Source organism: Euprymna scolopes, chromosome 45 (assembly GCF_053919585.1).
Source record: "Euprymna scolopes isolate OS-2025 chromosome 45, ASM5391958v1, whole genome shotgun sequence".
Classification (NCBI taxonomy): domain Eukaryota; kingdom Metazoa; phylum Mollusca; class Cephalopoda; order Sepiida; family Sepiolidae; genus Euprymna; species Euprymna scolopes.
Window position 1 is genome coordinate 62,034,170 of NC_136526.1, and position 72,089 is coordinate 62,106,258.

The 72,089-nt window shown below is 34.3% G+C and overlaps 2 long non-coding RNA genes across 2 annotated transcripts; one reads left to right on the forward strand and one right to left on the reverse strand.

Moving 5' to 3' along the window:
- Window positions 1-156: 156 nt before the first annotated feature.
- Window positions 157-17,262, reverse strand: LOC145269822 (uncharacterized). The gene is made up of 2 exons (XR_013865258.1): window positions 17,088-17,262; window positions 157-1,350 (listed from the first exon to the last, which is right to left on the reverse strand). It is a non-coding gene; the product is annotated as an uncharacterized LOC145269822 (long non-coding RNA).
- Window positions 17,263-29,702: 12,440 nt separating this feature from the next.
- LOC145269823 (uncharacterized) lies at window positions 29,703-54,380 on the forward strand. Its single transcript, XR_013865259.1, has 3 exons — window positions 29,703-30,200; window positions 43,229-43,335; window positions 50,205-54,380. It is a non-coding gene; the product is annotated as an uncharacterized LOC145269823 (long non-coding RNA).
- The last annotated feature ends 17,709 nt before the right edge of the window (window positions 54,381-72,089 follow it).

Below are 72,089 nucleotides of genomic sequence, written 5' to 3' on the forward strand. Positions count from 1 at the left end.
TTTAAAATGGAAATGCATTTTAAGAAGTTTTATTTTCCCATGCGCATTCATCCGCATATATATATATATATAAATTAGTCAAGCCTTGACAGTCATGTTTTAAATTTATTCCATTTCTTTTTCTATGCACATCTTATCTTTCTTTTAATAATATTATTTGAACTCATTCCCTTTTCCTTGTACCCATTTGTGAATTATTCCACGGATTTTTACCTTTTTTATTACTTTAGATCATCTTCTATTACGCGATTCCCTTGGATTTTACTTGTGGAAATGGAAATTTAACCAACATTTTTGGATTCTGGATTTCTGGATTTTACCGTTATTGGATATTTTACCCCTTACCAGATCATCCATTCACGTAAGATCCCATTTTTCTTCACCATATTCCCTCTGTTTCACTATTTGTTACCAAGTAAGATCTATAACTTACTTGTGGTTTCATTAAATACTTTTGCAAGCAAAATCCAATCCCGCATTTTGCTAAATCCTACCCTCTGATGAGAAGGAAAGTATTTCTTTGAAACTCTGCGGATTAAGGACTATCCACTTATTTTGTGTTTCCTTTTTAAAACTAAATGTTTTTAACACTTTTTAACATGTTTTATTAACTACTTGTTCTTTTGACTTCTGCCAATAGATCAATGTATATTCTTTAATGGCAAAAAAAGTAGGCATGTGTCAGTTTAAAGAATAATTCTGTGGAGACGAACAGGCTTCACATAGATAAGTGTTTGAAAATCTCTATTATATACCAATGTTTAATAAGATTTTAAATTTCTATTTACTGAAAATTTTTAGCTTAAGTTTACACAAATTACATTTGTTTTTAAAGTCTCCAATTTTTTAAAAATATAACACATTTTTAAAATTTTGTGTTGATCAACATGTTTTCAGTTTCTGTGTCACTTTCGAAAATTGATCTTAGTATATTTTTTAATGGGAAACAAGTGATAAACTCAGTTCATAAAGAAAGGAAACAAGGTGTTCAATGTATGATGTATTCACTTGGTTGTACGTTTCTGAACAGTTTCTAGGCGGTTAATGTTTTGAACAAGATGAGGTTTACAACTGATAATGCAAATTAAAAATATGGTTGCAGCACAGGTTCCTATTAATTTTATGAGTTCATATCTTCTCCATGCTTTTCATTTTCCAAATTCCTTATTCAATTTTAAAACAAACTTTTTCACACTTTGTTCTTCAACATAATTTTTCCAGTTTCTGTGTCGCTTCTGAAAATTGATCCTAATATAGTCATTAATTGAAAAGAATTGATCAACTCAATTCAGAAGAATTATATTTACTGTCAATTTGATGCGTTCATCACTTCTTCACTGTAACTGTTATCTGTGAACAAAAGAGAAATAAAATTATACAAATTTAAATTTAAAAAAATAACGGGTATGCATTGAAATGAAGTCAAATATTTAAATATTCTTATACTATTTAGTGCTTAAAAATCGTTTAATATTCAAAAGGTATAATGGGAACGCCTCAACTCACGCTAAATATTGTGTCACTCTACTACCTGCAATGTTGTCACTAAAACTTCAATATAAAGATTCCATTCTACATAATCTTCATTAAATGATTTTCTTGCTCCATTAATAGCTGTAATTCATGAATGCTGAAAAAAAGTTTTTATGAAAAGAGGAGAACAATATTTGTATTATTTGGATTCATCGGACTACTGTTATCTTGAGTGTGATTTTTACGTTTTGGTCGATGTAACCTACAACTTCTTCAGGTGTATCTTGTCTGACTCGAGAATGTTTCTATTGAACTCGAGAGTTTGGACAGAATTTCAAACAGAACCCTTTATTTACTTCATAGTGGTAGCATGCTTGTTCAATTAGCCATGACTGGATAGAAACCTAAAGTAATTTGCAACTGTACTTTTCAGTCGTATACACTGAGAATTGAACCTTCAACCTTCAGTTAAATATCACTTTTACAATTGATTTTTCGAAGTACTCCGACCACTGTGCCATAGAATCCTTGTGGACAATTCTAGTACGAATTTAGGAGCGATAGTTTTTCCATTGTCCCATAATGGAAGAGGGTAAAATTTTCCATCTAGATATGGTTATCTATACCCGAATGTTCAATCTCCCCACAAACTATCGCTTTTTGAAGTTCGGATAATCATACTTTTAGTGGATGACATGTTTCACCATTGCATGATTTCCACATTTACATGAGATCTGATATGCACAGTTCTTAGTCATGATTTTTTCTGTAGGGAGCTTGACTCTCACAAACTGTTCTCAGAGAGTTGAATCGCTCCTGAATACTTATAGAACTTATGTTCCTGAAATATGTCATCCATGTGTCATATGGATTGCATATTTCAAATTCCCGAGTCTGACAGACATTCCCGAATTCGATGAGATATACCTGCAGAAGCTCAGAGGTTACTCTAGGGTTATAATCAAGATTCAGTTCTGGGGTTTGGGAAGGAGTGAGTCACTCTCTCGACAACAGCACGTTTCTGCCCTCTTCTTTTCCAATCGACAACACCTGGCCTCTCGCCACCAATGTCATACTGCACAATTCGAACGTCAGCAATACAAAATTCTTTTCAAGAGATGTTCACGACTCTTTTCTCTCTGCTTCCCCAGGGAAATTTTCCCTGCTTTTATATCCTCCTATCTAGAAAAAAAAGGAAGAGACAGGAAAAAAATAATAGCTTCTCCCATCATGCTCTGCCTTCCCAAGATGCCCTTCGCGTATACAAATGCGCTGGCCATCCTTTCCTTCTTCTTTCCCAAAGAGCGATGCAGATACGCCCGGTACGTTTCTTTCTTTTTTTCTTCTTTTCTAACCATATACCCCCCATGCGCCCCTGATCTTTGAGATCAATAAGACACTTCATAATCCTTTATCCAAGCAGGCCTCTTACTCTCACGTTGAGGCCTCTGGGGGACAACTTCTTGGCGGTTGACGTTTTCAGGTTCACTACAGACATTCTCGTCCAGTTGTAAAGAACCACAATGTGGGGCTAAGACGAATTGGGGTGCAATGTTAGCTTCTTGGTGGATATCGACTTCCTCCTCTTCACTGCCATCACTGTGCACTGGCAGGGTTACACGACGCAGGTCTAGGATATGTTGGGAATGCCATTCACCATTACGTTTTTCTTTGACTGCGTTCCCGTTACGACCTCCCCTCCCCCAGCGAGTGGTACATTTTGCATTGGGGGCTTTACCCACACCTCCTCGCCCACTTTAATGGTAGCTTCTTCACCCTCAATTCCTATCGTTTTGTTACATGGATGCCGCCACTTATATGCAAAGATGGCTCTATGAGGCACAGTTGTCTAATCTTGTCTGGTTTCGGTGAGATGTTGTACCAAAACACCGCCTCCATGGGTGAAATGTTGCTTTTTCCACAGCAGCCTTGATGGTGCGATGATTCCTCTCCACTATGCCATGGCCACTCGGCCAATACGCTCCCCCAAAAAATTGCCTTACTCCCCACCTATCACACACCTCTTTAAAGGCTTCTGATCGGAAACCACGGCCATTGTCCATTAACAGTTCCTCAACTGGCCCTCTCTCCAAAAATATTTCTTCGATGATCCCTCCAATCGCCTATACAGCTTCTGTCCTGATCTCTTTCCATATGGCAAACTTCCCTGGTCCACAGTCGACTATCGACAGATACAGCTTATGGCGATAATGGGTCACATCAATGGCCAATCACTTCTAGTCCTCTGCAATGTGTAACTCTCCTGCTTCATGTCTGGATGGTCCGGGGTCTATCAATTGGCACTCCTTACAGTGCTCCACTACCTCCCTGACCTCCTTCTTGGTGGTTTCCGGGTAAACCTCTCTTACCAGGAATAACGTCCGTTCTCAACCAAAGTGGTGCATTTCATGTAACTTTTTAACTTCCTCCCCTGCACAGCATACTGAGGAAACCTCCTTTCTCTCCTGCAGCCAGGCCTTCTTTACCCATGTCATTGAATCCGCCTTGTTCTTTTCTGATGGGATCAGCACTACAGATACCTTCAACTGGAATTCCGCTATCAAATCTGCAAGTGCTCCAAGCCTGTGCTTGATCAGGATTTCTGCAGCACCTCTGGTCCTTACTCTCTTATCGCCAGTCACTGCCGACCTGATCCATGAAACTACTGTTGCCGAATCGGATTTGATTTCAATCATTTTTAATCCCCATTTCAGGGCCAGATTGATTCCTTTCATAGCGGCCTCCAATTCGGCTACGTTGATATAGGAATAGTCGTTTTTCTTCCTTAACCATGCCGCATCTTCCACAGTTATGCCTCCTATCTCTAATAGGACGTCCAATGCCACACTGCTAGCATCACACAAAATCACCCCCACATCTCCGCCACTGACATACCATTCCCCCTTTACTAGGTCTTCTTTGATCACTCTCGCAATGATTTCCTGTAGCATGTTCGTCACACGGCCCTCCCAGCCATCAGTGCCTGTTTGTCGTTTAATAAAGCTGCACGCTATTCTGAGCCAGCCGGCGATTGGATAGTGTCCCACCAGTCTCCCACAGACCGAGAAGAGTTCTCGTTTTGTCAGGTCGGTTCCGATTTCGGGTATTGCATTCCCTCGTCTAAAGACAAGACTTCCTTTGCCATCTCGACATAGCTTCAACCCCAACGCCGCTCTTCCATCCAGGGACTCCACTGGTTTTGCAGTCAACCCATACCTTGCGACATGGCCTCTCATCTTTTCTGCTGTCACCTCTGCTTCCTCCATGAGAATGTCGTCAATGTATGAACTAGTGACCTTGTCCACTGTACAGTCTTTACTCAGCACCATCTTCAGCACGGCAGTCATAACCTTGTCAGGCAATACAACTTCCCCTTGTACCGAACCGATTGATGTTTCCAGAGTTTTTCATCTACATAGATCTGGAGATAAGCCGACTTCGACAATCTTAGTGGCCTGCTTCACCCTCCTCCACTTCCTCATCACCTCTTCAAATACATCAATCCCCTTTCCAGTGTGGCAGGCTATGTATCTGTTTAATTCTCTGAAATCCAGTACCGGTCTAACTTTATTCTTTGTGGGTTCAAAAACTGCCAGTAATATTAGCACTCCTTCTTCTTCCTGTGTCCACGGTTTCAGAATTCCCTCCTCTATCCACCTTTCCACTTCTTCCTCGAATCCTTTTCTTATTTCTCCTTGCAGTGTTTTCTCGTAGCAGCTTACTTTGTTTCGTAGTTCCTGAGGCCCGGAGATCCATTCCCATTCCACCGTTCACCTCTCACCATCGAACTTTGCCAGGAAATCCTCGTCTTCGATGCAGCAAGCCTCTGGTTTTTGTGTTCTGATATTTCTATCACCTTCCATTCCTGCCATTCCTACTGCACTGAGGCGTCCAAAAGTTACTTGGCCCCCTCTCAACGTAGTGCCCCCCAGTTGGTTGATCACACTTACACCTAAAACCACATCAACATCACCAACCAGACGATCCAACACCAGGGCTCGTAGTCCAATAGGCACACCTTGCACCAGTACTTCTGTTGTCTCTCCCAGGCATTTCATCTCCCTTCCAGCCACGGTCTTAATACTCCTGGTTCCACTCCATGATCTAGTGACATTCTTCGTTACCAATGTCGTGGTGCAGCCTGAGTCAACAAGGGCCATGGCTCTCTTCCCATTGGCCACTACTGGTAACTGAGGCAACGCTTTGTTGTGCACCATTTCCACATAGAAGGGGGAACCACTGGCGCGATGGCTCCCCTTCACTAGTTTCCCTTGTTCCGTGCAGCAACACAATAGTGGCTAATGTGCCCCACTTGTCCACATCGGTAGCAGATGACCCCCAGTCTAGGCTCTTTGCAGTCCTTGAGCAAGTGAGGACCTTGGCACCAGAAGTACTTGATAGCAGGTCACCCCTCCTGTCATCTCGCTGCCTGTCTCTCGTCATTCAAGTGGGGCCTCATGCACTTATTTCCCCTCACAGCTGCAGTCACGATTAGACCCTTGACAGTCTTGACTAGGACTCTGGTGTGGACCAAGAGATCGTCCACTTCCATCATATTGATCTTAGTGATTCTCTGCATGTTCGCAGAGATTTCTTCTGGGAAGCCATTCACTAGGTATAGCTTTACCTTCATTTCCAGACTCCTCCCCACGTAACCAGCCAATCCTGCCAGTCTTCTGATCTCTGCAGCAAAGACGTCAACAGACTCACCTGTCCACCTCAAACTTGCAATCTTGCCAAGTGCTTTAAATAGACTCTCGGCAAAAGCCAATTTCAGTCTTTGCTCCACTAAGGCAAGGTCTCCCTTATCTTCATCACGCATCTGCTGGTAAATAGTGAGGGCTTCCCCCTCTAAGTAGAGTGGCAGCAGGGTAACCACGTCTTCGATTTTTTTCAACCTCGCCACCATCTTTAATTTTTCCAGCCATTTAATTAGGTCACTCTCCCTAGTGAAGGGTCTCAACATCTAAGTTCAGAGTCTCCAGTCAGCCATGTTAACCTGTTTGACTCGCCAAAATAGCTTCTAGGGTTATAAGCAGGATTCAGTTCTGGGGTTTGGGAAGGAGTTAGTCACTCTCTCGACAATAACACGTTTCTGCCCTCTTCTTTTTTAATCGACCACACCTGGCCTCTCGCCACCAATGTAACACCGCACAATCCGAATGTCAGCAATACAAAATTCTTTTCAAGAGAAGATGTTCACGACTCTTTTCTCTCTGCTTCCCCAGGGAATTTTTCCCTGCTTTTATATCATCCTATCTAGAAAAAAAAGGAAGAGACAAGAAAAAAATAATAGCTTCTCCCATCATGATCTGCCTTCCCAAGATGCCCTTCGCGTATACAAATGTGCTGGCCATCCTTTCCTTCTTTCCCAAAGAGCAATGCAGATACGCCCAGTACGTTTCTTTTTTTTCTTCTTTTCTAACCATATACCCCACAGTTACATTAATTTAAATATATTAAATTAAAATCTGTACATACAAAAGTACCTAGAAAATAACGTTAGCATCGCAGAGGCACTACATGGTGCAGAGACAGAAGAGGAAATATCGAAGCTGGTGGAGGCAAAACAAAACACACATAGTGCACCACAGATTCCCAAAGTAAAAACACAATATGCCAGTGCAATAAAGGTTGCGATAGAGTAATATGAAAACTGTTACGTTTGTGGAAAAGGCCATTACAGAAATGAATGCCCAGCCAAAGGACCCTAAGGTTCAAGGAAGTAAAATCTGGTTACTGGAACTTGAAACTGGATAAAAATCAAGAGACCTAACTACATTCATCAACCCTAAAGTATGCTATGTTTTGGTGATACTATTTTTGCTAGTATCACTAATTGTCGTGGTCTTCCACCACTCCCAGCATAACTGGTAGGTTATTGGTCATGCACAGAACAATACAGAAGAAAAGGGAACCACAATGCACTTTCGATTCCCTCGATTTCTTTTCAGCCAGCCACCGTTATGTCTGGATCACCAGTAAATCGATCCAACTGCTACTCTCATGTACAAGCTTTCGTGAACTATAGGGACAAAGTTGGACTCCAGGATGGCATACCATTAAAGACAATAACATCATTATACATCTCTCACTTCAAGTGGACATCCTACAACATGTACATTATCCCAGCGGATAGACAAATCATGTTTACTGGTGCAAACAGCAATTTTTTTGTGTTGGTATCAACAAGGTCATAAAGGAACTAATTAGAGGCTGTTCAGGATGCCAGAAATACCAACCTAGTACCCCATCAGAAACACTATACTAGCGTGAGACCCCTTCTTACCCATGGCAGTACAGACACCTTTAGCAGGAAAGATATGGAATTCTTACTAATGGGGGACCATTACAGATGCAGCCCCTTCATACCGCATCTCCACTCGACCAGTAATTCAACAAATGGAACTCTTGTTCAAAGAATGAGATGTTCCATAGGAAGTATACAGTGACAATGGGCCACAGCATTCCAGTACAGAGTTTGCAGATTTTGCAAAATCTTACAACTTCAGGCACACTATCTTGTCACTGCATCACCCCCCGTCAAATGGATTTGCAGAGAGGATTTGTTGTTGAAAGTGTGAGAGATGAACACAGACAGCCACCTAGCAATAATGGCTTACAAGGACACACCGCTATCAGCTCAAATCAAATGCACAAGAGAGTCACCAAATGGAAGACCCATAAGAACCCCACTTGTATCGAAAAAAATAAGTCGGGGATGAACAGACAAAGGTAGAGCTGGAAAAGAGCAAAGAAGAAACAAAAAAGTTGTATGACCGAAAGAATAGCCATTAACACACACAGTTACATATCAGTTAACAGGTTTATGTTCAGCACAAAAAAACAGACTCTGGGAACCTGAAAAGATTGTACATATTGCTGCCGAGCCATGGTCATACCTGGTAAAACTTGTGAATGGTGTAATCCATCGCAGAAACCGGCAGTCATTCAGGCCAACAAAGGGCAAGGCAGACGACACGAAGTGCCAGCACCAACTGAACACTTGTTGCGGTACACACTGAGTTCCTTACCTTCACAACTCTAATAGATGCTTGCCTCCAACTAACAGATTTTGGAACTCCCTTCCAGTTTCCTGCTTCCATGACATGCAAAAGTTTAAATGTTATATAAACATGCATCTGCCGGCTTAGCTCTCTACATAGAATCTCGGTAGATATGATCCCCAAATCCCTTACGTCCAAGTGGCCCTCTGCCTTATTTGAGAATTAAGTACAAAAGAAAAATAATTTCATTTTTATTTTTTAAAACAAATCAGTTTTAAACGATTTAAGAGATTAATGTGAAATCATTAGCATTACAAGGTTGAAATCGCAAGTTTCAATTGATGTGATTTATCTGCCCTTGCTTTTCGTTCAAGATGGCAACGTGCGACAGACTCTTGCTTACTCATAAAATTTTATTTTCTTTGTTAAAAATAAAACTACTTGATCACTTTACATGATTTTGGGAATATGACGTTTTTTGTTCAATGACTAGTACGTATATCATACAAAATGTTTCTGTGTTTCTTTCTCATTATTATTTAACTGTTTCATGAATGTGCGTACATGGCAGTGAAATATGACAGCTTCTTTATATAAAGAATAAGTAGGTTGGAAAACATTGGTTATTATAGTGCCAAGCTGGTCTAATGGTTATCGCACTTGACTCACTGTCGTTAGGTTTCGGTTTCAATCTCAGCTCGAGTATATGTTTTTTACTTACAGGAAGTGAACTAATTAAAAAAAGCATAATACTCACATGCACGTCTTCATTTCTTTTCGTTTTTCTTTTTACTTCATTTTTTTTAAAGGAATTTAACGCTACATTTAATACGGGACAACGCCGGGTACATTTAGTATTAAATAATAATAGATGAAAAAAAATAAAGTTTTAAAATTTAATATAACTCAAAAATACTTTTTTAAAACGTCTGGATTTATTACACTACTGGTCCACCATTAGGTGTGTCAGAAATTTGGGGAAAAATAGTGAATAATTCCACCCCATCTTTCCAAGCTTATAACTCCTCGAAAAATGTAATTCAAGCCCTATTTTAGTTATCAATTAAAGGAGCAAGGACCAAGGTTTCATTAAAAAAAACAAAAACAAACAAGGTGTTTTTTTTTTTTTAAAAAGTTTTAAACTTCGGACTTTATAGGTAAATTTCTAGAAAACACTACCTTTTTTGTTTTAAATTTGAATATATTATTTATTGACCTTTTCTCTTCAATCTGTGATATATAACACTTTGGTGAGTAAATTAATAATTTACTTTTTAATAGACATTTCAAAATGGGAGGCGTGAATTATTCGACCCCTGTCTTTCCAAGCTTATAATGTGAAAAAATTAATTTCCAGCAAAGAATCAATGACCGCTCAGATCAAGAAGGGAGCAATGCACTTACCTTAGATTGCGAAAGAATTACCCCCTTCCGTGACGTAACCGTCTTGTAGTATCTTCGCCAGACGAAAGTGGAAAAGATTTACTTTCAATCGCCGGCAACTGAATCAATTTGTGGTGAAGAAAAAATATAGAGAGCCAAGACAAGGGAATCTCCCCTCTTATATAATGGAAGGATCAGATGATTAACTATCACGTGATCCGGAGCACAAAATAAAACTTTAAAAGGGTGAATAACAACAATTCTTCTTGGTTAGTATTCAAGGTAAGTGCACGCCGATCCTTCTCTTCTCGAGCAATCATTAATCCTTTTTTTCACACGATCCACAAGAAAGAAAAAAAAATGCATGGAAAAACAAAGGATATAAGCCATGCAATTACTTAATATAGTTAACGTATTAGTATTTTTTTTTTATTTTTTTTTTTGGAGTCCCTAACTATTCTGGGAGGAGGCTAGGCCTACCTCGTCGTCGTCTCTAAGGTGCACAATCCGTACATTACCACTTCTGCCTTTCCGGAGGTTGAAAAACAATTCCCACACACCTGAAGTGACACCAGTCATCACAGCTGTCACAACAGATCATATCCTGATCACCTTGCGGGGAACTGCACACACGACAAAGCCAAATCACCTTTTCTTCCTGTGAAGGAGTCGATTGAAGGGAAACTGCACCATCGACCGATGCAGGGATGGACTGATCCTGACTCGCTGTTTAAAGAGAGTTCAAGTGGAAAGAGGTTCTTCAATGGGTGAAAGTGTTCTGCATTGCCCCCCTGCCTTACCTTTGCAGACCTTACTACACCATCCTCACCATAAAACATTTCAAATATAATACCGAGGACCCAAAAGGGTCTTTGTTTAAGAGGACTTTTAACTAAAACGACATCTCCGACCTTAAGCCTGTTTCAGAAAGGCACCCTTGAACGGCCTAGGGGCTTCTCTATGAGACTTAAGAGGTATTCATCATACCATAGTGCTCTGAACTTCTCCAGACACTGGTTCCGTGCCTGCATGGTCCTGAGAAGCCTCTCTTGACTCGGAGGGAGGTGGGAAGAAAAATCTTCCTCATTTGAACTCAAAAGTAGTCCAGGACTCTTATTAGGCCTCAGAAACATGTTTGGAGTTACTGCCTCCAGCTCAGTCTCCGTGGATTCTCGATAAGTTAGAGGGTGGTTGTTAATTGCCCTTTGTATATCCGATACTATGGTTAGTAATGTGAAATAATCTATCTCACCTCTACCAACCACCTTATGCCGACAATTTTTAATTGTCTGAATACTCCTCTCCCAAACCCCTCCTACCCAAGGCGAAAATAGAGGGATAGGACAGAATTTAATCAGACACGAGCCAAACTTCTGTTGATAATCGTGGCTCAACATCAACCTCTTAAATAACCGCCCACCTCCTATGAAGGTCTTAGCATTGTCACAGTAAATGGCTGTTGGAACACCATGGAGGTTTGTAAAACGTACCAAAGCCTGCAAAAAGGACAACACACTCATGTCTGGTACCACCTCAACATGTACAGCCCTGATACTGAGACAGGTGAAGATGAGTAGATACATCTTCACCACCTTAGCCCCTTCCTTAACCCAAAGGTGGCCCGTAAAATCTACTCCCGTGTGTTTGAAGGGAACCTCCAGTTCAACACATGAAGCAGGCAAGCTGGCCACATTGGGGGGGCAATACTTGTCTGGCATTGTACTTGCAGCACAGTGCACATGAAGCCAGGACTGTTTTCACTGCTTGTCTCCCCTTGGGCACCTAGTAACCACACCGTCTTAACTCTGCCAGAGTGGATGCAACCCCCAAGTGTTGACACCTTGTATGCGCATCCATTATTATAAGCCGAGTTACTGGGTGATCCTTTGCTAACAGAACAGGGTGTTTAACTTCCGGGTCAAAATGGAGAGACCTTGCAATTCTGCCACCTGACCTGATAAGACCCTCACTATCAATGAACAGGTCGAGATCACGCACCAAACCCGGAACTGTCCCACCTGAGGAATCCCGCAGGAATGCTAGTTCCTCAGCATATCTCTGGCGCTGCATCGTTTTCATCAGCAGAATGGCTGCAAGCCTTTCCGTGTCAACGTCTAACCGACGCAGCCGATGGATGAATCTGAGGACCAAGGAAGTCACTCTCAATAGCTTGGTAAAGGAAGAAAATCTTTCGAGAGGAAGAACTGTAGGTGGTTCCTCTCCCTGTAGGATGGCAGCATTCCAAGAAGAACGGGCCACCACTTGGCTGTGCTGGCTGAGGCATGGCAACTGCTGTGCAGCCCATGGACTGATCCTGCTACTTAATCAATCCGGACCAGTACACCAGAATTGAAGGCAAGCCTTGAACCTTTTCAAAGTTAACCCCCTAGTGATCAAATCGGCAGGATTCTCAGTTGTTGAGACATAACGAAATGAGGGGGAGAAACCTAGTGTGGCTTCCAACTCAGCACTCATCTGTTGGATGTCCTTCAGTCTATTCCGGGCAAAGAGATTTCTGCTTACAATTGTTCCGGAAATCAGCCAAGAGAGAACCACCTGTGAATCTGTGGCTACATGAATCTCAGAGAGAGAGAACCCTCCAAAATTCCTCAACAAAGTAGGCAGGCACCGGAGAGCCAAAAACACAGCCATAAGTTCTAAGTTGGGTAGAGTTTTCTTTTTCAAGGGAGCCACCCTAGCTTTTGCAAACACCAGACCAGATTGGCAATTTTGCACTACATATGCTGCGAAGCCATATGCCTCTGGAGATGCATCACAGAAAAGAAAAAGTTTGCCAGCTGCATTCTCGCTGGGTGCTCTTCTGGGGAAGGAGACGGTCTCCAGCTCAGAGAGATCAAGGGAAAGCTTCCTCCATAAGGACAAGTATTCCGGTGGGACCGTTACATCCCATCCCAATCCCTTCTTCCAAAGTTCACTCAACAAAATACGGCCACGTAACAAAACCGGTAGGCACAATGATAACGGGTCATAGACTCTAGCTGTCTTGCTGAGGATCCGTCTCTTTGTAACGGCACTAGAGTCGCACTTAACAGCGGCTACACAAAAAGTGTCTGAGAGAGGACAGTATCTATATCCAAGCACCTTCTCCCATTTATTGCCATGGTCACTCAGGGAACCATGCTCCTGCATTTTGTTTCGAATCGCTACATGGTTAGAATTACAGGATTACAGTTCGAATCCTCCCTGACGCAATCGTTCCCATGTGAGTGTATATAACCCGCACAGTTCATCGGGATCATCATACGACATAACCAAATTATCCACGTAAAACCGATTCTCCATCATGGATCTACAATTATCCATGGGAAACTGCGCTGCATGGTATTTAAGGACATAATTTAATATAAATGGACTAGCAGCATACCCCAAAATAATTGCGTTGTATCTGAAGCAGCGTAGGCGACCTCCTTTTAGGAAAAAACAGAACTTATTCCTGTCCGATTCAAGCTTCAGACGGATCATTAAGAAGGCCTTATATCTGCTAACACGACGTGCTTATTAGCACGAAAGGTAAGTAACAAATCTAGTAGGTCACTAGTAAGATTTATTCCCTGGTATGTAGCCTCGTTAAGGGAAGGAGAGTCACCAACTTTGAGGCTGCAGTTGAACACTGGCCGAATCTTAGTGGTGGAGGTAGGGTCCGATTTCAGGACAGGCCTGTGCAGAATCCAGACAAACTCTCCGAACCGTTGAGGAGGCACGAAGATCTCCTCTATAATTCCATCCCGTTCCTGCTGATGGAAAACCTTCAAATATTCATGATAAAGTTGCCTCTTCTCCAATCTCTGCACGACATGTTCCAATATTCGCAGAGCCACTGCATGGTTGGAAGGAACACAAGAGATCTTATCGTCCTCCCATGGCAACTGAACATAATATTTGTTATCCTTAAATGAAATAGACTGTCGAAAGAGAGCAATCTTCTGTTCATCATAATTAGACAGTTCCTGTTCCTCAATACCCAGTGACTCTACATTGAACATCTTCTCCAAACCCCTTTGTACATCACTTTCAGGGAAGAAATCCCTTAGAGGGTCTTCATAGGTGCCCTGAGACTCCAGCACAAAACATAGGTGAGATGGGTTGACCTCAGCAGTCGATGCAAGTACAGCATCGAAGGTAAGGCATTCTGAGTTCTTGTCCACAGAATGGTCAGTATTTAAAAACTGCTTTACTTCACCGGAGGGGTCGAGTCCTATTGGTGTCAAAAAGGCCTGTCCAAGCAAACAAGGAACCAATTGAAGGCTCCCTAAATGTTGAATAACATCCAGCACAATTATTCCATGAATTGGAATAAAATTTGTGCCTCTGTCAAATCTGGCGGCTAAGGGACATTTGAGGCGTTCAAGTTCATTCAAAATAAAATCCAGATTCTTGATGTGTACCGAAATATCAATATTTTCGTGTACCAACACCGTCAGGGAAAATGGACAACCGGATCCAATGCTAGCCTCCAATGCTACCCCTTTAAAACGCCTGTCGCAATCGCCAAGGATGGTAGTCAGCCTAATTTCACAATCATGTCCAATGGATTCCAAGTGACCGAGGGGGTCCAAGACCTTACTGGACAAATAAGTCCGTCCACTGCCTGTGTCCAATAGACAGTTGACGGAAACACTTTTATCACCCCTACCAAAGGTAACACACAAAACAGGGGGAAGGCTCGAGAATTTTCCACCATGAATGCTATAGGCGGAGTTGGACTGAATAGAGGAATCTCTCCGTGAAGTACCGGATCTAGGTCCTGAAGGTACATTCCCTAAGGCCCCCCGCATAGTGTTACAAGCCAGGCCAGGGATCTTATCCCCCTTAATAAGGAGACGTTTAACCGCTTCCTTAGTATCTCTAAGAATTGAGGACAAGGTGGGGATTCTTCTACCTGAAATTAATATCAACTCCCCCTTGGGGAATTTTGCAAAGAGAATCTTGACCATAAGCCGAGCCCCAGAAGAAAGGTTGTTTGAAAACGAACAGTCGAAGGAGCCCTCCAACTCAGCCAATAGGGAGGCTACTTTGGATATGTAGTCAGCCAGGGCAGTAACGGAGCTGTCCTGTTTACAGGAAAAATCTAATATGTCTTGGAAGATGTTATCTATTATTTCATCTTCATCAAAGTACTCGCTCTTCAGGACCGAAAGAGCCACCTTATAATTTCTGTTGCTGATGGAAAGATGATTAATCAACAACAGGGGTTGGCCAGACAGTGAATACTTCAAAAAATTCAGTCTTTCGGCATCATTGGCCATGCCAGCTACACAATTCTCAAAACGCGACAAGAATTCCTTGCATGTCCAATCCATCGAAGGTGGGTCCCGTGATCTGAATTTGAGGTGGTTTTACAGTAAATGAGGCCCCAACTCTTCCAACTTCTGGGGAACATGGAAGACTCAGAGAGCCCATGGCAACTGGGAGGAGCTTTAACTCAAGATGTTCTAATTCTCTTCAAAATCTCAGGGCGTGTGCAAGAGACTCCCTCTCAATTTGAATCCAATCCTCTTCCTCGGAAGATTGATTTTACTAACACATATGTCTACCTCAGTTAAATATTCCTCCACCGATTTCTGCAGTGCAGAGAAGGATTTAACAGAGAGTTCATCCTCCAGATTGGCCATCTCCAGAATCGTTCGGATTTTAGTTCAAAGAAGAGAAATTTTCTTCCTTAAATCTGGTTGACTCACATCCATGTTAGTATGGGGGTTCTTTCGCAAATATGTGAAAAAATTAATTTCCAGCAAAGAATCAATGACCGCTCAGATCAAGAAGGGAGCAATGCACTTACCTTAGATTGCGAAAGAATTACTCCCCTTCCGCGACGTAACCGTCTTGTAGTATCTTCGCCAGACAAAAGTGGAAAAGATTTACTTTCAATCGCCGGCAACTGAATCAATTTGTGGTGAAGAAAAAAAATAGAGAGCCAAGACAAGGGAATCTCCCCTCTTATATAATGGAAGGATCAGATGATTAACTATCACGTAATCCGGAGCACAAAATAAAACTTTAAAAGGGTGAATAACAACAACAATTCTTCTTGGTTAGTATTCAAGGTAAGTGCACGCCGATCCTTCTCTTCTCGAGCAATCATTAATCCTTTTTTTCACAATAACTACTCAAAAAATGTAATTCGAGCCCTAATTTTTTTTCAATTAAAGGAGCAAGGACCAAGGTTTCATTAAAAAAAAAACAAAAGAAAAAACAAACAACGTGGTTAAAAAAAAAAGGTTTTAAACTTCGAACTTTACAGGTAAATCTCTAAAAAACATTACTTTATTTTTTAATTTGTAATATATTATTTATTGACCTATTTTCTTCAATTTGTGATATATAACACTTTGGTGAGTAAATTAATTATTTACTTTTTAATAGACACTTGAAAATGGGGGTGCTTGAATTTAACAAAAAACGTTTGTCTAAAATATTATATTCGGTTTATTAGAAAGAGCATAAAATTTCACATTGACCCTGAAAATAGCGTAAAAATAGAATGAATAGAAAAATTTTGATAGATTTTTAAAGTTTAAAAATTGAAAAATATTGAGTTCGTAAAATTCATTACTGTTTTTTAAAAAATAGAAAAAAATATTTCTATTACTTTTAAAACAAAGTTTATTTTGGAAGTATAATCCATAAAAAAATAAACAACCCACTTTTAAAAGAGAAATTACGAGTTTTTTATATTTTAATCGAAGTTTCGTGTTAGGGGTGTCAAAAATTCCTACAAAAATTCTGATACACCTAGTCCACCAATGGTGGATTGGTGGAATGGTGGACTCCACCATCACTTGAAGAAAAAAAAATGTGTGGCTTAGTAGCAGCATAGACAACCATAACAAAAGAATCGCGACGCTTTTGTTTATCTCTAATCTAGACTTCGTTCAAATGAGTTTTTCATTTTAAAATAAATTATTCAAATTCAAGATGTGATTTTTTTTCGATAAATTTGTGATCAATTCGGTTTTTGTGCACTTTCGCCAACGCACTATTTTTATTTATTTATTTTTTTCCAGCTTAAATTAAAGCTTCACGATATCATTTTTTTATTTATTAAATTGTTAGGTGGAAGCACAGCACTCACCTTCCCCATATTAAGACTGGCTTTCAAAATAATAACGTTATTATTTCAGCACGGTGGCAAAAGTGCACACAAAGCACCATCAATTCATTTTACATTACAAATAATATCGTAAAAGTCATAAGATTACTTACTTTTTTGTCCATTTTTTTTCTTTCCAATGGTGTATTTGATTTAAAGAAAGACATACATTTTCGATGAATAAAATCAAAATTTAAATTTCCGATGAACGAGTTTCTTTCAAGCACGTCAAATATCGATAAAATTGAAAAACGGCTTATCTGAAAAACAAAAGAAAACCGTTTGTATAAAATTACCTCCCTTGATTATCGCTCTTCTATTTCTTAAATCTTTTTCTCTGTTCTTCAGATGCTGCACTTCCATTTCTTGTTCTCTTTCGGTGGAGGGGAAATCCTTCACGACTGAGACAATTTTTATTTTTGTACCTTTTCTCCACTTTAAAAAACGACCCTGGTGTCTAACTCTGTCCCGTGGGGAGGCATAGTAAATAGGTACATTTCGGGTTCACTATACTTTACGAAGGTCAGAGGTTCCATCGACCGAAATGTGGTAAAAAAGATATTCAAGATGAGCAGAATAATCCGAAGAATCAAAATAATACAGTCATTATATTTTGTTATTAGTCAAAAATAAGCAAAAAAAAAAAAAAAAAGTCAAAATTAATTGCTTCTAGTTGTAGGTAGGAAAAGAGAGAAGCTAAGCTGATGTTGCTTTCGACATGAAAGACTGTTTATAACTTATGTGATTGAAAGATTTATTTAGGGAATTATTTCCTATTTGTATTCTTTATGTCCAGTAAAATTTTGTGTGGTAATATTAAAAATAAAATGGAAATATCAAATTATTTTTTAAGTATTAATAAAAATACCATTATAATATTTATTTATGAAATATTGAAAATAAAACTAAAATAAATGTTTTGAAATTGTGGATATAATAATGATGTCCTTTATCACAGAACTACCTGAGGTAGTTTTATGACAAAGGTTGAAATCTGTCATTTTCTTTTCATTTATTTATTTATTTTTTTTTTTGCAAGATCGCTACTTATCAAGGCCCAGAGACCACTCGAGGATAAGGGTTAAAGAGTAGACACCGCCAAAAATGGCCGAAAAATCAAGTTGTTGTTGGTTTTTAAAACGAAATTACATTTATTAAAATTCATTATTTCTGAGTAACTTTTTTTTCCAGAAAGATAACACCCTGAATTTTATCATATAGAAAGCAGAATAATGTAAAACTTTTTCTACTATTTTTAATTAAATTTTAAATGTTAAATTTTCCCAAAAAGTTAACAATTGACATTTTTTGTCTTGCACAAAAAACGTATATAAATAGTTAAAAAAAAAAAAAAAAAAGGTTTTGGAAATAATTTATTTATTTGTTGTCTAATTAAGATTTAGGGTGATTTTCTATGAGAATATGCAAAAATATAAGTACCTGGATTTCAAATAATTTGTTGTGGACCAGGATATAAAATACCCTAACTCGCTACAAGAAAAAATAATGAAACGAATTGAATGGAGAAAACAAAGAACTCAAATGCTGGAATAAAATAAACATGTCGTTTATTTTCTGTTGAGAAATGAAAGTCTGGGGTGTACACGTGTTCATTCAGCTGTTGACAACTACGCGCGTGAAAGGAAAGGGGATGCAATAGAGAAATACGTTGTGGCAAGATGTCTGTAGAAAGAAAGGGTTAAGCTCAGTAGAACGTCGCACACATGTCTGTGTCGATGGGCCAAAGCAAAGGGGAGATAGAGTGAGAAAGTCAATCCAGTTCATGGAGAGGGAAAGCTTATAAAGTGTGCTTGCGCTTGCCCCACATTACAGTAGCAAGGAAAGTGACGTTAGAACATGCGGTCAGTTCGTCGACTAAACAGGTCGAACGTTGGTCCAGACGAAAAGGGGAAGTTGACAGGTTTTGTTGACTTTTATACTGGGGTCAGTGTTCTGGGTGCGCATGTCTGGCTTTCACTTTTAAGGAAGTGACGTCACAGCTCGGGTGTGTGTGCGTTAGCGTGTGTGTGTGTGTATGCACATGAATGTGCGTATGAGGATGTGTATATGCGTGCGTCCATGTGTGTGTGTGTGCATACGTGTGTGCGTACATGTGGGTGTGTATATGTAAGGGAAAACATGTTCGAACAAGACTCCCCCTCCTGGGGAGAAAAAATATATATATACAAGAGAAACGTATTTCGTTTTTATTTTTTATGTATTTTTTTTTTTTAATAAGTTATATATTGTTTGAAATGTTTTGGCCAATGAAATTTTCGACCAGTTTTTGTTGTTGTTTGTGGTGTGTTGTTTTTTGTAATTTCTTTGACCGTTTCTGAGTGTGTATGTTCTTGTATTGGAGTAGGAGAAACGTGTAATTGTTCGTCTATGAATGCAGGTTTAAGTCTGTCGATTGCTATAGTGTCTTTTTTTTCTTTTTTAAAATAGTAAAATACTTTTTACTCCTGTCAAGAACTAAATAATGTCCGGAATAGTTTGGACGTAGTGGGTTTTTTACTGCATCGTTCCTGATAAAAACGTATTTACATGTGTAAATATCGCTTGGGACGAAAATATTCGTGTCTGGCTTTTTCGTCGGAGTAAATTTTGATTTTGACATTTCGTGTTTTAAGTCCGTCACAAAAGTTGTCGTTGGGGAAATGTCTGTATTGTTTTCGCAGAATTGTCCTGGTAAAATCAGTGTTGATCCGAAAACTAATTCTGCAGGTGTGCACTTCACAGTGTTGCGAATTGCTAAGAGAATGAGTGGCAAGTTGTCTGACCAGTCCGATTTATTTTCGTTCATAGCCAAAGATGCTTTTAATTGTCTATGCAATTGTTCCACCATACCGTTTGCGCAGTAGTGTTAATGTGCTTTGTTCCCAACAAATGGTTGAATTCAGTGAAAAGTGTTGATTGGAACTGTGAGCCCCTGTCCGTTATGATTACAGAGGGCACTCCGAAAATTGCTATCCAATCTTGTAAAATCGCTCTGGCTATTGTTGCGGCTGATGTGTCTTTCACTGGTATTGCTCTCGGCCATCTGCAGAATCCATCGACTATAGTAAGGATGTGGGTATGTCCTTTTGAAGTGGGCAAGGGTCCAACCAAGTCGATATGCACATGAGTAAACCTAGCATCTGGTACACTGAAAGTTCCTGAAGGTGATTTTGTGTGCCTGTGAACTTTGTTTTTTTGGCAAGGAATGCAAGTTTTGGTCCAACTACGGATGTCCGTATTCATATTTGGCCAAACAAAATGTTCCGCTATTAATTTCACGGTAACACGTTTTCCTGGGTGAGACAAATTGTGGAAGTGCTGGAAAACTTGTCTGAGGCTGCGTGAAATATAAGGGCGAGGGTGTTTTTGTGAAACATTGCAATAGAAAGTTACTCCAAATGGTATCGGCATTTCTTTCAGCTTCAGTGAAGGTTTGTCCATTATAGCTGGGAGCGTGGTATCGGTTGATTGCTCTTGTGCTATTAATTCCATACTTAGTGGAGTGGAATTTACAGAAGCAATTGTTGCACGAGATAAAGCGTCAGCTACAACATTTTCCTGTCCTTTTACATACCGTATATCATTGGAATATTGGGCTATAAAGTCCAGGTGTCGAATTTCTCGTGGACCATATTTGTCGACGTGTGTGTAGAGCAAATGTTAGAGGTTTATGATCCGTATAAATGGAAAATTTTCTGCCCTCGGGGAGATGTTTAAAGTGTTTAATTACAAGGTAAATTGCAAGTAACTCTCTCGAGAAAGTACTATATTTAGTCTGCGCTTTGTTTAATTTGGCAGAGAAGAATGAAATAGGGGTCATTTTGTTGTCAGAAATTTGGTGAATGACAGCTCCTACTGTTATTTCCGATGCGTTCGTCATAAGAGTGAGTTCCGTTGTATCGCTATCTTGGATATATGTAAGTTTGGTGAAGTTTGCCAAAGCAGTTTTCGATCGTTCGAAGGCCTGTAGTGCAGGTCCTTCCAAAACTAACTGTCGGTTTTTGGTTTGGTTTTTTAACAAGTCCATTAAAGGTGCGAGTAACGTGGAACAGTAAGGCAAAAAACGTCGGTAATAGTTAATTATGCCTACAAAACGGCGTACTTGTCTGACAGATGTCGGTAGAGGGAAATTCGAAATAGCACTTACTTTTTCAGGCAAAGGGGAGATTCCATCCTTGTCAATTAAATGTCCGAGAAATTGAACTTCCTGGTGGCCAAAAACACATTTATCAGTGTTTAGTTTAAGACCAAAATGTGATAGTCTTTCAAAAGTTTGTTCCAGGTGTAGCCGATGTTCTTCAAGGTTTCTGCTGGCGATTAAAACGTCGTCCACATTAGCGAATATGAACGGCAAACCTCTGAAAACTTTGTCAATCAAACGCTGAAAAGTTTGACAGGCGTTTCTCAACCCGAAAGGCATCCTTAGGAACTCGTAAAGGCCAAATGGTGTGGTCAGTGCGGTTTTATGAATGTCTTCTTCCGCGACTGGAATTTGAAAATCTGCCTTAACGAGGTCCAGTTTAGAGAAAATTGTGGCGCCCTGGAGTCCATTGGTGAAGTCATGGATATGGGGAATAGGATACCTATCTGGAACAGTTTTTGCATTTAAGTATCTAAAATCTCCGCACGGTTGCCATGTACTGTTGTCAGCTTTCTGTACCATGTGGAACGGTAATGACCAAGCACTTTTCGAGGGCCGTATTATTCCCATGTGGAGTAGGTTTTGAAACTCGGATTTTGCCAATTTATATTTATTCGGTTTCAAACGTCTGGGGTTTGAATAGACGGGCGGTCCTGTTATCTTAATATATTGCTTAGCGCTGTGTTTGATGGGGTCCGTGTTTTTAAACGGCTGGAAAAGTTGAGGAAATTTTTGGAGTAACCGGCGGACGTATAAATCTTCGGGTAGGGCAGTGCTGATTCCGGTGGTTAAAAATTTCAAGGTAGTTCCTCTCACCAAAATCTTCATTTCGTTGTCTGTCAATGTGTGATGAGTCATATCGACAGACAGGTTGAAATGGGCTAAAAAGTCTGCCCCCAAAATTGGAGTAGTCACGCTGGCTATGGTGAAATTCCATAAAAAATTCCTCCGCATTCCAAGGTTCAAATTTAAGGTTTTTTCGCCAAAAGTGGGTATTTTGGTACCGTTGGCGGCTTGTAAGTTTAAAAATTGGGTCCTTGTTGGGTGGCCATACGGTGTCAGTATGACGCTGATATCCGTTCCGGTGTCTATTAAAAAGTTATATCCGTGAATTTTATCTCGGATATAAAATAGACAACCTTTTTTGTGTGCTCCAGCTACAGTCGTCGTCGTTACTGGCTGGAAAGTTCGTTTCCCGGTGCCGGTTTTTTGAACACGCAGGGATCTTCTCGCATCGAGTGGTAGAAACAAACATTTTGTTTATCTCGTGACATGGACCGGTTCCTGCTTGAACTTCTTTGCCTGTAATTTCACCGCGTTTCGTCATGGTGTAAGAATGTTGACGCGTTTAAAGTGTGTCGGCTAGCTGCTTTGAAAGCTTCTGAACCGCCGACTTTAATTCTGCTAATTCCTCGTCTTGGTTTTTGTTAGGTTGCAGAATGTTTAATTCCATGGTTTCGGCGAAGTCCATCTGTTGAAGTTCCATTATGTTTTGAAATTTTTATATTTCAATTTCGTGTGCGTGATTGAAATTGTTCCTCCTCGTGGTCGACAAGTTTGCTTGTTTGTTAGAGAAAAATTGTTTTTCGTGCGTGCCGTGAATTTTTGTGGGAAAGTTTTAGCTTACACCACATGTTTCGTTCACTCATTCATTTCATTTTAAATAAAGGAGAGTCACCATTTCATGTTGTGGACCAGGATATAAAATACCCTAACTCGCTACAAGAAAAAATAATGAAACGAATTGAATGGAGAAAACAAAGAACTCAAATGCTGGAATAAAATAAACATGTCATTTATTTTCTGCTGAGAAATGAAAGTCTTGGGTGTACACGTGTTCATTCAGCTGTTGACAACTACGCACGTGGAAGGAAAGAGGATGCAATAGAGAAATGCGTTGTGGCAAGATGTCTGTAGAAAGAAAGGGTTAAGCTCAGTAGAACGTCGTGCACATGTCTGTGTCGATGGGCCAAAGCAAAGGGGAGATAGAGTGAGAAAGTCAGTCCAGTTCATGGAGAGGCAAAGCTTATAAAGTGTGCTTGCGCTTGCCCCACATTACAGTAGCAAGGAAAGTGACGTTAGAACATGCGGTCAGTTCGTCGACTAAACAGGTCGAACGCTGGTCCAGACGAAAAGGAGAAGTTGACAGGTTTTGTTGACTTTTATACTGGGGTCAGTGTTCTGGGTGCGCATGTCTGGCTTTCATTTAAACGAAGTGACGTCACAGCTCGTGTGTGTGTGTGTGTGTGTGTTAGCATGTGTGTGTGTATGCGCATGAATGTGTGTGTGCGTATGAGGATGTGCATATGTGTGCGTGCGTGTGTGTGTGTGTGCGTACGTGCATGTGTACATGTGGGTGTGTATATGTAAAGGAAAACATGTTCGAACAAATTCCACTTATTCATATAGGCAACCAGTTACTTCGCATCGATTTAGACAATGTTTACATTTGTACTTGATAAAAAGCAAACTATGGAAGACCGAACAGGCAAAAAAAAATTTATTTTTCAGTGACGAAAATTTCAATGTATTATTAACGCTTAGGATGGCCAGTACCATATGGGTGACCATTTGTATGAGTTTGGTTTTTAACGTGTATGTGTTTGGGGGCCAAGCTCCCCAAAATGAGGCGGGGGACAATTTAAAGCAGAGTAAAAAAAAATTTTTTCAGCGCGTTTGGTCCACCGTAGTCGAAAGGCGGCAAACATTTTCAAACGGGATCGAAAAAATGATGCTATTTTTAACAAAAAGGGCACAATATTTATCTTCTTTTTTTATCGATTCTTCAAAGCATGTCCTGTTTAATAATGGTCATGCATTATTCGGGTCGCTAAAAAGAAATTGTTAATTTATTTATCAAAGATTTTAAAATGGCTTTTTTCGTATAAATATTAAAAAAAAATTTTGTTGTTGTTTTGCTTAACTTAAATTAATTATTTTACTTAACATATTCACCGAATTTAACACTTCAAAACCCAAAAGCGGGATAATTAAACACAATCGAAGTTCTGATATTCAGACGTCAAAATAAGGTATGCAAACAAGTTAGTTTGTTTTTTAATCTATAATCTTGTCCCTTACAACAACACAATATGTTTTGTTCAGTTTCAGATGATTATTTTAAGCATATTTGGAACCCCCTCAAAACAAGGAGGGGTTGTAAGCAATATATATATATATATATATATATATATATATATATATATATATATATATATATATATCGTTACTGAAAAATAAGTACACTGTTATAAAGTTCATTCTTCTTTTAATAATCGCTGAAAATTTCGTATTGATTGGATAATTTCCTGATTTTTTGGTAGATTTTTAAAAAGAGGATCCGTCAAAAAGTACTTACCTGCCCCCCCCCAGTTTTGGCGGTGCCTATAAAGAATGTACATTGGTCAAGAGGACAATATAGTAATCGTTAGAAGTGTAAATTTGGTAAATTGGATTACTTAAGGAGAACGGCCATCAAGAAATTGTAGCCAACTGAAAAGCAGAAAAACGGAAGAGCATTTCACAGGTCTGCAGTTTTAAGAAAGAAGCTTTGTTGATGGAATCAACGTCTAGAAGCCTAGATGACAGTTCAGGACCTATCAGGTTGGCAACTCTCTTTTGAACCCTGTCCAAGAGCGAGAGACTAGTAGCAGATGCACCAGCCCAAATGTGACAACAATACTCAATTGTAAGAATTGAAATTGATTTGACGTACCGGGAGTGGGTCGCAGGGAAGAAAAGACACTGAACTGCTGTTTGCCGTTACTGAGAATCTGGGTGCCTATTTCCTACTAAGTTAAATAGACATTCTAATCTCGTTGAAAATCACGTTGGAATTCTCGCCACTGAGTGTTAGTATGTATAAAAGGAGTTGTCTCACTACGGGTTAGTGATTAGTTAAGAAGCTAGTTACCTAGCTTGCTAGTCGGTTGGCGTCGCTTAGACTAATTACCTCGTTACTGTTGTTCGGCAAACGTTACCTGTTAATTGTTACCTTTACAAGGAAAGAAAAGACTGCTTGTAAGCCACGTCACCATTTTGTTGCAGCCGGCCCTTACTGCCTTTTCTTACACCCTCCTCTTCTTGTTAGTGAAATAATCCCGACACCATATATGGACGAATGGTTGCCTTATAAAGGTACAGGATACTTTCAGGCGTGAGTAGCTTTCTAGCATGGTAGAGAGAGCCTACCTTCTTTGCAGCAGCCTTGGCAATACTCTCAATGTATCTATTCCAGTTCATGTTCCCTGTGGACGTTAGGCTGAGGAGTTTAATTTTGAAGACTTTTAACCTCATCTTTATATAGTTGTTTTTGTTTCATCACGTTTTGGCCAACTCATCCTACTGTCTACTTGGGTACGATTGAAACCGCTATCTTCAGACAATGCTCACTGGAAACCATTAAGTTTCGATGCCTTTATACAGAGTATTAGTTGACCTTTAAGTCTAATTGACAACGCCTCTTTCTCTAAAAAAAAATGCTATCTTGTATAAAACCGTTAATCCTTAATTGTAATATTTTTTTATAATTGTGATAATTTTGGTAATTGTGATATTTTGATAATTTTGATTTTTTTTGATAATTCAAATATTTTTAATAATTTTGATATTTTTGATAATTTTTACAAGTTTACTAATTGTAATAGTTTTGATAATATTTATATTTTTTGTTAATTTTTATATTTTGGAAAATTTTTATATTTTTTGTTAATTTGTATATTTTTGATAATTTGTATATTTTTGATAATTTTTTATATTGTTGATCATTTTGGTATTTTTGATAATTGTGAGATTTTTGCTAACTTTTTATATTTTTGCTGATTGTGGTATTTTTGATAATTTTGATGATATTAATATTTTGAATAAATGTGTGACTTTTGGTAATTCCGAGTTTTTTAAAATAATTTTGATATATTTTCTAATTGTCTAATTTTTATATATTTTCTATTTATTCCGATTTTTATATATTTTTTAATTGTTCTGATTTTTTTATATATTTTTTAATTGTTCTGATTTTTTTATATATTTTTTAATTGTTTTAATTTTGATATATTTGATAATTGTTCTAATTTTGATATATATTCTAATTGTTCTGATTTTGATATATTTTCTAATTGTTCTGATTTTTTTATATATTTTTTAATTGTTCTAATTTTGATATATTTGATAATTGTTCTAATTTTGATGCATTTGATAATTGTTCTAATTTTGATGTATTTGATAATTGTTATAATTTTGATGTATTTGATAATTGTTCTAATTTTTATGTATTGATAATTTTGATCATTTTGATGTATTTGATAATTTTGATCATTTTGATATTTTTAGGAATTTTGGAGATTTTTCATGATTTTTTTATATATTTGATAATGCTGATATATTTGATAATTTTTACATATTTTATATGATTTTTATATTTTTTATATTTGGGAGAATTTTGCTATTTATCATAATTTTAATTACTTAATTTTTTTATTTTTGATAATTGTAAGATTTTGGATAATTTTTATATATTTGATAATTGTGATAATTTTTATAGCTTTGTTATTTTTGCTAATTGTGATACTTTTTATAAATGTGATATTTTTGCTATATTTGATATTTTGATAATTTTCATAGTTTTAATAATTTTGATATTATCGATAATTATGAAGTTTTAGATATTTTTTTTATTTTGATCATTTTTATATTTTTGATAACTTTGGTATTGTTATGAATTTAATGTTTTTTATAATTTGGATGTTTTTTGATAATCATGATATTTTTTATAATTTTAATAGATTTGATAATTTTGATATGTTTGATAATTATGAAATTTGATAATTTTTATATTTTTGATAAATTTCATATTTTTGCTAATAGTAAATCTTCGATAATTTTGATATTTCTGATAATTGTGATATTTTTTGTTAATTTATATTTTGCTTATTAGTAAGTGTTGTATAATTTTGATATTTTGATTATTGGGAGATTTATGATAATTCTAATATTTTTTATGTTTAATAATTTTGAGATTTTTATAAACTGTGATATTTTTTAATACTTTTTATATTTTTTAATCATTTTTTTTATGTTTATAATGTTGATAGTTTAATATTTTTATTATTTTTGATGATTTTTATACGTTTGATAATTGTAATGTTTTTGATAATTGTATATTTTTGATGATTTTGATATGTTTTCGATAATAGTGATATTTTTTATGATTGTGAGATTTTTTTTTTATAATAGTTAGATTTTTTAATTATGAGATTTTTAATAAATGCAAATAAATTTTTTTTCGTAGTTGTGATATTTTTTATAATTTTGATATTTTTTTATAATTTTTTAATCTTTAATGATTTTTGCAGTTTTGATAATTTTTGACAATTTTTATATTATTGATAAACTCTATAATTTGATAATTTTTGGTATTTTCGATAGTTTTGATATTTTCGATAATTTTAGTATTTTTATAATTTCGATATTTTTTATAATTGCGATATTTTTGCTAATCGTAATATTTTTGATAATGTTGATTTTTATTTTACAATTTTAATATTTTTGATTGTATTTATATTTAATGGTTGCATTTGATATAATTTAAATATTTTATATAATTTTGGTATGCTTTATAATTTTAATATTTTGGACAATGTTAATATTTTTATATTTGATAATTTTAATGATTTTGATATTTCCGATAATTTTAAGTTTTTATAATTTTATATATTTGTTATTTTTTAGAATTATGATATTTTAAAATATTTTATTGTTTTTAATAATTTTGATATTTTTGTAACTTTCAGATTGTTTTAAATTTTGATATTTTTGACAATTTTGACATTTTTAAGAAGTGTAGTGTTTGATAATTTTGATATTTAATATGTAATTTTTTTTTAACAATTTTGAGATTTTTAATAAGTAGAGTTTTTGATAATTTTGATGTTTTTGATAATTTTGATATCTTTGATAATTTTGATGTTTTTGATAATTTTTTTATAATTTTTATATTTTTATAATTTGGATATTTTTTTATAATTTTAATGTTTTTGACAATTTTTGTATGTTGGGTAATTGTGATATTTTAGATAATTTCAATATTTTTGATAATTGTGATACTGGGATTATTTTGATGTTTTTGATAATTTTAATATTTTTTGATAATTGTGATATTGTTCATCATTTATATTTCATTTAATTGAAAGAAGTGAGAATCTCTCGCTTTGGTGTCCAACTTAAGCTATTTTTGTACAAACAAGGTGTTTGCTTTTAATTTAATTCAATATCTTAGGACTTTACTAATCATATTTGAAATACACACAGAAAACTAATATTTATCTTTCAACGTATTTTTACAATGAATTTGTTTTATTTTATTTTATTTGTTTTTGTTTACTTGCTTCCCCACGGGGGAAGAGACAGAGAGACACATGGTCGAGTTTTTTTAATGTGAAGTGAAACCAGCTTCTCAAAAATAGACAGTCTGGATAATAAGAAAATGAAATATTAGTCATGAAAGATTTCTCCCCCATTAACCGAGACCAAAAAATAAAGTGAAAAAGGGAAGTGCAGTAATGCAGCATCAGACAGTTACTACACTTTGATCCTGGCCGAAGACCAAGAAACCTTTATTTTTCAAAATTTATCTGAATTGGTTTGTTCGCCGTGAAAACGGTTTTCGTAACTTTTTTTCACGTGTACAAATAATTTTTTCGGGTTTGTTTTACTGTACACATAGATTCGAAAAAGTTGTCACAAAACAAATATAGAACAAATAAATGTTATCAAAGGCAGAATAAGTTAATTTGCTAACTAACTGGATATGTTTTTAGTGTTTATATTTAATGTAACATGTTTATTCAGCTCGAAAAGCATACAGTGTTTACCGATGTATTGGAAAATTCAAAATGGCGGCTCCACTCTCTCGCGGAGACGGTAAGTTTGGGAAAATTAGTTATAAATAAATAAAAAAAAATGTCAAAATACTGTTAAAACCCGCCGAATATATGTCAGCCTATGTCACGGTAACATATATCAAGCGAGTTTTTAACAGTATTTTGACTGTTTTTTTTTTATTATTATTATTTAGAACCCATTTTCCCAAACTTTACCGCCTTAAAGAGAGAGTCGGTTGCCATTTTAAATTTTCCAGTACATCGGTAAGCACTGTAATATGTTTTTCGAGCTGAATAAACATGTTACATTCAATATAAACACTAAAAACATATCCAGTTAGGTAGAAAAGTAACTTATCTTGCCTTTGATAACATTTATTTGTTCTATATTTGTTTTTTGACAACTTTTTCGAATCTGTGTGCAGTAAAACAACCCATTTTTTTTCTTCACGTGTACAAATATTTTTTTTTTATTTTAGGAAATTAACTTTAGTCTTTAATCTTTCGCATACAATCAAAAAGTCCAAAAGTAGTTGGAAACCTGCAAAAATTATGATAAATCGGCTTTCAAAATTATGCCCCCCTCCTCCATCTTTATTCCACCATTTTTGCCCGTACCCACTCAAGGCGAATAGAATTGTGAAACTAGATTTGTCTTTCAAGGTTTCGTATACGGGCGTTGAAACCACCGATGCGGCGACGCACTTGCACATAGTTTCTCATAGTTGTGTTCATACCAAGATGGCTGCCAGCAATAACATAAGAAATTACATTGCTTATCATCTGGAAAACTAAAAATTTGAGGAAAATTTAAATGCAATATTTGTCTTCAGCACAAGATCATTTTTTAAGAGAAAATGTTAAAGTGGAAAGCAGGTAAAAATTTTCAAATAAATAATTAAAAGGGCAACCAATAATATGAAATTGATTATCATCGTCCATTTCTTATGGCGTGGTAATGGCTTGAGTAAGTTAATATGCGTGATTGCTAATAATTTTTAACAATGAAAGAATGATTTGTAATTTAACGCAACAAACAGAAAAAAAATGAAATCACAATAAAATAAAAAAAAATATTTAAATTTTCTGCAAACTTGCTCTTCCGGTCGCCATCTTAAAATGTTGACTTCCACCCGTCAAACTCGTCTCGTTTAAATTAACTCATCTTATAATCGTTTCTTTGTTAAAAACAGATTGCCAAACAAAAAGTAAGTATTTATTAATTTAATTGCTTTTGAAGCTCTTTTTTATTACATTATGATTCCCTTTGTTTTACTACAGGGGCGCGTCGAAACCATTATGATTGCCTTTGTTTTAATAGAGAAATCAGTCAACATTCCATGATTGCACATAAACGAGGAATGCTACTATAGAAATCACTCTAATCGGCTTTTTATTGTTTACTTTTGTTTTTAAGTGCCCCCCCCACGTTCCTTGAAAATTTTTTGTATATTGAAAACATCGCAATTACATAACATATTATTACGTACTCTAACATAATCCCTAACGGACCAAAATACATGAATTGGAAAAGAAAATACAGTTTTCGTTATGATTTAATTAAAAATGAGACCTTTAAACCCCGCTACTAAAAACATCACAAGAAGACATTTAACATGTTTAGGGAAATTTTCAATATTTATAGGAAATATTTATTTTGAATAAAAATGTGGAAAAAGGTGGAAGAATAATACTGATACCGACAAAAAAAAAATAAAATAAAATAATAAAATAAAATAAAAAACGGAAGGTCCTCTCCCTTCACTTAAAAAATCACCAAAACTCAGGAACTCAATTTTAATGAAGCTTTTCTGCATTTCTTAACAGTCGCAGAATATAAGAAACATTTTTTTTTATCTTAATAAAAATGTATTATTTTATGTAAACAAAATAACCATTTTCTAATGTTCTATTTTAAGTACTAAAAACGCATTTATTTTAGTTTTGATGAAGATAAAAATTGTAGATGTCAACAATTTATTTTTTTTAAATATTTCTCATATATTTTACAAAAATCATTAAATTCATGTAAATATGGGAGAATTCATTGTTAAGAGCAACTCAAAACAAAAACGGCTTTTTCTATCTCTTCTTATATACTCTTGAGGGACAGATAACTCATTGGTACTTCCTGTACAATTGTCAGATAACTTGTAAATACTTTTTTTTTTTTTTTATTACATTTTCACCCCAAACAAGGCAAATTGCCACTTTGGTGTAGGGGGCTACTATCAGGGGCAACAACTACTGGGGTACTATGTAGGGATTTGGGCAGCAAGGTGTCGGTTCACGTTACACTTGAACTTCTGCACGTCAGTACTGTTGGGGAAGCAGGGACCTGGAATGGAATTCCAGAGTCTAGCAGTTCTGGGGAAGAAACTATTGGAGTAAAAAGATCTTTTACATCTAGGGATCTCAACAGTGTGGAGGTGGGATTTAGCAGCCTGTCGGGTTTGTCGAGGGTGCTCACGTCGTGGGGGCACAAGTGATTGCAGTTCGTCAGAGCATTCACCACTAAAATACTTGTAGAAAAGGCAGAGGGATGCAACATTTCGTCGATGGGACAGAGGCTGAAGCTTAGATGCCAGTTCAGGGCCTATCAGGTTTGCGACTCTCTTTCGAATCTTGTCAAGGAGCGAGAGACTAGTAGCAGATGCACCAGCCCAGATGTGGCAGCAATACTCCATACATGGGCGAATGGTGGCCTTATAGAGGTACAGGATACTTTCGGGTGTTAGTAGTTTTCTAGCACGGTAGAGAGAGTCCACCTTTCTTGCAGCGGCCCTGGCAATGCCTTCAATGTAATTGTTCCAACTCATGTTTCCTGTGAACGTTAAGCCAAGGAGTTTGAAAGATGGACTCTCAGATAAAGAGTCGTTGGCCATTGCTATAGGTGGTAGATAGGGTTTCTTGTAATTATTGAATGAAACTAGTTTAGTCTTGGCAGCATTGATCGCGACCAACCACTTTTGTCCCCATTCCACTACAGATTGGAGGTCTTCCTCTAGTGTTTCTTGTTTTCCTACTACATACCCCACGTTGTGACCACAAGATGAATTATCATGATCATTTTTGTTTGCACCAGAGAACTTGTGCAATTTTCTATGCATTTGTGTTGATTAGTTTCTTATCACTCTTGTTCTGCAACGTGAAGATTGTCTTAATGATGGAGGACTGTTTGTGTGTGTGTATCATCCTGTGTTACTCTCTACTTCCTCTGAGGTATAATCGATTTCCATTTCTTCTTAATATTGATTGTCATGATTTCGAGTGTTGAGTAATTCTTAGTTACAAAGATGGCGGCAAAGAATCAATGTAGTCATGATTCAGTCATTTCGAGACAGGTTGACAGTGAACTGAATTGAATCCACAGCAGACATCCTAACTAATCTCTGAATGTATATACCATTCACTGGACAAAGCGGGGGAGGACAGAGCGGTAGCTCTAGATATATCTAAGGCTTTTGACATGGTATGGCATGAGGGTCTCCTCAGGAAGATTAGATCATACGGTATCACTGGTAGAATACTTAACATAATTAAATCCTTCTTAGATAAGACAAAAATCGAGGTTGTCCTCAACGGTCGTACATCTAAACAATATGATATAAATGCGGGGGTGCCCCAGGGTTCTATCCTTGGACCTCTATTGTTCCTGATATTCATAAATGACCTCCCCGACAACATTGCCTCTGAGATGGGTATATATGCTGATGACACTACACTCTATGGCAGGCATGACAGGAAGATGAATAAACACATTTCTAAAGAAATGGCAGAAACACTAGAGGAAGACCTCCAATCTGTGGTGGAATGGGGACGAAAGTGGTTGGTCGCGTTCAATGCTGCCAAGACTAAACTAGTCTCATTCAATAATAAAAAAAACCCTCTCTACCACCTATAGCAATGGCCAACGACTCTTTATCTGAGAGTACATCTTTCAAACTCCTTGGCCTAACGTTCACAGGAAACATGAGTTGGAACAATTACATTGAAGGCATTGCCAGGGCCGCTGCAAGAAAGGTGGGCTCTCTCTACCATGCTAGAAAACTACTAACACCCGAAAGTATCCTGTACCTCTATAAGGCCACCATTCGCCCATGTATGGAGTATTGCTGTCACATCTGGGCTGGTGCATCTGCTACTAGTCTCTCGCTCCTTGACAAGGTTCAAAAGAGAGTCGCAAACCTGATAGGCCCTGGACTGGCATCTAAGCTTCAGCCTCTGTCCCATCGACGAAATGTTGCATCCCTCTGCCTTTTCTACAAGTATTTTAGTGGTGAATGCTCTGACGAACTGCAATCACTTGTGCCCCCATGACGTGAGCACCCTCGACAAACCCAACAGGCTGCTAAATCCCACCCCCACACTGTAGAGATCCCTAGATGTAAAAGATCTTTTTACTCCAATAGTTTCTTGCCCAGAACTGCTAGACTCTGGAATTCTATTTCAGGTCCCTGCTTCCTCAACAGTACTGACGTGCAGAAGTTCAAGTGTAACGTGAACCAACATCTTGCTGCCCAAATCCCTGCAGAGTACCCCAGTAGTTGTTGCCCCTGATAGTAGCCCCCTACACCAAAGTGGCAATTTGCCTTGTTTGGGGTGAAAATGTAATAAAATAAAAAATAAAAAAATAAAAAAATTCAATATCTTTTATAATAATATTCAAAGCTTCTGATTGGTTGGTTGTCATAACCATTGTAATAACAACAATCGTCAGAACCATTGGAGTCATACGCTCATTAGTAACTTTTTAACAATAACACTTCAAAGGCCGTATATGACCAAGTTCCCTCTGATTCTCTCTTCTCTGCCCTTGAGTATGTGGTACAATGGGGAAAGAGGTGGTTGATTAATTTTAATGCATCTAAAACAAAGCTTCTATCAAGGTTTTTATCCCTGTCTGGCATCAATTGAAATGAATAGGTCTTGTCTTGGGGAGGCTCCGTGTTTTGACAAGCTTCTGGGTTTGACTTTTACTCCTGATCTGAGATAGAATACGTACATCAAATCTGTTGCCAAGGCTGCTGGAAAAATGGTGGAATCACTCTATCTTTCCAGTAAATATCTCACTGCTTATACAATTCTCTATCTGTATAAGAGATAAATACGTCCAAGGATGTAGTACTGTCGCCACATCTGGGCAGGAGCTGCTAGAAGCACCTTATCCTGCCTTGGCAGAGTTCAAAATAGAGTTTGTAGGCTAGTGAAGGATGCCCTTTTCTCTTCCCTGCAACCACAGAAGAGACGTTGTGATCCTGTCTCTGCTTCATCTTTATTTTCATGGCAAATGCTCGTCTGAGCTCCAATCCATGGACCCTCCTTGCTTGATTTTCACAAAAAACACTCGTCTAGTTGAAACCACTATCAATAATTTCCCCCCCCCCTCTCTTTATCTGTGCCTTAACCTAAATGTAGATTCCATGAACAAAACTTCTTAGAACTGTATGTCTGTGTAACTGTTTCATATTTTTGCTTTCCAACTGACTACAATACGGTCATCTTCAAGTCCAATGTGAACAAGTTCTTGATGAGCTGTTTCCTTAATCCATTTTCCAAATTTCCACTACTAACGATTACTATATTTCCATTGAATACCATACACTTAGCCTCGAGTAGCATGCAGGTCTTGTTAAGTGTTGGCTCTTTTGTATAAAAATAAAAAACATTTCACACATACATATACATTAACAGTAAGATTTTGCTGCCTATTTGTTATGTTGGGATATTCATGTCAAGGGACACAAGTGCTATACGTTCGTCAGAGCACTTTTCATTAAAATAATTGTAAAACAGACAAATGGATGCAGCATTATGATGATGGGACAAGGGCTGGAGTTTGGTTATTATTTTATGCAATTTATCAGATTGGAAATTCTTGTTAGGATTCTGTCTATGAAGAAAAGACTAGTGGTAGATGCACCAGCCCAGATAAGGTAACAACACGCCATTCATTTACTAATTTTGTCTTTATAGATATACCGGATCCTGGTAATTGTGAGTAGTTTTCTAGCATGATAGATGGAGCCCACCTTTTTAAAGCAATCTATTTGTTCCAATTCATGTTGCCTGTTGGTGATATCCTGATAATTTGAACAAAAACCATTCAGGTAACATGTTATTAGTCATAACAATCATTGGATCAGAAACTTATAATTGTTAAAGGAAAGAAGCTTAGTCTTAGCAGCAGTAAATGTTACCATTTATGCCTCGTTCCATTATAGACTGATAGTAATTTTCTAAGGTTTTGTACATTGCATACATATGAATTAGTTTTCTTCTCATGTCTATGGAAAATATGGTGTCTTCAGCAAATATATTAATATCAGACACAATTTTATCAATTTCCTAATTAATATAAGGAATAATAAAAGTCTAAGGGTCGAATTCTGAAGCACACCTGCATTTATATCATGTTGTGTGGACGTACAATTACACACAACAACCTAATTTCTTTTTCTCTTCTCTAAAAAGAATCACCTAATAACAGTTTAAGATTTAATTTTTATGAGAAAACCTTCATCCCAGACTCCCTCAAAAGCTTTGGATATACCTAGGCCTACTGCCCTAGCTTCACATACCTTATTCAGTGCATTCAGAGATGACTATTAGAATACCTGTAATTGAATGACTTTACCTAAATCTACACTGTTTTTTACACAATTTTTTCCTACATACAATAATAGAATGTGTACTTCCACTGGCAGTTCATATTAGTTGTTCAAATATATGCCTATCCTTTACAGATCACAAAAATATCAGATTCAGTATTGTCAAACACGTCAATTTTGGAAGCTGTTATAAAAAGAATCATTGACTCCAGAACGTTCTTTGCTTGGCCTGTACTCTAAAAGGTATTACTTGAACTCTAACATTAGCATAAAGAAAGTTTTTCTTATGGAATATTACAAAACTGATAGTAAAAAGTGTTTGAACTTCTTAAGTAAGTACCAGTTTCTCGCCATGCAAATGACTAAATTTATTGAGACCAATTTTATCTGTCCTATCCATTTGTGCTAAATGCAATGTTTATATGGAATATTTATTTATTAATGATATTTATTCATATAAAAAACACTGCAAATTATGGTGAGTCAGTTTTATGGGAAACGCAATCTTGTAGCTTGTAGCAAGAGGTGAACTTGGCCATATGAACATTGGTTGGCGTCGTCTGGTATAAAGGTGACGGTGGGAGACCACTTGGCAGATGGTGTGTAGCAAACTATGAGGTGTTGTTATTGCATGTGAAAATCAGTGGAGTCTTGAGGCGATTGTTTCTGTAACAAACTAATGAATCTGTGAGGAGTGGGTTTTCCTTCTTCATCTTTCTTTACGGAAGCCCAGACTTTGAGGTGTTGTTGTTTTCACCGGAAACTGTGTCCTTCTTACTGAGAACTGAGACTTTTTGTATCTGACATAAAGTGATTCCATCGAACTGTTCAGCACTCAATGTGTTGAAACTAAATTGCTTTGAGCAACCTGTCTGAAGCTGAGGAGTTTCTCTCTTCCAGAAGTAGGTCATAGTTTCTTGCCATGACCAATTTTATCTTTCCTATCAAGTTGTCAACAGCAGATTTCAGTGTTTATAGAAAATATTTGCTTTTTATTGTTAAAGTCTATTTAGCACTTAATGTGTTGAAACTAAATTGCACAACCTGTCTTGGAGCTAAATAGTTTCTTTCTCCCAGAAGTAGGCAGTGCTGGGCAAACCCGTTCCCTGCCTACTGTTTCTTTCTAATTTTACATTACAGCTTCTTTTAGCAATTTAAAGTTTTTGCTGATCCTTCTTTATAAGCATAATCATTCAAATCAACATTGTACTCCATCTGTCAGGTACACAGCATGAATAATATTTCATCATTTAAACCGTAATTGACTACATCTTCAGGACTGCCAGCAACCACTGTAAAAGAGTAATAAAAAAATGCAAGAGAGCTATATGCCCAGTCTGTTAAATCCAAGGTAGCTGATCAGCGGCTTGGTTCCCACCAGTTTTGGCAAATAACAAATAGGATCCTGAACAGAAGTGTGCGTTCTATCCCAACCATTATCAATGGACCAGAGGTCATCTAGTCAGCATCAGACAAGGGCAAACTATTTGCAAAGAACTTTACAGCTAATTCTACCATCAACTCCCCATATTTCCTCCTATAACACAGAACACGCTAGGTAACATACAAATATCTGTGCATGAGGTAGCCAAGCTAATCAAGAACCTTGATTCCAGTAAAGCAACTGGCCCTGACGGCATCCCAATTATAGTGTTAAAAAAGCTTCAACCAGAACTTGGTCCCATATTTATGAAACTGTTTAAGCGCTGCCTTAAGGAGAAGTGCTTTCCGACTCCCTGGAAGACCTCATCAGTATGCCCTGTATTTAAGAATTCAAGTGATAAGTCATCTCCCGCTCAGTACAGACCAATAAGTCTCCTGTGTGTTATGAGTAAGTTGCTGGAATCCATATTAAATAGAGAAATAGTCAACCACCTCAGCAGAAACAACCTTCTTAGTGACACACAATATGGTTTCCGCTCTGCAAGATCTACCGCAGATGTGCTGACGGTTATATCTCACAGGATTAGTGAATCTCTTGATAAAGGCTTCCTTTCTAGGGCAATTGCTCTTGACATATGAAAGGCCTTCGACAAGGTATGGCATAAGGGTCTACTTCACAAGATTTCCAGCTACGGTATAGCTGGAAATGTTTTCTCAATCATTAAATCATTTCTCTCCGATAGGCTCATAAGAGTAGTGATCGATGGACAAAAATCAGAGGCCTGCAGTATTAATGCTGGAGTCCCTCAGGGGTCAATCCTGGGCCCAACTCTCTTCTTGATCTACATCAATGACCTCCCTAAACACATACTTAAATCATTCATTGACATCTATGCTGATGACACGACCATCTACGTCAACACCTCAAAGGCTGTAAATGACAAAGTTCTCTCTGATTCTCTCTCCTCTGATATCGAGCACGTGGTTCAGTGGGGGAAGACATGGCTGGTTACCTTTAATGCATCTAAAACCAAACTCCTATCCTTACATCATCAACGCTCTGATCCACATCTGGCATCAATTGTGATGGATGGCTCTCGTCTGGGAGAGGCCCCGTGTTTTGACAAGCTTCTGGGTTTGACCTTTACTCCTGATCTGAAATGGAACACATACATCTAGTCTGTTGCCAAGGTCGCTGGAAAGATGATGGGATCCTTCTACCACTCCAGAAGATATCTCACTACTGATGCAATTCTCTATCTATATAAAAGCCAAGTACGTCCAAAGATGGAATACTGCTGCCATATCTGGGCAGGAGCTGCTAAAATAGCCTATCCTGCCTTGACAGAGTACAAAATAGACTTCATGGCTTAGTGGGGGATGCCCTTTTCTCTACCCTGCAACCTCTCTCCTACAGAAGAGATGTTGCGAGCCTATCCTTGTTTTATCGTTATTTCTATGGCAGGTGCTCGTCTGAACTCCAATCATCTCTGGTCCCCCCTCGCCAATCTTTCATGAAAAACACCCATCTAGCTGAATCCACTGTGAAAATTTCCCCCACTCTATATCTGTGCCTAAATCAAAACGTGGATTTCATGAACAAAGCTTCTTTCTTAGAACTGCACTCCTGTGGAACTCTGTTCCGTCTGCCTGCTTCCCACCTGACTATAACTTGGATGTCTTTAAGTCCAACGTTAAATTCCTAATGAACCACCCCCTTAAGTAAACACTTCATTAAATCTCCACACTAACGTAATGTACTTGCAATAACCGTTATCCCTGAGTGGCTTATGGGCCTTGATAAATGGTGACCATTGTGTAAAAAAAAAAAATCAAACAAATTTAAATGATGTCTCCATCTTCATTTTTCTTTTTTTCATTCTTTAAATGACATAAGGATTGATTATTTCTCTCGGGAACAGATGCCAAGATGAACAGCTTTAAATACTGAGGCTACTGAAGGAGATTATTGTTCGTTATTTTCTACTAATGATCTTCTAATAACTTATTGGTAATATGTTCCATAGCTGCTTTACTTTATCTTTATTCCTTTTCCTGAGATTCGGCTTTTTCATTTCTGCTTTCTAATGGATCTCTGAAAACAACTGATTCCCCTACAAAGGTGTCACTATCTTGCTCCCTCTTACAGAATGAAATATTGCAAAAGTATTCTTCAAATTGATAATAAAAAAGTGTCACTTCTGATCAAGCAAGTTCCAGTTTCCCCGTAAAAGACCAAGGCCACTAATATCAACTTTATCGGTCTTGTCCATTTTGTGAATAGATCCAAGGAAATGGAGAATATCTTGGCATTAACTGGTTCCTTTGGGTAAACCTGCTGTTTCACTTCCATACTTTTTAATTCTTTGAAGATGTCATCTACCTACCATAAACAGTTCATCTACTTTTTGCTGATGTTTTCAGACAAGAAATCTGAAGACAACTTGAACCAGCCAAGCTTCTTGCAGATGTCAAATTGATTTTATTTCATGTTTAATTGATTCTATTTTATGTTAAACTAGCTGTACCCGGCCGTGCGTTGAAATGGAAGAAAAGAAAATGCTGACAGTTATGGAAATGCCCCCCCCCCTTCTGAAATCCACACAGGACACCTGTTTTTTTTCTTTTATCACGTAATCTGATCAATTACAAATGTGATACTCATGAGTTTAAAAAAAAGAAAGTTTTAAAAATATTATTTTTATGATTTTTATCATTGAGTCTGATCGAATTACTATTTTGTTATTCTTCTTACTAAAACAAAATTGTTATTTCTAGTATTTTTCCATGCGTAACTGCTCAAATTACTATTTTGGGTTCTCCTGATCCTTTTATCCCCCAATTTTGCATCTGCTAAAATTTCAATCACATGATTACGGTGTAGTGACAATAGAATAAGCCATTCATTTAAATGCTGCTCATTATCGATTTAGCTGAATACGATATTAAAAATAACTTTTTTGTTACTTATGCATTTATGTTACCATCCTGCCGGGTGTTTTGTAACTATTCTGTACTTTCATTGAACACTTTAATAAACAAAAAAGATATCATAAAATTTGAATTCATATATAGGGATAGTCATATTATTATATATATATTCTGGGGGGAAGGGATTGGCCTAGCAAGATAAAGGACCATTTGAATAAATTCACAATGACTTAAATTTGTAATTATGAAAAATCATTTTATTTTTAGTTGCGTGCACTTATGTTACCAAACTCGCAGGTGTTTTGTAAGTATTCTGTACTTTCACCTAACAATCTATATATCTATAAAAGTGAAAGAGTCTGTATGTGTGTGTGTGTCTGTCTGTGTACATTTCCCTACACAATACTATCAATTTTCAGTCTAGACTCGAAATTTGATGTACAGGGTATGGAGATTTGGGAAAATCTTTGTAATCCATTTTCGGCCAGAAATTTGGCTGTTAAGGGGTTAAAGTTCAACGATTTGACCTTTGAGAACTCTACCAAACTCCTCTGCCAATTTTGGGTATAGACAATTGAAATTTAAAAGATAGGTTCCTTGGACATGGATCTAACTTAATACCTTGATGTGAGCCCCAAACATTAAATGTTAAGGGGTCATAATAGGGGGCAAAGTTAAAAAAAAATTTGACCTCTGTGGTCTCTACCAAATTATTCAGAGAATTTCTGGTCTAAATATTGGAAATTTTACATAAAGGGTATTCAGAGATGGGGCAAGCTTTTTAATCGGTTCGGGTTGAAAATTTGGGCTACCAATATATAAATATATGTTTGCATGTCTGACTAAAACTTTTGACAGAGGCAACGGATTTTCACAAGATCAGTATCGTTTGACAAATACTGAAAAATTGGCTAAAAACATTAATTTCTTCACCCTCAACTGGGCACTTTTCTACAGGGGACGCGCTTTTTTTTCATCTATATTTTCAAAAGTCATCCACTCTTTTCGATTGTCTAGCCTTAATTTAAACCTATGTCACTTCAGGTTTGGCAGTGGTCGTAACAGCACAGACATCACGTTTTTTCCCATTGTTTTCCTCCTTTGCAGTACGGGTTCGAGCCTCCCTTCCTACTACCACTTTTTTTTTTCTCAACATACACCTCCAAACACCTGGGCAATGCCGAGCACCCATGCTAGTTTAATAGATAAAAATATATTGTAAAACTTTAGTTTAACGTGAAAATTTGACATTTTATATTTGAAAGGACCTTTTGAATAAATTCACAAAGAGATAAATTTGTTGTGTGATTATTTAAAAAAAAAATAATTTTACTTTCAGTTGTGCTTGTGCAGTATTTTTTCAATTTTTCATAATTATGAATGAATTTGCGTGTACTTTAAAAATGTTTTATATCGTCAGTTGCACTTCATTGTATTATTTTAATTACTAATGTAATCACATGTATATAATTTTAGCAGACGAAAATTGGGAGACAGAAGGGTCAGGAGAACCCTATTTCATTATATTTCATACTGAAATATAACAATTGTTAATTACTTTATGTTTTTGTGGTTAGAAGCTAAGAAAAACAAGTCTTACCGTGGGTGCTCAGCGAGTGAGTTCAGGCTGATAAAAGGAAAAACAAAGATGGTTGCTAGCATTTTATTATGTGCATCCTCATGTGTGCGTGAAGCTAGAAACTACAAAACGAGCTTCATTTCTTGGTGTTGAGCGATTCCAGATTGGGCAGGAGAGTAGGCGCAACGGGAGTGGAGACACTTTCTGAAATTATAATCTTTTTTGTGTGTTTGAGGTGAACCCCCCCCCCCGTTACGGAGGCTCAGTATTATATGCGGATGTGAAGATGAAAGAAAGAACGATAAATATAATAAGCTGGTTTTCAGGCCAAACCTGAAAGTGTAGTATCTGTTCTGATGCTGCATAAAACTCAATTCCATAAGGGAGTTTGTTTATAAAAATCTGAGAAAAATAAATATCCAACGATCAACGCTTGGGACTCACATACATTAATGTCATGTTGTTTATTGTCAGCAACAACACCCTGGATCATTTTTTGTCTAAGAATAATTTAATTTTATTTTTAGTAATACTGTAGTAGTTAATTTATATAATATTTTTTATACTAGACATTTTATGACTATATTTTTACTTAATTTTTCACATATTAAAATTATTTGATTTATTATTTTTGCAGACTTATTTACTAGTAAATTTGAACTGCTTATGTAGTCCAAATGTTCAACATATTTTTATAACTTTTTAATGAAAACAGACTGCTTGATATTCAAATAGTTTTTAAATAAAGTTAATCATTTTTATTTTTAAACTGTTTAGTGTTCTTATTTTTTAATGATTATTTTAATTGTGTTTGTTTTTTTCATTTATAGATTTTTGTAATGGCAATTAATTTGAACACCATAACGTTTCTGAATATTCTGATCAGTTGTAACTAATGTAAGAATTTTTTGGTGTTAAAAATACAATAAAAAATTTAAATGTTTTGAATATATTTATAACAATGAGAAATTAGAATACTTTATGTCTTTTTATTGTATCAAACAAAAAATTAAACCAACATTTTTTGATTTAGTTTTTTTTTCACACGTATTCCAGAAAAGCTGAACTGTCTATACCTATTGGTTTACTAGTAAATTTGAACTGCTTATACATAAAGCCCAAATGTTCAAGCATATTTTTATAACTTTTAAATGAAAACAGACTGCTTAATATTCAAATAGTTTTTAAATAAAGTTAATCATTTTTATTTAAAAATGTTTTAATGTTCTTTATTTTTTATTATTTTATGAATAAATTTTTAACATAATTCATCACATGTTCTTGTATTAAAATCATTTGATTTATTATTTTGCAGACTTATTTACTATTAAATTTGAACTGCATATATATAAAGCCCAAATTTCCAAGCATATTTTTTGTAACTTTTAAAGAAAACAGACTGTTTTATGTTCGAATAGTTTTTGAATATCAGTTTATTTTTATTTGTAAGATATTTAGTGTTCTTTATTTTTATAATTATTTTAATTGGGATTATTTTTTCATTTGTAGATTTTTGTAAGGCAATGAATTTGAACACCATAATCTTTATGAATGTTCTGATCAGTTGTAACAACACTAATGTAAGATTTATTTTTTTGGTGTTAAAAATACAAGAAAAAATGTAAATGTTTTGAATACATTTATAACAATGAGAAATTAGAATGTTTCACGTCTTTTTATTGTATTAAACAAAAATCATTTGATTTATTAGTTTTTTTCAAACTTCTTCCAGAAAATCTGAACTGCCTATATACATATTGTCGAAATCCTCAAGCATATCTCTGTGACCTTAAAAGAAAACATACTGCTTAAGGATCAAGTATTTTTTTTAAATAACAGGTAATTATTTCTATTTGTAAAAATGTTTAGTTTTCATTTCTTTAATGATTATTTTAATTGTGTGAATTTTATTTTTTTTTAATTGTAAATTTTAGTAAGGCCAATTAATTTGAACAACACACACTTTATGAAAGTTTTAATAAGATAAAATTAAAAATAATTTTGTTATATTTCTGAATTTTTGAGGTAGGGATTGATATTTTATATTTATTTTTATTTTTAGAAATACTGTTTTCATTTTGAGTATTTTCACAACGTTAGAAAGATCTTACCTTTCACCGTTTTTATTTTTCTATTGCATTTTCACCTCAAACAAGGCGCAGTGCCACTTTAATGAACGAGGCTACTATCAGAGACAGCGATTGCAGGGATACTATGTAGGGAGTTGAGCAGCAAGATGTCTGTTTACATTACACTTCAACTTCCGCATGTCAGTAGGGTAATTCCATCTCAAATCATCCAGACAATGACACCCTTACCTCTCAGATTTTTTCCAAACTTTCACCATATGTTGGTATCATAAAAACTAGGGAATCCTGAAAATTTGAGCTTTTAACTCTAAGCAGTTCCAGAAATATCACAATTTTGGTATTTTACATATATCACATCGAGAAATTATGAGATTACGTTTTTGAGCATAAATCAATTTCTGGACTAGGTAGAACCTTGAAAATTTGCATGGACAAGGTTTTCCGCACGAGGAATTCAAAAGTCACATTTAAAACCTCTGAAAATGAAATTGTTATATTTCTGAATTTTTGAGGTAGGGATTGATATTTTATATTTATTTTTATTTTTAGAAATACTGTTTTCATTTAGAGTATTTTCACAACGTTAGAAAGATCTTACCTTTCACCGTTTTTATTTTTCTATTGCATTTTCACCTCAAACAAGGTGCAGTGCCAATTTAATGAAGAAGGAGGCTACTATCAGAAACAGAGATTACAGGGATACTATGTAGGGAGTTGAGATTTATTTTTTTGGTGTTAAAAATACAATAAAAATTTTAAATGTTTTGAATAAAAATGAGAAATTAGAATGCTTCACGTCTTTTGATTGCATTAAAATTATTTGACTCCTTATTTTTTAATTAAACCAAAATTATTTGACTCCTTATTTTTTCATTAAACCAAAATTATTTGACTCCTTATTTTTTCATTAAACCAAAATTATTTGACTCCTTATTTTTTCATTAAACCAAAATTATTTGACTCCTTATTTTTTCATTAAACCAAAATTATTTGACTCCTTATTTTTTCATTAAACCAAAATTATTTGACTCCTTATTTTTTCATTAAACCAAAATTATTTGACTCCTTATTTTTTCATTAAACCAAAATTATTTGACTCCTTATTTTTTCATTATACCAAAATTATTTGACTCCTTATTTTTTCATTAAACCAAAATTATTTGACTCCTTATTTTTTCATTAAACCAAAATTATTTGACTCCTTATTTTTTCATTAAACCAAAATTATTTGACTCCTTATTTTTTCATTATACCAAAATTATTTGACTCCTTATTTTTTCATTAAACCAAAATTATTTGACTCCTTATTTTTTCATTAAACCAAAATTATTTGACTCCTTATTTTTTCATTAAACCAAAATTATTTGATTTATTATTTTTTCATTAAACCAAAATTATTTGACTCCTTATTTTTTCATTAAACCAAATTTATTTGACTCCTTATTTTTTCATTAAACCAAAATTATTTGACTCCTTATTTTTTCATTAAACCAAAATTATTTGACTCCTTATTTTTTCATTAAACCAAAATTATTTGACTCCTTATTTTTTCATTATACCAAAATTATTTGACTCCTTATTTTTTCATTAAACCAAAATTATTTGACTCCTTATTTTTTCATTAAACCAAAATTATTTGACTCCTTATTTTTTCATTAAACCAAAATTATTTGACTCCTTATTTTTTTCATTATACCAAAATTATTTGACTCCTTATTTTTTCATTAAACCAAAATTATTTGACTCCTTATTTTTTCATTAAACCAAAATTATTTGACTCCTTATTTTTTCATTAAACCAAAATTATTTGACTCCTTATTTTTTCATTAAACCAAATTTATTTGACTCCTTATTTTTTCATTAAACCAAAATTATTTGACTCCTTATTTTTTCATTAAACCAAAATTATTTGACTCCTTATTTTTTCATTAAACCAAAATTATTTGACTCCTTATTTTTTCATTATACCAAAATTATTTGACTCCTTATTTTTTCATTAAACCAAAATTATTTGACTCCTTATTTTTTCATTAAACCAAAATTATTTGACTCCTTATTTTTTCATTAAACCAAAATTATTTGACTCCTTATTTTTTTCATTATACCAAAATTATTTGACTCCTTATTTTTTCATTAAACCAAAATTATTTGACTCCTTATTTTTTCATTAAACCAAAATTATTTGACTCCTTATTTTTTCATTAAACCAAAATTATTTGATTTATTATTTTTTCATTAAACCAAAATTATTTGACTCCTTATTTTTTCATTAAACCAAAATTATTTGATTTATTATTTTTTCATTAAACCAAAATTATTTGACTCCTTATTTTTTCATTAAACCAAAATTATTTGACTCCTTATTTTTTCATTAAACCAAAATTATTTGACTCCTTATTTTTTCATTAAACCAAAATTATTTGACTCCTTATTTTTTCATTAAACCAAAATTATTTGATTTATTATTTTTTCAGACCTATTGCAGAAAATATGAACTGCCTATATATATTGTCAAAATCCTCCAGCATAGCTTTGTGACTTTAAAAGAAAACATAGTGATTAAGGTTCAAATATTTTTTAAATAACAGCTAATCATTTCTATTTATACAAATATTTAATTTTTAAGATGTCTTCTGATTATTTTAATTGTGTGAATTTTATTTTTTGAATTGTAAAGTTTTGTAAAGTTAATTAATTTAAACACCAAAAGCTTTATGACTGTTTTGCTCAGAAATTCATACTGTGCGTAATATTTTTTAAAAATAAACAGATGGAACTAAGAAAGTTTTAAGAAGATAAATTGAAAATAATTTTGTTATATTTCTGAATGTTTGAGATAGGGATCGATACTTTATATTTATTTTTATTTTTTTTATTTTTTATTTTTTTTTTACATAGGCATCACCACTTATCAAGGCCAAGGGGCCACTCAAGGATAAGGGTTAAAGAGTGTACAGTAGAAATTGGACAATATAGTAATCATTAGTAATGAAAATTTGGTAAATTTGATAACTTATATGGAACAGCTCATCAAGAACTTATTTACGTTAGACTTGAAGGCAACCATATTGTAGTCAGCCGGAAAGCAGGAAAACGGAAGACAATTCCACAGGCGTGCAGTTCTAAGAAAGAAGCTTTGTTCATGGAATCTACGTTTAGGTTTAGGCACAGATAAAGAGTGGGGGGAATTATTGATAGTGCTTACAGCTAGACGAGTGTTTCTTGTGAAAGTTTGGCGAGGGGGGACCATAGATTGAAGCTCAGTCGAGCACTTTCCATGAAAATAACGATACATCAGAGACAAACTCGCAACATCTCTTCTGTGAGATAGAGGTTGCAAGGAAGAGAAAAGTACATCTCCTACGAGGCTACAAAGTCTATTTTGAACTCTATCAAGGCAGGACAAGTCCTTTCTAGCAGCTCCTGCCCAGATGTGGCAACAGTATTCCATCCTTGGACGTACCTGGCTCTTATATAGATATTTATTTTTATTTTTAGAAATACTGTTCTCATTTTGAGTATTTTCATAAGGTTTGGAAGATCTTATCTTTAACCTTCTTTAGATTAATCTTGAACTTTGGAATCTGTACTAAATTTAATGAAATCTCCATAGTTCATTCTATATAAATAAAATCAGAAAATTCATAATTGTCAATAAGTGGATTATTGAGATAGTTTAACATTCTACAGGACAACAGTCTATAAAATTTGTAAACTGCAGTGTTTGTTTTATAATATAAAATCATTAAATTGTCAATGTTTATTCCATAATCATGAAATCTCTAATGTTTTTCATGAATCTGTCATGATATCTATTTAAAAAATTGAATGTGTGTCAAAATTTTTATTTTTTTTAATTACTGAATATTTCATTATTCTACAGTTTCCTTTTGAAAAGAAATTTTTGTTTTATCCACAAATAATGTAACAACAAACTGACCATGTCACAATATACAATCTTTCATACAATGCCTTACTTGTTAAAAAAAAATTTGTTATTGATTTATCTGTGATTAGTCCAGCAATACCTTCCCCAATATTTTGTGTGCATAGCAAAAATGAATGCAATATTAGAGACACAAACTGACAATGTTTTTGAAGCTCCCGTTGTTTAATGATAATGCTGTTAGAATTCTTCAGATTTATAATTGTCATTTGTGTAGCATGCCACTAGATAGTTGGAGAGTAGTGGATGATATATATTGAGTGTTTCGGGAGAAAATACACCTTCCTTCTAGGAATAATGTTTGGATGTCCTATTTAAAAATAGAAAAACATTCAATCTCAAAACTTCTTATTGAAGCAGATAATTGAAAGCTTAACAAGTGTTCAGAAATATTGGTTTCATATGTGACACATATGTTGTAGACATATTACGATATTGCTCTCTTGATTTATCTCATTATAAACTATGCCCATAATAGTCCTCATAATTTGTAGAATTATGTTTACAGCTAATCCCACACTACATAATACCTGTTGCCATGCTAGATTATGACATGAGGGATCTAAATTGATCTTTGACAGGCTTTTTAAAGACAGCAGAGCAAAGATCTATGAGAAAAATATTTTATGTTAAGCCTAAGAGTAGGAAAAAATACATAGTTATTAGATCAATATTTGATCAACATTGGATGTTTTTTGTTATATTTTGGTGCTAACACCAGTATCAAAATTTTCTGCATCAACAGTAAGGAGTAGCTCTTATTAGACAATAACACGGCCAGTTTTTTGCTTTGTGCTGCTTGACGACAGCCATCAGCATGAGTAGTCAAATACAGGAGCTCATAGCTTAGTTCATTGTAAAAAGCCACCCAACAATAATGTATCATTTTAATTGGACTGTTCTCTGTTGATATAGATGATTGTATAGAAAAAACATCCAATCTTTAACTTCTTATTTAAGCAGATAATTGAAAGCGTCACAAGTGTTCAGAAGTATTGGTTTACACTAACATATATGTTGTAGACATATTACGATATCTCATTTATTTAAGATTTATCTCATAAGCTATGCCATAATGGTGCTCATAATTTGCAGAATATCCCAACATAGATGAGTAATTCTTATTGTTATGCTAAACTATTATTTGATTAGTCCAAATCGATTTTTGACATGGTTTTTAAGGTAGGCAGAGCAAAGATCTAAGAGCCTGATAATTGATCAACAGGATGAGTGCTTAGTCAACCCCTCAGTCAATTTTTCATTTGTGCTATTGACGACAGCCATCAGGAGTTCAGCTTGATATTTTATGGTAAAACGCCATCCAACAATAATGTATCACTTTAATTGGATGGTTCTCTGTTGATATAGATGATTTTTCAGCTTGCTTGGTGTATTTGATCCTGAAACTGTTTATTCACTAAATTTGATTTCCTCTTAGAAGAGAAGATCTGCTTTTATTGCTTCTATTTTTATCAGGGAATCCAAGCAAAGCAGGTCTTTCACAATTATCAGTTTATAAATTATAACCTTACTTTCACTTGCCAACTCTACATGTCTGCATTGCAATGCCAAGAGTAATCATCATCAAGTCCAACATATTCTCTTGCTCAATATGGTGAAGGATCACTAAGAATAACGATAGTGTTTCAACATCTTCAGCTTGATGGAGAAATATGGCACCAAGTCTTGTTTTTCATTCCAGTAAATGTCACTTATGAATGTTGTAAATACGACTTTTGTTTAAATGCAAAACTCCATTATTTCTCACTTTACTATTTGCAAACCATGAACATATGTATGGAGACCAACAGTCAAGTTTCTTTATCAAGCATAACTAGCACACCTGCTTAGCTACTTTAATCTATTAAATAATGGATTGCTACTTGTCCACATTATTAAATTATTGTATAAGTTTTAAATTACAATTGTTTTTATAGAAGCAAAATATCCTATATTTATTACAGATAGCATAGCCATAATACATGACACAAACGGCCATATGTTAATAGGTTTTGTCTCTTACAATTGGTTGCAGCGAGCACTTTTTAAATTGCAGCATTAAATTTATACGTTCATAAATTTAAAACCAACTAAGGATCACTAAGAATAACGATAGTGTTTCAACATGTTCTACTTTGCAGAGAAATATGGCTGCAAGTCTTCCCCTTTTCATCCCTGTAAATGAAACTAATGAATGTAATGCGAGTTTTGTTTATTTCCCACTTTACTACTTGCAGACCATGAACATATGCATCAAGAAGCATTAGACAAAAATGTGTTGCAAAATAAAGATCATAAATACAATAATTTTTATCAATTATAAAATTTTGTAAAGTAAAAAAAATAAATTGTTCAATTTTGAAAATCATTTAATAGCTTTTGTGAATATTTAGTTTAATATTTATGAAAAAGAATTCATTTTCTGCATGGATAAGTATAAAAACAAATATCCTGATAATATTTTTACTTTAATCAAAAATAAATTTGAGGACTTCTTAAAAAAATGGGCCTGATTATTTAATGGTGCCTTTAGCTCACAATGCAGACGTTTATCTCTAATTTTCCCATTTAAAAAGTAACTGTGTATACACCTAAATATCTTAGTATTTTGCAAAAAAAACATGTATAAAATTATATCATTTAATGACATTTGTCTTTATTTCTTTTTGCAGAATATCCAGCAATCAATACAATGAAAATTGCACAAAGTCAAAAGCCGGAAAACAAGAGTAAATCATATCCTTCTGAACTACACAAGTTTTTCTTTTGTAAAATATAATTTTATGAAAATACATGGAAAAATCCTGACAACTAAGTATTATTTCTTCTATTCTTAGGCTTATTAAATATGGCACAAGTGGAAATAATTATCACAAATGCATATGACTAATAAACTCATTGACAGTTTTATGAATGCAGTGAATAGTAGAATAATAAAAACTTATGAGACTTTTATAATGAACTGCAATAATGGTGGATTTGTAAGAATTATCCATTAAAACACACAGAAAATAGTTTATATATAACCAAATTATGAGAATCTATGTACATTATGTTAATATGAAAGATTTAAACATCATCTTATTAAATGCATAAACAGTTACTGGATCTGTCATATATGTTCAGTATTCTTCAATCAATCCACATTCAATATTGATTTGATGTGGATTCTTTTGGTTTTATAGCTAACAGCGTAGCACACACACAATAAATGCAGTATTTCAGGCATCAAATATATTGAAAAAAAATGCTGATAATAGGGAAAACTTATATGAGCTTAATTTGTGCTGCTAAATTGGCAGTTTTGTAGAAATTTCAATAAAATACACAGCAAAGTATATAGATTTAATTGAAGTACCTAATCATCTGTGCACGTAATTCTTATATATATATATATATATATATATATATATATATATATATATATATATATATATTTACCAGTGGTGAAAAAACCGGACTAGAGTGCTCAATGTGTAGTCAGAGCAGTATATAGGAAATTTATTACTGTGAGTCCAGAATGAGTTTACAAATTGTTTCAGCTAGAGGAAAATCCTCAAAGAGAGGAAAAAATCCAACTAGCATCGTCAGAATTCATAGATGGACTAAGTTATAAAGTCAAATAAGAATGGAAAAATCGTAGATAAAGGGGAGTTAGAAAAGAAGGGGGAGTGGTAGGGAGAGGACGTTAGAGTTTAAAGTAGTAGGAGTGTCTTCAATAAGAGAGGGGTTTATAATTTTGAGGATTTTCCTCTTGCTGAAACAATTTGTAAACTCATTCTGGACTCACAGTAATAAATTTCATATATATATATATATATATATATAATCAATTATATTGAAAAATTAAATAAAATATATAAGAACATCACAAAAATATAAATTGTACATCTAGTAAATTTTAAATTCTTAAAAAAAAAGAAATCTTTCTTATTCTAAAACAGACAAATAAGAAAAATATAAAGAAAATAAACTAAAAAATCGTAAATATTTCAACTTTGAAAATAAACAGTAAATCACATAGTGGAGAAAAACGTCATTCTAATAAAGTATGTGGCTTTTCTTTTACAAGAAAACAATATTTAGCTGTTCATATGCGAACATATACTCGAGAGATACCATATTCTTGTAAAGTATGTTGTGCTTATACAAATGAACAGACTATGTTGCAACAAGAGAACCCATATTCTTGTGAAGTATGTGGCTCTTCTTTTAATAAAAAAGATTTAGCTATTCATTTCCGAACACATACTGGAGAGAAACCATATTCTTGTGAAGTATGTGGCCGTTCTTTTATACATAAACGCAGTTTGGTCACTCATATGCTAACACATACTGGAGAGAAACCATATTCTTGTGAAATATGTAGCTCTGTGTTTACACATAAACATTCTATGTTGCAACACATGCGAACCCATACTGGAGAGAAACCATTTTCTTGTGAAGTATGTGGCTCTTCTTTTTCACAGAAACAACACATGATGAAACATATGCGAACACATACTGGAGAAAAACCATATTCTTGTCAAGTATGTGGCTCTTGTTTTACACAAAAATGCAGCTTGGTCATTCATATGCGAACACATACTGGAGAAAAACCATATTCTTGTGAAATATGTGGTTCTTCTTTTGCACTGAAACAAAATATGTTGCAACATGTGCGAATACATACTGGAGAGAAACCATATTCTTGTGAAATATGCGGTTCTTCTTTTGCACGGAAACAGCACATGTCGGAACATATGCGAATACATACTGGAGAGAAACCATATTCTTGTGAAGTATGTAGCTCTTCTTTTAAAAGGAAACACGACATGGTCATTCACATGCGAACACATACTGGAGAGAAGCCATATTCTTGTGAAGTATGTAACTCTTCTTTTATAAGGAAACAGAGCTTGATCATTCATATGCGAACACATACTGGATAAAGAACTTTAAAAAGTACTTAGGAAATATACCCGGTAAATCAAGTGCAAGTAAAATACAAACGATTTCACTGTAAGGGACAGCTAGAATCCTAAAAAGATCTCTTAGTTGGACTCACTAAAATAGGGGTAAATATTAGACATGGTTGGATGTTCCCTCCCTAGAAGAAAAATGAAAAAAAGGGAGAACGTTTTAGCCCCAGGTTTTAGGCACCTTGATTTCTAAGAACTTAGACTCAACTAAAATAAAACAAAAAAGAAAGTGACTATATTTTTATTACGTATGTGGCTCTTTTTTACAAATAAAAATATTTAACCATTTCTATGCGAACACATACTTGAGAAAAACCATATTCTGAAATAGTTAATCTTTTTTCATACATACATTATGTGGTTCTTTCTATCAAATGAATCTAATATTCTGATGCTACAGAGCAATCACATTATTTTAGTAACTTTTTGTTGCAATACAAACATATATTTTTCAGTGCCCGACCGCCTTACACATATGCAAATGTTATTATTAGCATGAAACCAATATCCATACCATTCATATTGCATGGAAAACTTGTAATTTATTTATTTTATGTTTGAAATAACTTGTTGGTTTAATCTATTTAAAATAAAATTGTTTCTAAGACGAAATCGATTATAAAATAATGTTTTTGTAAACATTTGGAACAGTTTTTATGTTTAAACGCATTTTTCAAAAATGAAATCAAAGCTGAATAACTTTGAATGAAATGAAACTGGAAAATCGCCGACCAGAAATGTCGCTTTGTATAATCGCGCTTTTTTTTGACCACCCATTTCAGGTGTCGGAGCGGGGTCTGGACGCAAACCAGCACCACTTCTGGGGTTTTACAAGCTTGAATTTTGTTCGACATATGTTGTAAAGAGGTGCGTTCGAGCAATGGGGGCTGTCGGTAGGCGGTCGTGGGTTGCATGTGTGCCCGGGACAGCACCCCCATCACTATAAGGGGTGCCCCCCAGGGGCCAGGGGGACCTCATCCAGGTCGGCCGGGCGCTTCCAGACGCCTACCGACACCGGTCAGGTCGGCGAGGCTCCCGGCGGCCCCGAGCGGGACCACAGGTTGCGGAAGGTGTGTAAGTGAGCGGCGGCGACGCCCCGAGGCCCCCGGGGTCGACTCCGTGGCCCCCGGGTCGGTGTGCGGGCCTCCAGAGCTCGATAAAGTAGTGGTGTCGCTAGCGGTCGAGAAGGCACTTTTCGACGCCTACTGCCACCCCCATATGGCGGTAGGCGTGAAACTGGACCAGAAATGTCGCTTCGTATAATCGCGCTTTTTTTTGACCACCCATTTCAGGTGTCGGAGCGGGGTCTGGACGCAAACCAGCACCACTTCTGGGGTTTTACAAGCTTGAATCTTGTTCGACATATGTTGTAAAGAGGTGCGGTCGTTTGTTTTATAACAGAAAAATAATGTAATTTGAACATTTTATAAAATTTATGACTGATCAATTTTAATTAATGCAAGAAAATGATGATTTTTAAAATTATATTTTTTATACATTTTTATTTTACCATAAAAATAAAATAATATCACTCAAGTTACATATAAAATTTGTGCAATTTTTTCAGTATTTGTATATGAATTTCTCTATTTTCTGTCAAGTAATTATGTTACCAAAATGAAACGAATTAAAAATAAATTATACAATATACTCTCAAAGTGGATTATTAGCCGGAAAAAATATTTTCTAACACAAAACCGATTAGAAACGGTGCCATGTTAAAAATGTTCTTCCTATAATAATTTGTATATTGGATCCTAATTTGTGTATGAAATATTGTATTTCATTAGTTTTTACTAAGATTGCGTCAGTGATAATCAAAAACAGTTTTCTGGTCTAACAGATTTTGTAAAATTAACTTTCATTTAATAAACATCATTTGTGATACGTTGGCTTCATTTTTGTATGAGGTTTTGTTAAATATAGAAAAGAAATCTGCTTTTTATTTCATGTTCTTTGTAAAAAGTTATTTGACAATATAAAAATTATTTAAAATATTTTTGCTTTTATATAAAAATTCTCTTCTATATATGTGTGCTGTTCTCTCAAACAAAATTAAACTAAAATCGTTTTAGGAAACAAGTAATTACTTCTGAGCTTAGTCGGTGATGGAGAAGTTAATGTTTGGGAGAAGGAAGTAATTTTTTGGTGAAATGCGTTGTCAGAATTTGTTATAGTAAAAATAACATTTTTCAATGTAAGAGAACAAATAAGTAGTATTGCAGTCAAAATGAAGATTGAAAAATAAATTGAAAGAGAAAATGGTTTAAAGGAACAACCGGAGTAGGAGGAGTAGAAAATGCAAGAAACAAAATTCATTTTTAAAACCAGGGAAATTGTTTTTCGGTTTTTACATGTCATAGGTAAAATTGTATTTGTAATATAGCACTTGCAGCTTGAAACAATGTTTACAAAACTGAATAACAAAAGTCATTAAACGAACCCCATTGTGAGATTGAGAAGGAAAAGTGGGTAATGGAATTTTATTGGCTAAAGTGAAATGTTTGGGTAGAATTGTTTATTAAAAGAAAATCTTCATATTGCAGTTTATAAATTTTCTGGATTTCCTCTACGCTTTCCAGAATGGAAAGTACTGCTCGTTGTTTTTGCTGGACAGAACTACTGAATTTAAGGCTATATTGCATATAGCATAACTGTACTTGTGTTTTCATTAGTTTTCCAATCCCAAGAGAGTGGATTTCCTATGCAATCGAACCTATTTAGGTCTGCTTGCTTCTCCTTACATTTTTGTGTCAGTTAACGTCATAACAATCCTCTCTTGATAGTTATTATATGGGGCTAAATACGTTATTTAAACTTGTTCGCTATAAAGAAACATAATAAACCTATATGATCATAAATTCAACAAAATACATCTGACTTTTTGAGGATATATTTCACGATTAAAGAAATACAAAAATTATTTGCTAATGCAAAACTATAATTGAGATAATGACATGTTAAACTACAAAACCGATGTATTTGACTCACGACCACTTTCTGAACATCGATACCATTATTGTCAACTATTATTTAGATTGAACTGTACATTGATACCCCGATTTATTGGAAAGAGACCTATGTTTTCAGTGGCGTCTGTATATTTGTGCATTCGTCCGTTAGTCCGGACGATTGCCAGATAACCACCCATTAATTTTTCCTGAAATTTCGCCACAAATTGTATTTCATTTAATAGATTTGCACAGTAGAAAAAAATGTTTTTGCAAAAATTCCCATTACGTCGCCAGTGGCCCAAAAAAGGTAAAAAAAAAAAAAAAAAGCCCCCAAATGGCCCAAAATTACACATTTTGCCCCATAGCTTTGATTTATTCATTAGATTTTTTTTAAAACTTGGCCAAAATGTGGAGCCCATTGTTCTTAATATAAATCCAGTATGGGTAACACTGGCAAAATTCTGGTTCACATCGACAGGGACTTTTAATGCTAAAAACGCCCCTTTTTGTGTCTCTTTTTTCATATTTCTCAACAAAAACTTGATATAATATGTCTGCCTATATAGTGATTTTACACGGTGATTAACTCAAATATACATGTGTTAAGGCCAAAAACTGCACCTTATCTATTTAGACTGTGATTCAGCGTCCCCAGGGGTTCAAAAATGGTTAAAAACTCCCCAAAATGACACTTTTTGCCCCATAGCGTTTGATCCATCCATTAGATTTTCCTGAAACTGTGTAGGCCATTGTTCTTAATATAAATTCAGTATAAATGACCCTGGCACAATTCTGGTTCGCATCCCTCTGGGACTTTTAGGGCATAAAAAAAAACATGCCTTTTTGGGGCTCTTTTTTCATATTACTCAAAAACTTTATATATATGTCTATGTAGTGGTTTTCCATGGTGCTAAATTCAAATATACATGTCTTAAGGCATGGAACTGAACCAATTGTCCATTTTCACTGGGATTCAGTGTTCCCAGGAGCTCAAAAGGGGTCACAAGAAAAGTTTTGCATCACAGAATTGAAGAAACAGGTGTTTCCAATGTTGTTGAGTCCGACAGGGAGAAGCATCTTGCTTGGGATGATTGAATTGCAATCATAAGAATCGGTTATGGAAGTACCCCGAAAGCACCATAAATTCCTAGCATTCCCAGGCACCATGATTGAGGCAAAAAGAGTGAAAAAGTGTGATGAGTTCAAATCAAATTACTCAATTTTTAACTATAACGGAAGTAATATTTGTTTTGAGGACTAACTCAACCTTCACACTTCTCACATTCATCATTTCTTCACTATTTTTTGTGGCATCATCTCACATGCAGCACCAGAGGGAGACCACACATGCACGGCTTGTTTACACTGAACTGTTGATTAAGCTTTACGTAAAAGTTAATAGAATAATTTTAAAATGTAAAACCATTTGTGATCGTCTAAGATGATGTGGTGACCTATAAAGCAAGACATAGGAACAGGCTGAATCTAAAACCATCTCGGAAATACTATATAAAACGAATAAAGACCAAGCTTGAAAATCCGGAGAAGCTTATATACTGAATTACTTCATGAAATAAAACAACACCAAGGATTGTATAGTCGTTAAGTCAGAAAATATTAAAGCCATCAACATTTTGCCAAGAAATCCTGATATCTCATAGTAGTTTTCTTAGCACAAATCTTATGCAAAGACGCTTATCAAACTGGTAGTTTTGAAATTTATATTTGCCCAAAATGGCAGATGTTTACTTTAGACGGAAAATTTAGGAGACAGGGGCTTTAACTCCGACCTGACTCAGGGGGACGAAAAATAAATAGCACCGGTATTTTATCATGGCCGTAACCATGATTACATTCACTAGTTTCATTTTCGTTTACATGTTAACTTAACGCTAACGAACTCGAGTTAATAAGTATTTTATTTCGTATTTTAAAACAAGGAAAGAATTGTAAATAACTTTCGGTACTTGTTAACTTAATACTAACGAACAATTACTCGAATTAATAAGTATTTTATTTCGTATTTTTTTACGATAATAATTAAAAAAAACAGTAAGAAAACAGAAAATAAAAACAATAGAATGCTAACGAAAACGGATAAAAAAGCAGAAAATGAAAACAAAGATAGAATGCAAACAATAAGGATAAAAAAAAAAAATGTTCTAAAATAAAATTTATGTAAATTTTCAGAGGATAAAAAACAAAAACAAAAAGGTTTTAAATTAAAACTTATTTAAATTTTCAGATGAAAAAAAAAAAGGAATAAAAACAAAACAGACGGATAAGAAGAAAAGAACTGACTGAAAACAAAAAAGGAAAACGACAGAAGAAAAGAACTATTAAAAAGAAAACTTGGTACTTGTGCATTTAACGAACCAGATGTAACTCGGCATTTGCTCGGCTTTGTCCGACGCATGACGTCAACAGCCGGATATAATCGAGCGTTGCCGATTAAGCAGACGAGAATTTGGCTATCAATTGGAAGAGTGTCACAACTTAAGAAACGCTTATTTGAAGAGAGTTAAAAAATGTTGTTTTAAAAAGATTACTGACGAAATAATAATGAATATTACAAACCTTGCGGACCAGCTCCAGACCCCAGAGGCTGCACTAAACTTTTGCCAGCAACGGAAATTGTTGGCAGAAGAGAAAAAAGGGGTATTCCGGCATAAAGCTCGAGACAATAGTCTCTAACCCCCTTTCACAACAAAAGGAACTAATTTCCCTATACACCGCTTTTGGTTACTATGGGAACAGCTAATTTTTGTGATGATTCGATTTTTAATAATAAACACATTTTATTTTATTTTAAATATTAATATTTATTTTTAATAATAAACTACACTGATTAATATCCCAAAAACTACCTTTTTGTGACAAATTTAAATGCGCTTGCTTGCATGTATAGAAATGGCCACCACCGATAACAAAGAATTACATTGCTTAATATGAATACTGAGAATACTCCAAAAAACACAGGTCAGCTGCTGCAGGTATAACATCATCAACAATTTTCTCCATAAGTGCAGCAGAACGCGTACGATTTTTCGATTAATTAGCGGCAAGGATACTAATAATTTGTGCGGGTTTTCAGATCGAATAATAATTAAAAAAAAAAAAAAATCAACAATAATAATAAAAAAATCAACAATAATAAAAAAAAAAATCAACAATAATAAAAAAACAAAATAGATTTTATTGGTTTATTCCTCGAATCACAAAAATTAATAAATAAAAAATCCTGTATATTGTAGGCTACAATAAATGTTTGAAGCCAAATCTTTCAGCAAAAAAGGCCAAATTCAAAGACAAAACCACATTTTTTAGATAAAAAAAGGCCAAAAAAGTCAAATTTTAACTTTTTCTTTAATAATTACTATTAAACAATTATTGTTTTACCTTTAAAATGTCCTGTATATTGTTTATTATTAAAAATCGAATCATCACAAAAATTAACTGTTCTCATAGTAACCAAAAGCGGTGTATAGGGAAATTAGTTCCTTTTGTTGTGAAAGGGGGTTAGAGACTATTGTCTCGAGCTTTATGCCGGAATACCAAAAGGTGTTTACATTTTGGCCAGGATTGTGTACTTGCAAAGAGAACAAGCCTTTCCGACGGTTACGGTTGGAGGTGTAGAAGTGTAACATGTCGTCGATGGACCACCATTAGGATTGGGACCTTTTTCTCAAATTCCTGACTAACCATCGCATGTATAATAAAAATAATATTCGAGATGGCATCTACAAAAAATCTCCATCGCGAATGTGGGTTACGTTCTCGTCACACAATTGTGGATTGGAAAATTTTCCTGCGTGATATATGCATGGACTATTTTCTTAGGAATCCCCGGCAGATTGGAGGCCCAGGCGCCCCAGGCCATAAAAAAGAAAGAAGAAAATCGTCGGTAGAAATCGACGAGTCCGTTTTTAACCGCAGACTTCTGACACCGGTCTTGGTCTTCGGTGGATACGACCCCGCCGAAAAGGAGAGTTTCTTAGTCACTGTACCGTACCAAATAGGAACGCCGAAACCCTCCTTCCAGTAATAAATAAAAAAAAGTCCTTGTTTCTGGCGAAAAAAAAAAATGTACAAATAATCCTTGTTCCTGCCCCCCCCCCCCCAAATGCTTTTTATTGCTCTTTTTTTGGCTTTTTCCATTTATTTGACATGAAGAGTTGCAAAAAAAATTTACTTTTACGTGTTTAAGATATGGACAATATGTTTTTTTACGTTAAAAAATGCATAAAAAAAAAAAAAAAAAAAAACAGCTCAGACAAAGAAAAAGTTTCCTATAAATAATAAAAAAAAAACTTGTTTTATATGTATTTATTTTGAAAACATAAAACAATTTCAAACAATATTAACAAAAAAAAAACATAAATGAACGGTAGGTTTTTGCTTTTTACTTATTTAATTTTTTAATTTCATTTTGTTGTAGCGTTGTTGTTATTTTATCAGCAACGCTCGGTTTTATCCGGCTGTTGACGTCATGCGCCGGACAAAGCCGAGCAAATGCTGAGTTACATCTGGTTCGTTAAATGCACAAGTACCGAAAACTTATTATTTCGACAGTAACACGTGTAATTAATTAAAATCGTACAATCGAATTTCAATTTTATGATAAAATACCGGTGCTATTCATTTTTCGTCCCCTGAGTCAGGTCAGAGTTAGAGCCCCTGTCTCCTAAATTTTCCGTCTAAAGTAAACATCTGTCAACAGAATACTATATCGCTTTATATCGAATTTGAAAATCTGTTCGAATAGGTGCAGCTGCTGCAGCTTTTGTTTTGTAGACCATGCTGGGGATTGAATAAAAAACGCATTTTAAAGTGCTATTAGAACACATAATGAGTTTTCACTTATATGTCTTTAATTACAATCCTTGAATTCCTGTAACAAATGAGTTAATGTTGACAATATTATATTAGGACACAATATTTTTCTTTATTGAAAATGTTTTTCATCTAAAACATAAAAACTTTTTAATCTATTTTAAATCGTCAATTTATCCAAAATACTTTCAATAAACGCGCTGTTCATAACCTGCATTGCTCAGGATTCTTTTTTATATAATTTTTCACATTTTGTTTACCTTTGCCGTTTTTGTTGTTGTTTTTTTTTTCACATTTATTTTACAGAATTGAGGATTGTAATCAAACTTTTGACACCGCGTTTTTATTTGAGATTATTGATTTATTTAAAGTATAAAGTAAGAATATTGTCGATATTTCCTACCGACGAGTGGGGGGGGGGAAGAAAAGACGTTTAGCTTGCAACGAAAAATTACCTCGTTGCTTACAAACAAACGTACTCTTGTAAATATAACGCGCTGTTAACAGTTGTCGTACCGGTCTGATAGATCTCTAACAACGACAAGAACAAACAACAACAACAACAAGCCTACAAAGGTGACTGTTTTTATAGTCTCAATTTCTCGTTCAGCGAGATTGAAACGAGACTGGAATGTCTATTTAAGCTATAAGGAATAGACATCCTATTTTCTTCATTAATAAACACCAGGCCGGGCCGTTCACAGCCATGAGTGTCTTTCCCTTCCCACCGAGCCACCCTCGGTAAGTCAATCAATTTAATTATCACAATATTTGCTAAATTGAAGTTTGAGTTGGCCAGGATTGTTTCTAATCTTCATTTCCGAGCCATTTTTTAAGGAAGATTACTTTGCATGTTTTGTCTGTTACTGTGATGTGTTTTTATTTTGTTCTATTTTTAACCTCATATTTAATTATGGTTACAGGGATGTGTCTTTTACGTGATGTTGAGTTATGGTTTGGCGTTTCTTTTTTTTTTTAGTGAGTTGTTCCTAATAAGGCAACTTAAAGCTGATCAATTTTAAATCATGTGATAATATGCTGCTCATCATCTGATCCGCTTTACACACCATGTGAGTAAAGTTTCTAATAAATAAATAATTTGAAATAATGGGAATAAAATAAATGATGATAAGAAGGAGAATTTGATTTGTTGTTATGAAAATTTTTTTCCTTTCCTGTGTCAGTCGTTCTTGTCGCCAACATCTTTACAAAACTGCTGCATTTATATAATGTGTATACTTATCGCCTCTTCTTTGTTATTAATATTCTATTTTTTCTATTATTTGCTATTAATCTCTCTCTCTCTCTCTCTCTCTCTCTCTCTATATATATATATATATATATATATATATATATATATATATATATATATATATATATATACTCGGGGTTTTTTATTCAAAAGTAATGGACTAATGAATTCAACGAGGTTGTTATCTAACAAGTGCTTAATAAAAAGAGCTGATAATACTTGTTTATTGTTATATCAACATGGTTACATCCTGCTGCTCAGCAGGATGTAACCATGTTTATATAACAATAAACAAGTATATATATATATATATATATATATATATATATATTCGTTTATTTGAAAATATATAAAAAAAAATAAAAATATAATATATACATAAGATTTTTTTTATTTATTTATTAATTTAAAAAAAAATTTTTTTTTTATTTATACATTCCTAATTTACTTTTGGATTTCCTCTATCAATGTACTTTGATTAGTTTTCTGCGATTTCAAAGCATCAGGAGATCATCCAGCTTCCATACTTTTTCTTTGCCTATTAGCCAGGCTCCAAGTTTCTTTTTTCTTAAAGTTATTTGTTTCAATCCACCAAGTCTTTTCTCATTTTTTTTGTTGTTGCTTTTCTTTGTCTTTGTATTGGTAACGTTTTTATACATCGAAGTGACCTTCCTTGGAAGTAATGATAATAATTTCCACAGATATAAATAAGGGTGTACCTCAGGGGTCGATCCTTTGGGCCTTTATTATTCCTGATATTCATAAATGACCTCCCTGATAAAATTGTCTCTGAGATGGGTTTATTTGCTGACAACACCACATTCTATAACAGACACATGAACACGTATACAATATTCTTGTCAAAATAAACTTTATTCATTTCATTCTTTAAAAAAATTGTTTCTCGGTATGCCACACAGAAATTTATCAAAAAAGTTTGTTTTGTTTTAGAATTGAAAACATCGACTTCAGCTCAGTTGTTGGATTTTCCAAAATAATAAACATGTTTTTTCATGTGTAATATTATGTTTATTAGCTAGATAAATATATAAAGATTCCTGTAAATATAAATTTTATTCGTTTTTATTCATAAAAAATATTTTCTCGGTACGACACACAGAGATTTGTCAAAACTTTAATTTTGATTTAGAATCGAAAACATTGACTTCAGCTCCATTGTTGGATTTTTAAAAATAATAAACATGGTTTTTCATATGCAATTTTATGTTTATTGGCTAGATAAATGTATAAAGATTCTTGTAAAAATGAACTTTATTCATTTTTATTCCTAAGAAAAAATATTTTCAAGGTACGCCACACAGAAATTTATTCAAAAACAAATTACCCATTTATAATGAGGCTACTTTTTCGCACTTTAAATTTTTTTTTTAAATAAATGAAATGTAAGAGAAACAGTAATACTTTTTGTGAGATTAACCCGTTATACGATTTGAGGGAGAGGGGCTTTTTCTTTCTAAGCAGAGATTATTTTTTTAAAAGTGTTAAATTATTTTGTTTTTTGTACAGTTAGTCTGGTTTCATATATGAGTAATATCTATACACAGACGTCAGTTTTTCACATGACACCAGTATACTCGCTTCTTTGATAATTGCTGAAAAATACAAAATTAAATAAAATACTCAACAAAATAAATAGGTTGTTATATATATATATATATATATATATATATATATATATATATATATATTATTATTATTTACTATAATAATTATTAAATACCTACAGACACTAGATCACTCTGACTAGTGTGTTTCATCCTTTCAGGAATCATCAGTGCAGGGTGTCATGATTAAAGCTGTTGAGAAATGTGAACCCCGGCAACCGAAGTCATGTCTGGCTTCATTAGCAAGGACCTAAACCATTTGGCTACCATCAACCAGGACAGATACAGTTGAAATTAAACATTTATTCTTACTAAATGCTTTTAACGTCAGTCAGAGTGATCTAATCATCATATGACGATTTGCATGTATGAGTTAAGTTGACTGACTTTATTACAACTGAAAATGCTCCACGAAAACAAACAAGTATATATATATATATATATATATATATATATATATATATATATATATATGGTTTTAAATAAAATACTAGGCGGAAGTTTCTCGAGAGCTCTTTCGGCTATCATCTCTTCAGGAGTAAATCGATAGCAATCTAAATAATATTGTAACGAAAATAAAGTGTTCTATTGGGGAACTTATTTAATGTGCCAACGTACGGGGACATTAATTAAATGTATTTACGTTTAAAAAACGATTAAAAATGTTGGCACAAAGAGGGAGAAAAAAAAAAAAAAAGCGGGAGAAAAAATTCAAAGTTCCCCAAAGAGAAACAATGCGTTTGATGTTTCTTTTTGCCGGCACAAAGAAGGTTGACGCACCGCGATTGAGACGGCCTCCAAAATCTTTAAATGGTTTTTGGAGTCCGCTCTATGTAGCACCTCGAACCAATCTATTTTATATCTATCGGCACAGCACGGGTTGTCAACCAAATGCTGGCCAATAGCAGAGTCCAAGGCTGCAGAAGGAGGGAGACCACCGAACCCCATCCTCCCGAAAGAGCTCTCGAGAAACTTCCGCCTAGTATTTTATTTAAAACCATATACAAATTCTGTACCTCTAAACATTTATTTAAATATATATATATATATATATATATATATATATATATATATATATATATATATATATATATATATATATAAAGAAATAAATGTTACCAAAGGCAAGATAAGCTACTCCTTTACCTAGCTGAATAAGTTTTTTTTTTGTGTGTGTGTGTGTGTATTTTAACTTATTTTAAAGTGTTTATTCAGTTCAAAAACAAATAGTTGAATTTATAGCATCAAATTTTTGAAGACCCGATAATCACTTTAAAATACAGAATGTGCTGTATTACGGTTGTAGTAAAAATGGAACTGAAATTTAAATTTTGTTCTGTTTTTACATTTTTACATTACATCTAACTCACCATTCACATTCGACATGTCAACTTTGATAGGTTTTTAGATATGCTGACAATGTTGAGGATGTCTATTTTGAAAGCCCTTCTAAATATGGAGAAGTTGGGAGTGTCTATTCTGAAAGCCGTTCTTAACATGGGAAGGTGAGAGTGTCTATTCCGAAAGCTGTTCCTAACATGGGGAGATTGGAGGTGTCTATTCCGAAAGCCGTTCTTAACATAGGGAGGTTAGGATGCCTATTTGTTGTAAGCATACCTGAAAACCTATAAAAGCCGACATTTCTAATGTGAACGGTGGGTTAGACTTATGTGAAAAAAAAAAAAATAAATAAATATCAAAAAAGATATACCAAATTAACTTTTTTCGTTTAAAATTAAATTATTTCGTTTTTGTTAAAATTTTACGTTTATAAAAAAAACTTTCGTTTTCTTTTCATATATAAAAAGTACGATTGTTGGATGTTACTCTTTCAATTATTTTTGCATGCGCAAGTTGTAAAAAAAAAATAAAAGATTACAATGGAACGAAATTTAAGTTTTACCAAAAGTACAAAATTAAATAAAATACTCAACACTTTGAAGACTAGATAATCGCTCAAAAATACAAAATTAAATAAAGTACTCAGCATTTTGAAGACTATATAATCGCTCAAAAATACAAAATTAAATAAAATAATGAACATTTTGAAGACTAGAGTACTAACTGCTCAAAAATACAAAATTAAATAAAATATTCAACATTTTGAAGACTAGAGTTTCTTTTAAACGACACCTTTTTATGGGGGTTCGACTATGTTGAATACGAAAATCGCATTGAAACTTTGCAGAAATAATTAGTTATCGAGATATAAAAAATTGTATTATCCATTGTATTCTTTGGCGGCCATCTTTTTTACGCGCGTGGTGTGTCAGAAACTTGGAAATACGATTTAAAAAAAAATAGCGCGGATCAGTAAGTGCACTAGCACCGAAAAGTGTTCAGTTGGAAATAAACTGCAAATTGACTGGGTTTTTTTTTTGTTTTGTTTTGGGTTTTTTTTAATTTAAGGAATTTTTTACAGTGTTATAAAAAAATTAAAACCCATTATTAAAATAATTTCTTGCACATGGGATGAACAGGAAAGCATGATGGACAAAAAGTGTAATAAAAATAAATTAATTAATTAATAATAATAAGTAGAAAGCGACACTCAAGGGAGATAATTTAATTTTGTATGAGATTATTTTTTGATTTGTTTTTAATTTGATTGATATTTAATTTGTAACTGATTAACCAGGACTTTGTTATTTGATTTTCCGTATCGCAATTTCTTTCTTTAAATCAAAAACATCATTGGAAAGAAAGAAGAAAAAAAAAAAACTAGACAAAAAAAGTAAGTAATTTTATGACTTTTACGATATTATTTATAATGTAAAAAGAATTGATCACAAATTTATCGGAAAAAATCATATTATTTTAAATTAGAATATTTTGGTTTGTTTTACTATACACATAGATTCGATAACGTTGTCAAAAAAGCAATATATAACAAATAAATATCATCAAAGGCAAGATAAGTTACTTTTCTACTTATTTAGAAAAGTTTAAAATGTTTTTTCTCACTTTAAAACGTGTAATCGGTTCGAAAATCACGCAGTATTTATCGATATATTTTGAAAAAGAAAAATGGCGGCATGTTCGCTGTTAAACACGGTAAGTTTGGGAAAACGAGTTTAAACAAACAAATTATACAAAATACTGTTACAAACTAACTCAATATATATGTTACTGTGACATAGACGGGCATATAATCGGTGGGGTTTTAAAGGTATTTTGTATAATTTGTTTGTTTAAACTCATTTTCCCAAACTTACCGCGTTCACCAGCGAGTATGCCGCCATGTTTATTTTTTTAAATATATCGATATTTGCTATACATTTGTTTTTTGTTTTTGTTTTTTTAGCACTTTTTAAAAATCCATGTGCACAAACTAGCACAAACCAGAATATTTTATTTTATAATCTAAAAATAATCTTCTATTATGTATATTCTGATTAAATGGAGTTTATAATTTTTTTTTTTTTATGGAATTCAATTAAAAATATTCTTGAACAAATTCTGGAGTAAGGATGAAAAAAAAGCGTCGGTATTCTTGTTATATGCCGTTGTTAAGCAGCACCTCTTTTTTCTTCGAATGTATGGTGGACTAGTATTGTAATAAAACGCAGATAAAGAAAAGAAAACTAGTTTTTAATTTTACTAGTTTTTTTTTTTTTTTAGACTTATTTTTTAATCTATTCATATTTATTTTAGGTGCAACCCACAGTTCAACCAGAATCATAATTTCAAATAAAATATAGACAAATCTTTGTATGTATCTATCTCTCATGGAATACTCCAAAAATTACCCAAACTGATATTATAGTTTTATTTTTAACAAAGAAAATGAGTAAGCAAAAAGAGACTGTCGCGCGTCGCCATTTTGAAAAAAACTAAGATAAGTCTACATTAATTCAAACTTGCGATATCAGCTTTGTAATGCTACCATTAATTACTTTAAATATTTAAAAATGATTTTTTTAAATTAAAATTAAACTACTTTTTTTAAATCTTATTCACCTCAAGTGCCACTTGGACGTAAGGACCTATTATTTGAGACCATGTGTATAAGGATGCTATGTAAGGAGTTGAGCAGCAAGATGTCTGTTCGCCTCACCTTTAAACTTATGTCTAGCAGTACGGTTAGGGAAACAGGAAACGTCAATAAGATTCCAAGGTATAAAGGTTTGAGGCAAGAAACTATTAGAGAACAAAAAACTTTTGCCATCTAGGGATCTCTATAATGTAGGGGCGGGATTTTGCTGCTTTTCATGTATGTCAAGATTATTTGCCTCGAAAAGACACAAGTGCTATAAGTTCTCGAGAACACATCCTATTAAAATATCTGTAAATAGGCACAAATATTCAACATTGGATAATGGGACAGGGATTGGAGTTTGGTTGACACTGCATGAGCTATTGTTTGAGACTCTTTTCTTTTTTTTTTACATAGGCATCACCACTTATCACGGCCTAGAGACCAGTCGAGGATAAGGGTTAAGAATGTACAGTAGTAAATTGGACAGTATAGTAATTGTTAGTAATGGAAATTCAGTAAATTTGTTAACATAAGTGGAATGGCTCATCAAGAACTTTTTTACATTGGACTTGAAGATAATCAGATTGTATTCAGCTGAAAAGCAGGAAAACAGATGACAGTTCCACAGGCGTGCAGTTCTAAGAAAGAAGCTTTGTTTATGGAATCTATGTTTAGGTTTAGGCATAGATAAAGAGTGGGGGGGGAATTATTGATAGTGTTTTCAGCTAAACAAGATTTTCTTGTGAAAGATTGGTGAGGCGGGACCATAGATTGAAGCTCAGTCGAGCACTTACCATGAAAATAACGATAAAGCAAAGACTAACTCGCAACATCTCTTCTGTGAGAAAGAGGTTGCAGGGAAGAGAAAAAGACATCTACGGGGCTAAAAAGTCTATTTTGAACTCTATTAAGGCAGGATAAGTCTTTTCTAGCAGCTCCTGCCCAGATGTGGCAACAGTATTCCATCCTTGGACGTACCTGGCTCTTATATAGATAGAGAATTGCATCAGCAGTGAGATATCTACTGGATCAATAGAAAGATCCCACCATTTTTCCAGCAACCTTGGCAACGAATTCGATGGATGTGTTCCATTTCAGATCAGGAGTAAAGGTCAAGCCCAGAAGCTTGTGAAAATATGAGGCCTCCCCAAGACGAGAGCTATGGGGATCAGAGCATTGATGATGTAAAGACAAAAGCTTGGTTTTAGATGCATTAAAAGTAACAAGCCACCTCTTACCCCATTGTACCACGTGCTCAAGATCAGAGGAGAGAGAATCAGAGAGAACTTGGTCATTTACGGTCTTAAATGTGCTACCATAGATGGTAGTGTCAGGGTTAAATATCTCTGTCTAAGATCAAGAAACAAGTGAAAAATGCAGCATATGAAGAAACCCAAACATGAATGATTGTTCTATAGAGATATAAAATACTCTCAGAAATTTTTTTGCCATTAAATATTACGTCAAATAAATTTTTCATTAATTAAACCTTTCATCATATTTGATCTTTAAATTAATATTTATATTTTTTCTTTAAATTAATGTGATCCTATTTCCTCTTGACAAGCGTTAAGAATTTTTGTTTTAAATTTGCTTCCGGATGTAAAATACTTCATGTGTTGAGTCTATTATATACTGTGTTTTGTCATGTTTATTTTACTAATTGTTATTTATTAAATTATTTAATTTATTGTTAAGTGAAAGTACAGAACAATCCCTCAATATCGCCATTCCAAGAATGACATTCTAAATAATCTTTTGCAGTTTACTGACTATCCTGAAATACTAGCATTAGGGAGGATTTGTTAACTATTCTTCCTTAGTCGTTCAGATAAAGCGACAATGTTAAATTAGTTATAAATTTCAGTTAAGTCTTCTAACAACTTCTGAGAATTCTTTATTGCTGCTCACAATCACTTGACATTAGCAGAAACCATTCACATACCCTGTCTTGCCGACCAGCTGTTAATAATGACTGACGCATCTGTAAATAGACATTGCATTGGCACTCTGTTATATGTAGGCAGTGGACAAATGCTCCTGCTTCATGGTTATTTTTCTGCAAGATTGCATGGGCATTCCTAATGTCATCTCCAAGTCTCTTAACCAGCATATCTTGACAGAAACAGATAAATCTTAAAATTTTTACATCAATCCACATCCAACAAGAGTTTTCAACTTGGAACTATTTATTCGCAGATCTCTATATCTTCATGCAGCTTGAAGTGAGTTAAACTTAATCTAGAGTGAAACCAACCTTTGTCGTTATTTTAAGAGAAAAAAAAGAAGGTAAGAAAAATGCGTCAGTAATAAGTTATGAGTATGTTTATAAATCAAGGGGGATAACTCTGAATATAACCGTTATTTGCTCTTCTGATTTCTGATTGGTTTGTGTGTTGTTTGCGATAAACACATGCTGCCACTCAACAACTGTTGTTGATTTTGTGGTCTTCATCTCTATCTTTTCTACTATTGTGTTGTCGTCCTTTACACACATATATATATATATATATATATATATATATATATATATATATATATGCATAGTACAAAACTTTGTTGAAATTTAAAAACTTACACTTTTTCTTTTTTATAACTCTTGTTTATTTCATCCTGGAATCTCTTCATTACAGCCGTTTTGTTAATGGGATTGCAATTTTATGATTTTATGTTTTCATAATAATTTCCTTTCTCACCAACTTGTCAGATGTGATTTCCATTCAATATTACCAACAAAAAGATAATTTTGTACATGGTTATCTTAGTGCATTTGTTTGGGGAAAAGGAATTCAATCCTCACGTTGTTACAATAATAATGAGAATAATTGTCCAAACAATTAAAACAATGCAAATTCGAAAGTATACTAGAATACAGATTACAATATTTAAAAAAAGTTATAATTGTTTGCATAATTGAAGTAATTATGTATTAACCAGTGAACTTGTAAAAATGTCACAGAATTAGAAATATATTGAATCAAAATATTTTTTCAAAGCTGATAATAATTGAATAATATGCAATTTGCAGATGTGTAGTTGTAACAAGGTAACCTGATAAGAGTGTTGTATGATAAAAAGGTTGCATAGTAAGGTACAGACTAACGCAGGAAGCAGTCCGTAAAATACTATACATATTGTAATTTTTGGATGAAGCTTTGTTTATGACGTTGCATGTTTTAAAGTGACAATATTGAACATGAGTTGTATTAGATGCTGTTTGTCTAGCGGTTACGGTGTAGAGTAAGGTGTGATGTCCCTTGAAAAGAGACAACAGGGAATGAGTTTGAGCATCGACAAGAGAACATGTGTTAATCCCTGTGGGCATGGGGGAGACAGAGTTTGGACATGTGTAGAGCCTGCATGTAAATTCTCCCCTCATGAAACAATGTCGGACGAGCCAGAATAGAACTCTAGACTGATTAATTCCCCCACTCAGCCGGTAAACCCACTATTGAAGTGAGTAATGTTTTATTGTGTTGTTCGGTATTGCAATTTTGTCATTTGTTCGTGTTTATCAATAAATATTTGTCTATTATACTTGTGTTACTTTAGTATTTATTTATGCTGGTAGGTATTTTTTTTAAACCTTAACACCTACCAGTACTAAGGTACAGACTAACGCAGGAAGCAGTCAGTAAAATACTATATAGATTGTAATTTTTGGATGAAGTTTTTTATGACGTTGCATGTTTTAAAGTGACAATATTGAACATGAGTTGTATTAGATGCTGTTTGTCTAGCGAGCAAGAAAATCACTTGAAATTTTACAATTATACCTTTTTTAAATATTAAACCGTAGTAATAAATAATATCAGAAGATTTTTCTTTTTGACTTGACTTAATGCATATCAGTTATTATCCTTGTAAAATATTATAATTTTATTTCCTTTTTATTTACAGGTACGTCTTTTACTGAACAATAAACTCATATAATTATCATTAAAAATGTTATTCGTCTGCAATGGGCTAACATCTTTGTCATTACAAAATATTGATGAATTAATGTATCCCAGATAAACACAAAGTGGAGAACATATGTTGATGAACACGCATTTGAGAAAAACAACTTGTCGTTAAATGTTAAATGTGTTGGATTTCTATTTAAAAATACATTTGAATACATTAAAAACATATGCCATTCTTGTAAATATCTTAGTTTCTGATTTGCAGGAAGAAGTTCCAAAAAGTAAACTTTCTCCTTTTAAAATATTTGCAAATGACGATTTTGCTATGAAAATATAATATTTGAGGAGCATCTTCTAGTACTTTTAAATCACCACACACTAGAAGAAAAAACGATATAATTATGAAGTGTTTTGTAAAGCACTTTCAACCACTTCTCAGGAAAAATGCTTACATACATTAAGGAGAACCTCATTTTTGTGAACCTCATAATGTTCACTGTTTATTACTATTTCAACAAAATTTAAATTAACAATAAAAAGTTAATGTTTTAAATGACTCAATTTTTGCAAAATATTCAACTTTAATGAAAACGAAACTTGGTTGTTGAGAAGATTTTACTTGAAACGAAGGAAAAACTTGCTTAAAAGTGTGTGACAAATAGTTTCAAGCATTACTTTTATAAAAAATGTAAATGCAAAAACACATTGCATCTTAAATGTCAACTTCTGGAGAAATACGTGTAAAAAAGCATCTTTAAATAATTGTAAGGCAACAATAAACTTTTATTTGTGGCAAATCATTTGCAAAATATTTTGAAGTTAAAGTTTGTGGAAGAGCATGTTCAACCAGTTCTAGTTTAAATAATAACACGATTAAATATAACATATTTTAAGTGTGTGGTATGGCATCTTCAAATTCTCCTGAAAGTAAGGAGCATCTGCAAACACACATCAAAGAGAAACGTTATTCCTGTGAAGTGTGTGGCAAAACATTCACACAAAAATCTCATGTTCCAATACACATGCGAACACACACTGGAGAGAAACC